This window comes from Taudactylus pleione, unplaced genomic scaffold (genome assembly GCF_031769625.1).
Source record: "Taudactylus pleione unplaced genomic scaffold, aTauple2 ptg000066l, whole genome shotgun sequence".
In the NCBI taxonomy this organism is placed as follows: Eukaryota; Metazoa; Chordata; class Amphibia; order Anura; family Myobatrachidae; genus Taudactylus; species Taudactylus pleione.
The window spans coordinates 13,910,596-13,982,684 of NW_028284468.1; the positions used below are offsets into that span (position 1 = coordinate 13,910,596).

A 72,089-nucleotide genomic window follows, 5' to 3' on the forward strand; every position below is an offset into this window, starting at 1 on the left:
TATTTAAAAAGGTATTATATGGTAACATGATAATACACGTTAGTGAGTTTAGATCAGTGAAGATCCCAAGTCTGAATCAGGCCCATAGACAGGTGCCATTTAGTTCACCGGTCTATGAACTACATCCTGTTATAAAAGTGAAAGCAGGCAGGATGTTTACGTTTCTAAGCATTTCTTTTGGACCCACAACCCGGAAGATAATCACACAAAGCCTGTGCCAATGGTTGAATGTGGACATGGCTTGTGCATGTTTTCTGCAGATAAATAGGCACATTATCATATGCCAACATCCAGTGTGGGACTGGGGCATGAAGGGCCCATCGGGGAAATGCAGTGGTAGGAGCCCATGCTTTAGGAGTGTGGCCAGCCACTAGAAGGGGTGTGGCCATCCACTGCATAGGTTGGTTAAGAGAGTGCATGGTCTGGGCCCTTTAATAAATACATATATAGGCCCTCATTCAGAGCCGTACGCTCTGAGCAGAGCGCACGCTCTGAATGAGGGCCGGGCTCCATTTTCATGGAGCGTCCTCCTGGACGCTCGTATAGCTGTGGGTCACCACCCACAGGCTATACGAGCGTGCATTGTGATGGTCGCAATGGTCGAGACCATCGCGACCATCGAATTTGCGAGCCGGAGCCTGCGGTTGAGGTTTTCAACCGCAAACTCCGGAGTGATTTTGGCTCTATCAGAGCCAAAATCACTCCCACTGACATCACTAGTGATGTCAGTGGGCCGGCTTCTGACGGGAGGCGTTCCCGTGGGAACGCCCCCGTCAGGGAGGCACGCCCCCGGCACGCCCACCAAAGGGGGCTTGCTGTCAATCAACATTGACAGCACGCCCCCTTTGATCGGACACAACGAGCGAAGGACTTTCCTTCGCTCGTCGCGTCTGGCGCATGCGCACGACGGAGCTCCCTCCGTCGTGCGCATGCTCAGTCCATAACATCGACCCACTTGCGAGCGGACAGCCGCTCGCGAGTGGGTCTGAATCAGGCCCAAAGTATATACTGATGGTGCATGCATGATAATGTACCAAACTGATAACAGCAATGCACTATAGTGTATACACCAAAAGGTCTGGGAATGCAGTATACTATAACATGTGTATAGTAATTAAGTACAATAGAGTAACAATGTATAATTTGATTACACATTCAGCATGCTGCATAATCGCATGCAAGCGGACAGCCGCTCGCGAGTGGGTCTGAATCAGGCCCATAGTATATACTGATGGTGCATGCATGATAATGTACCAAACTGATAACAGCAATGCACTATAGTGTATACACCAAAAGGTCTGGGAATGCAGTATACTATAACATGTGTATAGTAATTAAGTACAATAGAGTAACAATGTATAATTTGATTACACATTCAGCATGCTGCATAATCGCATGCAATTAAGCTACGAAAATATGCTAATGTCTGCCACCGCTCAACCAGCATAGAGACGCCCACTACTGCTTTCTCACATCCGTAATACCTCACAGTCCTGCGTATACACTTGTATCATTGGAGAACATCGGCCCCTCATGCACATTTACAGCAGATCTGACCTGTTTCAGAATTTGCAAGTCTCGTCGCACACAGTGAGTACTCAAGCTGCGTAGGCAATCGCAGCAACTAGTTTATGCATGCCCATGCAACAGCATTCTGATGGACAGGCATCCCTGATTTTCTGCAACCACACCTCCGTCACCACCCCGAAACGCTCACTGTCTGTCACTCACTCTGTGATGGATTCCACAGTGCATCTGTAATCAAAGTGCAATTTTCACACACGCGCAGTGCGGTGCATACACATGCGCAGTACACACCAATCAGCCGATCTGCGTATGTGGTTGCAATTGCGATCTATGCTAAATCAGGCTCGCAGTCTAGATCCTGACCCATAGAGGAAGGGGTGTACCCTAAGGCAGTGGGGCCCACCGGGGATTTCCCCTGTACCCATGTGGGCCAGTCCAACCCTGACAACATCTCACAGGATTGATGGTGAGAGTTTATCCTCAGTTAAAAGGAAAAAAACAAGCTAGCTAGAATCACTTTGTAGGTAGGTAAATATAGCCAGAAGAATGTAAGTAAGTGATGTTTCCACATATGCGATCATTTTTGTCCATAAACTTAGTTGTGTTACAGAGCTGTTTGACATTACGGGTAAAGAAAATCGGCCCTTGTTGTCCAAACACTTTGCCTCTATAGTACAGAACATAATCTTCCAAACATTTCCTGGGGAAATAATGATGGGAAGAGAATCCAAAAGCACTACTGCTGGTGGACCCAGAATGCGATGCAGCCAGAAAGATCTGATGTGGGATGGTCCGCATTGAGATGATGTCAGTATCCATATAAATGCCACCAAATTTCCATATCAGTGCCAACCTACAGCCATCATATGCGACAAGGACCCAATGGATTTCTTCTTTTTGATTGACCTGCAGGTAGAATAAAAACAAGAAAAGTGTCAGTATTTATTATATAAAGGTAAAGGAAATCAGGTGTTCTCCTGTTATTTATATAAGTGGATGTTAATCCATGTTATCATGGTTAGAAGAGTAGAACCAGTTAATAACCAAAGGAAATATGAAAACACTTAAGTAAGTTGTTAGCCGAAGTTTTGTAAGACAGTGGTTTAAGGACTCAAAGGGTCCAATGTAGCAAGGAGTACATTTTATGGATGGAACTTTAGCAATAGATTGCAAGTAGAGATCCATATTTTATATCCAGGTCTCAAGTTCGAAATTGCTGCCTGTGTTTTTTTCAGCATAGAATTTGTACCAATGCTTTTTTAAGTTTTTGTGGCTGGAATAGCAGCAGTAGGTAGAGATGGAGAAGAAGGACATGATGATGAAGACCATAAACAATATAGAATGAAATAGAAGAGGAGGATTTTTGGAAATGATTAATATGAGCAAACTCAGCACAGGGAAGAAAAAATCAAATGGGATGCGCTGTCACAGAAGCTGCTGGTGCAAGAGATAGTCACACCCTTAAATGTCAGAAACAATAATAGAAAAGAACCAGCGCTTAAATAAATAAATTAAATACAGTGATGGACGATTATATTCAAACAATAAAATTACATTTATTAATAAAAAACATGAAATAAATAAAATTTATCAAAATAAGTATATATTGCACCATATGATAAAAAATAGCATATTCCAAATAAGTAGATCCTGAGCAAAATGAATAAATAAAGTTTCTGTTCCTGTATAGAAATGGTATGAATAGGAACTAGGACTCCTTCCACTGTATCCAATAAGTGAGAATGAATGAGCAGCAATGATAATTAAGCATAGGTATCAACACAGTCTATAGCATCCGAAGAGCAAAGATAAGGCTGTATATATTGTAATCCACCTGGATTAGTCTCCAACGCCGCACTCATTTAGATGAGGATAAGGAAGTCCAAATATTAGTCCAGTGTAAAACAGGAATGTTCAGTTACAGGTCTCAACATGTTTTGCTGGGTAATTGTACACCCAGCTTCTTCAGGAGTATAGGATCTATGGGGCAAGAGGTGCTTTAAATACCCTAAGGTAATTAGTCAATTGGCAACACTTGTGATACATATTAATATAAAAACCGTCCATCAAACATGATTAAAAAACTTATATTTAATAACAAGAAGGCAATCCTATTAATCCTCAACAAATAAAAATATTTTATTAGTAACAGTTTTAGAGCAATTCTACAGTCTATAGGGAGAATTAATATGATACGTAGAGTCCGGATGTGACGTGACCCTGTACCGATATCTAATTTGACAGAAAAGATCCCAATATCAACAGTGGTGTCACATGATCCTCTATCACGTGACGCCACAATGTTACCTGGCCGTGACAGTTCGGAGTCTCCATGTGCACCGCAATATGTCAGCAGTCACTACCGGTCACTTGTTTAACCATCCACACGTGACGGATTGTGTTCTGATTACCTGACTGCATAGAGGGTCTCATTCAGACCCGCTCGCGAGCGCTGTACGCTCGCAAGCGGGTCGATGTTACCCAAATGTGTAACAAAGGAGGCTGCTCCATTGTACGCATGCGCGAGACCCGGCGAGCGACGGGGAAGCCGTCGCTCAGTGTCTCGCACCAAAGGGGGCGTGCTGTTGATGGTAAGTGACAGCACGCCCCCTTTGGTGGGCATGCCAGGGGCATGGCTGGCCAGACGGAGGCATTCCCATGGGAACGCCTACCGTCTGGGTCCGGCCCCACTGACATCACTAGTGATGTCAGTGGGAGTGTTTTTGGCTCTGATAGAGCCAAAAGCATCCGGGCTTGCATATATCAGAAAAATAAAGTTAAAAATTCTCTCATAGTTCTAAAAAACGAGAAAGATATTATACAATCATCCCATTAACTGTCTCAACATTAATATCCACACAATAGTCCCCTCCTAAATTTAAACACAATTCCGGATAAAGAAAAGTATATCTGTTTTAATGAGTCAGATCAGTGGCGCAACTATAAATTTTGCTCTCCCATGCCAAAAAAGTTTCAGGCGCCCCCTCCGCTCAAAATACAAACACACCCAAAGCCGACGTTTAAGGTGTGCGGTTTCATGTTCATGATACAGTTTTGTGCCTTACACATCATGACACACTAAGTAATGCCACTTATAACACATTATACCACACCGGAATGCTCCAATAACACATTATGCCACATCGTACTACTCCTTGCAACACATTATGTCACACATCAATGCACATTACACATGCCAAACAGTAATGCCCTTCTAACAAATTATGCCATGCTGTAATGCCTCTATTTCACATTATGCCACATAACACATTATGCCACACAGTAATGCCCCTTATACATTATTCCCCTCATAACACATAATTCCACACAGTAATGCCCCTAATAGCACATTGTGCACACAGTAATGCCCATTACATTTTATGCTACACAATAATGCCCATTACATTCCATCCAGACAGATCTACTTCATCAACCCTCCTCTCCGCTCCTGCCAGTCTGTACCTCATCTAAAAACAGGTTGCACAGTTTTTATGTCCATGTAGAACCAGATTATTGGGAACATAGTTGATAACCTATTAAATTAGTGCCCCTTATACAGTGCCCCCTTTAGTTGTGCTCCATATGCAATGCCCCCTATAAAAGTACCCATTATCCAGGGCCCCCTGTAGTTGTGCCCCTTAAAGTAGTGCCCCCTGTAGCTGTGCCCATATGCAGTGCCCCCTGTAGCTGTGCCCCTTAAAGTATTGCCCCTGTAGTTGTGCCCCTTCAAGTAGTGCCCCCTGTAATTGTGTCCCTTATACAGTGCCCCTGTAGTTGTGCCTTGTATGCAATGCCCCCTGTAATAGTTCCCCTTATGCAATAACCTCTGTAGTAGTACCCATTATCCAGGGCCCCTATGTAGCTGTGCCCCTATAGTTGTGCCCCTTCAAGTAGTGCCCCCTGTAATTGTGCCCCTTCAAGTAGTGCCCCCTGTAATTGTGCCCCTTAAGTAGTGGCCCCTGTAATTGTGCTCCTTCAAGTAGTGCCCCTGTAGTTGTGCCCCTGTAATTGTGCCCCTTCAAGCAGTGCTCCTGTAATTGTGCCCCTTCAAGTAGTGTCCCTGTAGCTGTGCCCCTTCAAGTAGTGGCCCTTGTAATTGTGCCCCTTCAAGTAGTGCCCCTGCAATTGTGCCCCTTCAAGTAGTGCCCCCTGTATTTGTGCCCCTTCAAGCAGTGCCCCATGTAGTTGTGCCCCTTATACATTGCCCCCTGTAGCTGTGTCCCTTAAAGTATTACCCCTTGTAGTTGTGCCCCTTTGATTAGTGTCTCGGTAGTTGTGCCCCTTCAAGTAGTGCCCACTGCCCCCTGTAGTTGTGCCCCTTCAAGTAGTGGCCCCTGTAATTGTGCCCCTTCAAGTAGTACCCCTGTAATTGTGCCCCTTCAAGTAGTGGCCCCTGTAATTGTGCCCCTTCAAGTAGTGCCCCTGTAACTGTGCCCCTTCAAGTAGTGGCCCCTGTAATTGTGCCCCTTCAAGAAGTGGCATCTTTAATTGTGCCCATTCAAGTTGTGCCCCTTGTAGTTGTGCCCCTTATACAGTGCCCCCTGCAGCTGTGTCCCTTAAAGTATTACCCCTTGTAGTTGTGCCCCTTCAAGTAGTACCTCGGTAGTTGTGCCCCTTCAAGTAGTGCCCACTGCCCCCTGTAGTTGTGCAATTAGCTTTCAGGGCCATTTTCCCAGGACTTTGCACTGTTAGTAGGTGGGTTGGCTGGAATGGGAGCGTTTTTTCTGTTTTTCGGTGGCTCAGGCACGTAAGAGCTTGCAGGGTCATGCTGACATTTATTTGGGATCTGTATTTGGCTTAATTTGGCAGGTATATCTATTTTCTCTGTGTTGTATGACAGGCATGTCCCCTTCAGGTCCTTCATAATTTTGGGGGCCTGCAGGGGTTGGTCCAGGTCGACCCCTAAAACAATTGACTGCAGGTGTTCCATTGATATGTCCATGTTGATTGCTTTCCTTGCTGGCTGCGGTCCCTTCAGTTTGTTCTATTTTTCAGCTTTATATGCTTGCTGTTTCAATTAGGTTTTTGCCATGACGCTTCATGTAGCGTTTTTTCTGGGTCTGCAAATTAGTTGCCCCCTTTAAAAGGGCTGACCCACCACTCACTATTGGGGACGTAATTTATATGCCTGGAAGCAATGCTAGGCCTTATACAGTGCACCAGTGCGGACCAGGCTGGTAGAAGGCGCTGGCTTCACTTCAACCATATCCCATTCCTGCAGTATGTCCGGTGGTGCTGGTGCGCGCTTTTGAGCAGATCCCATGGGATGGGACATGCTTGATGCACAAAGATGTATCCCTGGTTACGAAATACCAGTTTTGTCATGTTTTGCAGTGTTGTTTGACTTTTTCAGAGCTCAAGCCGGGCAAGTTCGGTACTCAATCATTTGAAATAAGTGCTGCTTCATCTGCAGCCTCTGCTGGCTTATCCGACGGGAATGTCCAATCCCTTGGTCGGTGTTGTCCTGCTGCATTCCATCGTTATATTCATCCAGGTTTAGCTATTTTGCACCAACATAGCTCACCAGAGGCCTAACCACTCGCCGACCTACTGCGGGAGTCTATGAGTAATTTTTTATTTTCCCCCGGGGGCCCAATTGGCTTCTGAATTATATCATATGGCGTGATCAGGGCCGCCATCAGGGGGGGACTGCCGGGCCTCCAGTCCCGGGCCCGGAGAGAGAGGGGCCCGGGTGGCAGCAGCAAGGAAAGTAATCATCAATGCAGCATGTAAACACTGGAGCTGCCATGAGCCATTCATAGCTTGCAGAACGGCAAGCAATCAGAGCAGCCACTCCTGATTGACTGCTGTTCCGCGAGCTATGATTGGCTCGCGGCCAGCTCCAATTACAGCTCATGGAACGGAGGGCAATCAGAAGCGGCTGCTCTGATTGGCTGCCGTTATCCGAGCTATGATTGGCTCACAGCCAGCTCCATAGCTCACATTCAACAGCGGCACACTGATGGTCTCTCTGCCTGTCTGCCACCCAGTGCAATCTTCGCCCCTCTCTATCAGGACAGGAAGTGACATGAAAAGAGCAGGTAGGTTGATCCTGCCTTGTGCACCCCGCGAGTCCAGCCAGCCTTACCTACACTGCCCCCTTAGTCCAGCCAGCCTGCCCACCCCCTAGTCCAGCCAGCCATTCTGCCTTCCCTGCACTGTCCCCCCCAGTCTAGCCAGCCTTCCCTGCACTGCCCCCTAGTCCAGCCAGCCTGCAACACCCCCTAGTCCAGCCAGCCATCCTGCCTTCTCTGCACTGTCCCCCCCAGTCTAGCCAGACTTCCCTGCACCCCCCCATTCCAGCGAGACAGCCTTCCCTATCCGCACCCCCAACCCCCATTCCAGCCATCCTGCCTTCCTACTTTCTCTGCCCCTCCCCTAGTCTAGCCAGCCATCCCTAAGCCCCCTCCCCAGTCCAGCCAGCCTTCCTTCCCTGCCCACTGCACCCCAGTCCAGCCAGCCCTCTAGTTTAGCCAGCCTATCCTCCCTGCCCCTCCCTCAATTCAGCCAGCCTTCCCTGCATCCCCTACCCCCTCCTAGTCCAGCCAGCTAGCCTGTCTTCCCTGCTCCAGTTCACTCTTGCCAGCCCAGTGCCCCCTCTTGTCCAGCCTCCGCTGCTCTGTGTTCCCCAGTAATATCCATCCTTCCCCGCCCTGTGTTCCCCAGTAATGTCCATCCTTCCCTGCCCTGTGTTCCCCAGTAATGTCCATCCTTCCCTGCCCTTTACCCCCCCACCATGTCTAGCATCTCTGGTTTATGCACCAATTGATGCATCACCGCCGAAGTAGCTCCACAGCTCCACCCAAGTCTGCCCTATACCCCGGGGGCCCTGTCTATTTTGTCAGTACCGGGCCCCACAATTTCTGATGGCAGCCGTGGGCGTGATGGTTAGTTTACTCCGGAGGTTTTTAGTTTTTGTTTCAAGTCTGGTTAGCTATGTTGTTCCCCTCCCCCTTCCCCCGTCTTTGTTACGTTTCCATGTCTTGTCAGTATGGTGTGTCTGTGGTTCGACTGCTTTGTTTGTGTTTTTTCTTTCTGTATTCTAAGGTGCTGCATCTGTGCGGGAATAACCATATCCACTTAGGTTATGCTATGTGTACATATGAACTCCATTCAAAGCAGTGTTATAATTATGTTTGAAATAATACTGACAGAGTGGCATTTGGTTTAAATAACTATTTATTGTAATAGATTTAATGATTGATAATATATAGATATCCAGGATACTACCATATATTTCAGAAAAATATTGGATACACCGGTTTAGTGCTGAGACACTAGTTAAATACACGTTTTTTTACCTATATAACACTTTAATTTCTATTAATATTTCATGGACTGTATAATTTCTATAAATATTTTCAAGACTAATCAAAGTTATAATTAATTCTGTGCATCAATTGCAGATAATTTTTCCTCTCTACCCTTCATTGGGAATGATTTAAGTCAGCAAGCTGCATTGTATTTGCGCTCTTTTGTCATTAGATCCATTTGATAGATAACAGAAGCCCTGCCTTACTGCCAGTTGTGTGTTCTTTCATTGTCAGCAGGAGTGTGTGGAGGAATGTTGGTTCTGGTGCAGTTGGATGTGGCTAGGAGGAAGGTAAAATACTGTAGTGGTGAGATACAAGTTGGAGAATGATGGTGGTGTAGTGGAGAATGTTGGTGGTATAGTGGAGAATGCTGGTGGTATAGTGGAGCTTGTGTTTATTCAATTCCACGATGCACACTTGTTTTGTATGGATGGCATGCATTTTAGTCCTGTAGGATTGCCTAATTTTCTGCTGATTGAGGGTGTCTTGTTACAGGGTTGAGTTATGGTGGCGGCGCATCGGTTTAGGCCTCACTTGGTGGGAAAGAACAACACTTGGAGTTAGTTTATGTTAATAGGTAGGCTTAGTGGGTGCGTTCTCATTGAAGTGGAGTAAGGCGACAGCCAATTGTCCTGGATGGGAAATGGCTATACCACCTGGACCGGTGGTTGAAGTTAAAAGTGAGTTGATCACCAATACTTGGCTTGTATGTGTGTGCTTGTATGGAGCCGTTTGGTTGTTATTGTTCTGTGCGCTCTTTTGTGCCGTCACCATTATTAGTATTAACTAATAGTCTAAAAATTTAATGACTTGTCAAAAATAAATTTGACAAAATATTTAAATGCCAATACTGTTGTCTGTGTCTTTATTTTAGAAGATAAGTTACATTGGGCTCTATTTACTACAATCCGCATTTGTAATGCAGATTGTAGTGTGATATTAACAACTGAATTCGCATTGCGAATTCAGGCAATATCACAGGGATTTACTACAAATCCCTTGCAGGGATAGAGTTGCGATAAAGCTCTGTCCCTGCAAATCCCCTTTGGAGACTTATCACGGTATTTTTGCAAAAATTACAGTGATTAAGTGCCCGCACATGCGCCGACCGGTCGCCGCTGCTACCCCCCTCCGTTGCTAAGCCCCGCCCCTGGCGCTAAGCCATGCCCCCGTGATCGCACCCCCCCTCTCCCCCCGCGACCCCCTTCCCCTGTACCCCTGTGGGCAAGTCCTACCCTGACAACATCTCACAGGATTGATGGTGAGAGTTTATCCTCAGTTAAAAGGAAAAAAACAAGCTAGCTAGAATCACTTTGTAGGTAGGTAAATATAGACAGAAGAATGTACATAAGAGAATAATGCTTAGTGTAAGATCATATATGTATATTTGTACAATTATGCCTGCATCAATCAAAATACAGTGAGAGACACGGTAAAGCCTTTAGTTACTTGCATGAATTCACTATATGGTTACTGTTACTGTTGCCAAATCAGCTTTATGTACAGTAAGTGACCATAAAGTAATCGCTGTGACCAAGATCTATAGTTTCCTGTGCTGCCTCAGGGATATGTCCAAAAGGCTAACACGTGTCTAACATAAATTGGTAGCTGCTAAACGTGGTCTGTTTAAAGAGGATTTGTCTCATTCCTTAAAACTGCAGCGTATGTAGAAGGACAGTACTGTAGGTAGAGATGCTCCACCAATGTGTTACTGCCAGGAACCATTGTTTTTTTTTGTTTAGAATTCATGTAATTCCACAGGTGCAAACCGTAAGAGGTATTGAAGGTTGGCAATGTTTCCCACACCTGGTAATACTTTCCCCAAGCTGGGTATGGAATAGGATAAAGCCGCTGAGGATGAAAGTAAGTGATGTTTCCACATATGCGATCGTTTTTGTCCATAAACTCAGTTGTGTTACAGAGCTGTTTGACATTACGGGTAAAGAGAATCGGCCCTTGTTGTCCAAACACTTTGCCTCTATAGTACAGAACATAATCTTCCAAACATTTCCTGGGGAAATAATGATGGGAAGAGAATCCAAAAGCACTACTGCTGGTGGACCCAGAATGCGATGCAGCCAGAAAGATCTGATGTGGGATGGTCCGCATTGAGATGATGTCAGTATCCATATAAATGCCACCAAATTTCCATATCAGTGCCAACCTACAGCCATCAGATGCGACAAGGACCCAATGGATTTCTTCTTTTTGATTGACCTGCAGGTAGAATAAAAACAAGAAAAGTGTCAGTATTTATTATATAAAGGTAAAGGAAATCAGGTGTTCTCCTGTTATTTATATAAGTTGATGTTAATCCATGTTATCATGGTTAGAAGAGTAGAACCAGTTAATAACCAAAGGAAATATGAAAACACTTAAGTAAGGTGATAGCCGAAGTTTTGTAAGACAGTGTTTTAAGGACTCAAAGGGTCCAATGTAGCAAGGAGTACATTTTATGGATGGAACTTTAGCTATAGATTGCAAGTAGAGATCCATATTTTATATCCAGGTCTCAAGTTCGAAATTGCTGCCTGTGTTTTTTTCAGCATAGAATTTGTGCCAATGCTTTTTTAAGTTTTTATGGCTGGAATAGCAGGAGTAGGTAGAGATGGAGAAGAAGGACATGATGATGAAGACCATAAACAATATAGAATGAAATAGAAGAGGAGGATTTTTGGAAATGATTAATATGAGCAAACTCAGCACAGGGAAGAAAAAATCAAATGGGATGCGCTGTCACAGAAGCTGCTGGTGCAAGAGATAGTCACACCCTTAAATGTCAGAAACAATAATAGAAAAGAACCAGCGCTTAAATAAATAAATTAAATACAGTGATGGACGATTATATTCAAACAATAAAATTACATTTATTAATAAAAAACATGAAATAAATAAAATTTATCAAAATAAGTATATATTGCACCATATGATAAAAAATAGCATATTCCAAATAAGTAGATCCTGAGCAAAATGAATAAATAAAGTTTCTGTTCCTGTATAGAAATGGTATGAATAGGAACTAGGACTCCTTCCACTTTATCCAATAAGTGAGAATGAATGAGCAGCAATGATAATTAAGCATAGGTATCAACACAGTCTATAGCATCCGAAGAGCAAAGATAAGTCTGTATATATTGTAATCCACCTGTATTGGTCTCCAACGCCGCACTCAATTAGGTGAGGATAAGGAAGTCCAAATATTAGTCCAGTGTAAAACAGGAATGTTCAGTTACAGGTCTCAACATGTTTTGCTGGGTAATTGTACACCCAGCTTCTTCAGGAGTATAGGATCTATGGGGCAAGAGGTACTTTAAATACCCTAAGGCAGGGATTCCCAACCACGGTCCTCAAGGCACACTAACAGTCCAGGTTTTAAGGATAGCCATACTTGAGCACAGGTGACTTAATCAGTACCTCAGTTATTTCGATTTAACCATCTGTGCTTAAGCATGGATATCACTAAAACCAGGACTGTTAGTGTGCCTTGAGGACCGAGGTTGGGAATCACTGCCCTAAGGTAATTAGTCAATTGGCAACACTTGTGATACATATTAATATAAAAACCGTCCATCAAACATGATTAAAAAACTTATATTTAATAACAAGAAGGCAATCCTATTAATCCTCAACAAATAAAAATATTTTATTAGTAACAGTTTTAGAGCAATTCTACAGTCTATAGGGAGAATTAATATGATACGTAGAGTCCGGATGTGACGTGACCCTGTACCGATATCTAATTTGACAGAAAATATCCCAATATCAACAGTGGTGTCACATGATCCTCTATCACGTGACGCCACAATATTACCTGGCCGTGACAGTTCGGAGTCTCCATGTGCACCGCAATATGTCAGCAGTCACTACCGGTCACATGTTTAACCATCCACACGTGACGGAATGTGTTCTGATCACCTGACTGCATAGAGGGTCTCATTCAGACCCGCTCACGAGCGCTGTACGCTCGCAAGCGGGTCGATGTTACCCAAATGTGCACGACGGAGGCTGCTCCGTCGTGCGCATGCGCGAGACCCGGCGAGCGACGGGGAAGCCGTCGCTCAGTGTCTCGCACCAAAGGGGGCGTGCTGTTGATGGTGAGTGACAGCACGCCCCCTTTGGTGGGCATGCCAGGGGCATGGCTGGCCAGATGGAGGCATTCCCATGGGAACGCCTACCGTCTGGGTCCGGCCCCACTGACATCACTAGTGTTGTCAGTGGGAGTGTTTTTGGCTCTGATAGAGCCAAAAGCATCCGGGCTTGCATATATCAGAAATATAAAGTTAAAAATTCTCTCATAGTTCTAAAAAACGAGAAAGATATTATACAATCATCCCATTAACTGTCTCAACATTAATATCCACACAATAGTCCCCTCCTAAATTTAAACACAATTCCGGATAAAGAAAAGTGTATCTGTTTTAATGAGTCAGATCAGTGGCGCAACTATAAGTTTTGCTCCCACATGCCAAAAAAGTTTCAGGCGCCCCCTCGGCTCAAAATACAAACACACCCAAAGCCGACGTTTAAGGTGTGCGGTTTCATGTTCATGATACAGTTTTGTGCCTTACACATCATGACACACTAAGTAATGCCACTTATAACACATTATGCCACACCGGAATGCTCCAATAACACATTATGCCACATCGTACTACTCCTTGCAACACATTATGTCACACATCAATGCACCTTACACATGCCACACAGTAATGCCCTTATAACAGATTATACCATGCTGTAATGCCTCTATTTCACATTATGCCACATAACACATTATGCCACACAGTAATGCCCCTTATACATTATTCCCCTCATAACACATAATTCCACACAGTAATGCCCCTAATAGCACATTGTGCACACAGTAATACCCATTACATTTTATGCTACACAATAATGCCCATTACATTCCATCCGGACAGATCTACTTCATCAACCCTCCTCTCCGCTCCTGCCAGTCTGTCACCTCATCTAAAAACAGGTAGCACAGTTTTTATGTCCATGTAGAACCAGATTATTGGGAACATAGTTTATAACCTATTAAATTAGTGCCCCTTATACATTGCCCCCTTTAGTTGTGCTCCATATGCAATGCCCCTATAATAGTACCCATTATCCAGGGCCCCCTGTAGTTGTGCCCCTTAAAGTAGTGCCCCCTGTAGCTGTGCCCATATGCAGTGCCCCCTGTAGCTGTGCCCCTTAAAGTATTGCCCCTGTAGTTGTGCCCCTTCAAGTAGTGCCCCCTGTAATTGTGTCCCTTATACAGTGCCCCTGTAGTTGTGCCTTGTATGCAAAGCCCCCTGTAATAGTTCCCCTTATGCAATAACCTCTGTAGTAGTACCCATTATCCAGGGCCCCTATGTAGCTGTGCCCCTATAGTTGTGCCCCTTCAAGTAGTGCCCCCTGTAATTGTGCCCCTTAAGTAGTGGCCCCTGTAATTGTGCCCCTTCAAGTAGTGCCCCTGTAGTTATGCCCCTGTAATTGTGCCCCTTCAAGCAGTGCTCCTGTAATTGTGCCCCTTCAAGTAGTGCCCCTGTAATTGTGCCCCTTCAAGAAGTGCCCCCTGTAAATGTGCCCCTTCAAGCAGTGCCCCTTGTAGTTGTGCCCCTTATACATTGCCCCCTGTAGCTGTGTCCCTTAAAGTATTACCCCTTGTAGTTGTGCCCCTTTGATTAGTGTCTCAGTAGTTGTGCCCCTTCAAGTAGTGCCCACTGCCCCCTGTAGTTGTGCCCCTTCAAGTAGTGGCCCCTGTAATTGTGCCCCTTCAAGTTGTGCCCCTGTAACTGTGCCCCTTCAAGTAGTGGCCCCTGTAATTGTGCCCCTTCAAGAAATGGCATCTTTAATTGTGCCCATTCAAGTAGTGCCCCCTGTAGATGTGCCCCTTATACAGTGCCCCCTGCAGCTGTATCCCTTAAAGTATTATCCCTTGTAGTTGTGCCCCTTCAAGTAGTACCTCGGTAGTTGTGCCCCTTCAAGTAGTGCCCACTGCCCCCTGTAGTTGTGCCCCTACAATTAGTGTGCCCTGTAGTTGTTCCCCTCCTGCTTACCTGACTCTGTGCAGGCTGCAGCTGTCATTCGGGCTGTCTCTCCCGACTCCTGCGCTGACTGGATCAATTGATCCAGCAGACGTGGCCGCTCAGGTTCCTCGCTGCGCGGGTGAAATCATAACGTCACCCGCACAATGCATTACTGGGAACGCTGGCCTCTAAAGTGATCGGAGGCTTCCTTAGCCTCTGATCACTTCAGAGGCCACCGCTCACAGTTGCAGTGGCATAACCACTACCCCCAGGCGCCCCCAAGATACCTGGTGCCTCCAAGCCACCGTGGGGACTGCGGTGGTAGTAGTTATGCCACTGAGTCAGATTCTTTCAATCCTAACATATCAAAGCAGATAAAAAGTGACGTTCCCTACACAACATATGGACATAGTATACTGTGATCCATATTAGAAGATACCTATTTTAATGATTATATGAGACACATTAATTAATCACAGAGTTAAGTTTGATGGCCTCATTGAGACCATCAGGGTAAAGGGAATTAAATCTAAGCATCCAATAGACTTCCCTAGTGCAAAGTCTATTGAATCTGTTCCCCCCTCTAGCAGTAGGTGAAATGGTTTCCAATCCTATGATTTTAAGTCGAGAAGGGCCGCTATTGTGTTTGTCAATAAAATGATGTGAAACACTGTGTTTAATATTTTTGTTAATGATGTTACGGCGGTGTTCCAAAAAACCTAATTTCTAGAGATCTTATTGTGCATCCCACATAAAAGAGGCCACAGTCACATATCAGTAAGTAAATAATAAATTTGGAGTAGCAGTTTATAAAAGAACCTAATTTGTATTTTTCATTAGAAATTTCTATATCTATCTCAGTGGTACGTCTTGCCATGTGGGAACACATGGTACACCTAGATTTCCCACATCTATAGAACCCATTAGGTTTTAAAAATAACCAACTGGTGTTTATCTCATTTGTTGAATTTTTATTTATGGTATGTATATTTTTCAAGTAACTTGGTGCGAGAATAGTTTTTAGCGATCTATTTTTTCGGTAGGTAATTATAGGTTTTGATGGTAGGATGTCCTGTAAGATGTTGTCTTGTTTTAACACCCTATAATTTTTTACTATAATGTCTCTAATCTGCCGAAAGCTGTTATTGTATTCACAAACAAAGGATATGTCTCTGTTTTGATCTATCTCCTTTTGAGAGTGTTTAAACATATCTCTAGGTTTCAATAATGTTTGTCTACCCATTTGAAGTACTTCTTGGAAAGATCTATCTAATAAGGTTTCTGGATAACCTCGCTGTTTAAAGGTATGTATCATGTCAGAAGCCTGTTTTGAAAAAGTCTCTACACCTGTACAGTTACGACGCAAGCGCATAAACTGGCCTTTCGGTATGTTATATTTCCAAGGTGCATAGTGTGCACTATCGAAATGTAGATAAGAGTTTTTGTTTATTGGTTTCATAAAATTAGATGTTATAATTAAATTATCTCTAATTTTGAGGGTCACATCCAGAAAGTCCAGCTGGCTCTTGTGAAAGGTATGAGTAAAGTGAAGGTTGTGAGTATTAGTATTAAGAAAAGTGACAAAAGGTGAAGCTGATAGTAAATCCCCATCCCAAATCATAAAAAGATCAACTATATAATGGCCATAGAAGACTAGGTTCGCAGCCCAGTTGTTCCTCCAACTATCTGTGTCCTCAAGGTCCCCCATAAAGAGGTTAACATAACTAGGTGCAAACCTGGTCCCCATGGCCATTCCCATTACCTGTAAATTATATGTGTCAAGAAAAAGAAAATAATTGTGAGAGAATAAATGAAATACAGTCCATTAGTAATAATTTGTGTTTTTCCCCCAGGTCATCATCAAGGTCCAACCGTCTAGATATAGTGTCCCTACCGAGAGGGTGAAGGATATGTGTATATAATGCAGTTAAATCCAAGGTGAGAAATGCATATGAAGGTTTCCACTGTATCAACTGAATCTGATTAAGGAAGTGGGTTGTATCTTTGAGGTGTGACCTGAGGGAATTAACACAAGGTTGCAGATAGGATTCAACATAAAATGAAAGATTAAAGGTAAGAGAGTTAACCACAGCACAGGGAAGAATTTCAACCTAATTGTTTAAGAGCTCTGTGATGAGAGAAAGAAGATACTATTTTTAATGTTTAATTACCCCCTCTAATCAATACCAATACAGGGACAGAGTTTACCATCCTTATTAACTTAAAAGAACCCAGCACCAGCAGGAAAAGTAGATGGGCAGATACAGCCTTACTGTAGATTTTCTGTAAACTATTCCTAAATGACTTGAGTCTATTAGAGAGACAGTGGATACATCCATTTACCTAGTGGGAGTTTTTCTGTGAAGCAGATCGATGTGGCAGTCCAATTCCTGATGAGCAGGAAACCTGAAAAGCATCCATACATAAAGGTAAATCTTGCAGGTAGTGCATCAACTGCGCTAGGGTTGCCTCATATTTTTTCCAATTTTTTACCAGACCCAATAAAAATTTGGAGTCGATTTAGAAGCAGGATTAATTTCTAGCCAGGATTTATTGTTATGTTGCACAGTGAATTCAAGGACTGTGAATTCAATCTACCCTGATTTAAGACTACTAACCTGGAGGTGATGGAATCTCCTGGTTTTCACCAAAAACTGACAAAAAGTGACCACTGGATATACAACATGAGGTTTCTGTGGTAACTGACAATGGATTTTTTAAACTAAAATAGAAGAATCAACATTAGCAGCATTAATCCAGTGTCTTGGTGGATTTTCACTGCTGGGAGTCTACAAGTTATCACAGGGTGAGACCAGTGAGGTACAAAGGGTAAAAGAAGGCTCCCTGACATTGAATGGAGCAATGAGGTGTGAGGCATTGTTAAACATTGGGGGCCAGGTCCTCATTATTGGGTCTGGCAGTGTCACCTTACTTGCATCTGTGTCCCCACTGGTTGCCTGTGGCATCCCTAAGACTTGTGGTCACTCAACTTTAATGTTCACTACCTGCTGTTATGTAAAATGGGTGCCACCATCTTGTAAAGTATCATATGATCCTCTCTGACCAGGGTCATTAAGGGTCATGCCCGGGGGAAAGTGTGTGGCCTAATCATGGGAGGCATGGTCTCACCCCTTTGAAAAAAAAGAATAAAGAAAAACCTGATAGCTGGGGAGGGGGTGCTATGAGCCCCTCACCCCAGTTCAAATCCAGGGGGGGCATGATCAGTGTGATTGCTCCCCCCACAGGCAGGAGAAATTTCTGCTCAGCAGCAAGTACTTTCCCACTGCAGTCCAGCACACAGCAGCGTGTCCTGGGCTGCTGACAGGAAAGAGGAAGGGAAGGCGACGCTGGACCTGGGCCCTGGGTGATTAGTACCCACTCCTCCTCCCTGCACTCCTGTCTTTGACAAACTAGTCTCCATCAACTCTGCTCACATGATTCATCCAGCTATCAGTTCTAAGGGTACCCTATTTAAACCAGGAACCTGCCGACTGCTCATTGCCTGAAAAACATCTCTCTGAAGATCAGCACCCTGACTCCTGGTTCAGTATCTGCACCAGTATTTGTTAACAGCATTCTATGCCAGACCTATTCAGAAAACCTGTTCCAGTATTGCTTCACAGCATTCATCTCCATTGCTATCCAAAAAACCTCCTCCAGTATTGCTTTACTGTATTCTGCTCCAGTGCTATCGAGAAAACCTGCTCCAATAACTCTTCAAAGCCTATTTCATTGCAGCCTGACTCAATTTTGCTTTTGACACCCGGTTCCAATTCATTGATATCACAAGAACACCTGTGGCTCCCCGCTGCAGGCTCTGTCAGCTGCAGTGCAGGAGTCTTTCTGGGAATTCCCTTCCTCCAGCTATGGCTGTGGTCTCTGCTGCAGCTCCCTCTTCTCTCAAGTGTCTGTATGCAGGGCTTGCTGCTTCCTCTGGCATTCTATGTGTGGCAGTTCCCGCTGGCTTCTGGTACTGGGCACTACCATGTTTCTCACACAGCCTGTCCAATCATAACCCAGATCCCAGCCAACTGACTCCAGCAGCCAATCACCAGCCTGAAGCTGCTATAAAAGGTTTTCCTGGAACTGCAGCAGGTTGCCAGGGTAATGTCAGTCACAGCCTGCGCTTTATGAAGATGTCCTGTGCTTCTCAGAATATGCTCTTAGCTTCTGCTGATGGTGATCCTGCTATACCTTCTATACCAGTTAGCAATTCCAGTTTCAGCCTAGATTCAGACAATACCGATCCCAGACCAGTTTCCTGCAATTCCGGTTCTAGCATGGATTCATCCAATACTGGATCCAGTCCGGTTCCCTGCAATTTTGATTCCAGCCTGGATTCAGTCATTACCGGTCCCAATCTGGTTCCCTGCAATTCCAGTTCCAGCTCGGATTCAACCAATACCAGTTCTAGTCCGGGGCCCTGCAATTCTGGTTCCAGCCTGGTTTCAGTCATTACCAATCCCAGTCCAGTTTCCTGCAATTCCAGTTCCAGCCCGGATTCCAAAAGTCTCAGCTCCTAACCCAAATTCTGTGGAATCCAGGTTCTAAGACACTTCTAGTTCTCCTCATTGCTGTCACTGCTGCTCCCAGCAGCTTTAACAAGTTCCTACTTTGCTACTGTGCTACTCTTCCGCCCTATCCAGCATGAGTAGAAACTTCATTAAGCCACCAGCTTTGTTTACTTTACCTCCAATCCATCTTCAACCTCAGATTCCAGTCAGGGTACATCAAATGCTCAAGTTGTGACAATTGCAGACTGCCTCTGAACATTCAACATTCAGCTGCAGCCACAGGTAATCCTGCTAGCCATCATATGTTCTCAATACCACTCTCCAGCATCAATTTTCCATTGCTAGTATATTTGCATGGGGAACAGAATTATTAACCCAATTAGCTTCATCCACACTCTAGCTCACACAGCTAGCCCAAGGATCACAGACTCAAATAAACACACTCCTGGTGCTGTGACAAGCATGACATAGGATGCACTGCAGACAAGAGCTGACACTAGAGCATTCGAGGTGAAGTTGGAACATTGAGAAGTTACAAAGAGAATAGACATTCTCAAACACTGAATAGATCAGCAATGCATGATGCATATGTCACCACAGAGAAGGACTGAAGCTGGATACACTGGAACACCTGGGACACACTGAAGATACTCAAAAACTAGGATTCAGCTTAAGACACCTGGGGGCCTATTCATCGAAACATAATTATCACATGTGATAATTATAGTTTGAACTAGGGATGAGCGGGTTCGGTTCCCTGAGAACCGAACCCACCCGAACTTCGGGGATCCGGGGCGATCCGAGCCCAAGCTCGGATCTCCCTGTCTGCCCCGGATCCCTCTCCCGAGGCAAAACCTCGAGATCTGCTGTCGGATCTCGAGGTTTTGCCTCGAGCGGCCATTTAAAAAAAAATGCCTTTGCCTTTAATGGGCAAAGTGCTGATTGGCTGACAGAGCCGTCTGTCACGGCTCTCAGCCAATCAGCATTATGGTGCTCATTTGCATGTAGCACGGACTCGTGAGATCCGTGCTACATGCATCTGTGTGATTGACAGTGACACAGAGCACAGATGGGTCAGTGAGACCCGTCTGTGCTGCTGTGTATTTCAATGACACAGATGCACGCACGGACCAGGAGATCCGTGCTACTTGCATCTGTGTCATTGACACAGAGCACTAACGGGTCCGTGAGACCCGTCTGTGCTGCTGTGGTAAATAAAAAAAAAAAAACCTGTGTAAAAAGAGAAAAAAATGGCGTGCCCCCCCCCCAAAAAAAGAGCAACCAGCCCCGGGCATTAGTGACCCAGTGCTGGGTGTGCTTAAATACAGGGGACAAACGACATAGGGGTCCCCTGTACTTAAACACAACCAGCACCGGGCTAGTCAGAACCAGAGCTGGTTGCCAAAATACGGGGGACAAACGACGTAGGGGTCCCCCGTATTCTGCGCAACCAGCTCTGGGCTCTGATCCGGTCCTGGTTCTGGAAATACAGGGGAAAAAAATGAGTAGGGTTCCCCTGTATGTTCCAGAACCAGCACTGGACTTTTTCTAGCGGGGGGCTGATGCCACAGCCAGGGGAGCCCTTTCACCGGGCCCCCCAGCCGCAGCATCAGCCCTGACCGCTAGTCAGCCCAGGCCGGGGATCCCTGGAGAGCTGGGGACCCCCCCAATAAAGGGGTCACCCTCTCCAGGGCACCCCAGGCCCAGGCTGATAGCCCGGGGCTATCCCCGCCACCCCTGGTGGCGGTGGGTGGCGGGTTGATTGTGTGGTGTGGTGTAAATAAAGAATATCAAACATTGTCTTTACAAGTAGAACTGCAAGTCCCGGCAAGCCTGCCCCGCATGCTGGTACTTGGAGAACCACAAGTACCAGCATGCAGGGCATTAAGGGCCCACTAGTACCTGTAGTTCACCTGTAAAAAAATGTTTAAAAAAAACACAGGACACACACACCGTGACAGTATAAGTTTATTAAACATACATACACACACACACACACACACACACATGTACACATACTCACCTATGTAACCCTGTAGCATCGGTCCACTTGTCCGGTAAAGTATCCATAGGGGACCTGTGAAAAAAAACATACTCACCATCTCCTATGCGAGGTTCTGTCCTCTTCGTTCCAAAGTAGGCATCCCCGGACTTGGCAAAAAAAAAAAAACGAAAACGCGATCCACGAACTTAGTACCGTTCTATAGAACGGTACTTCCCGAATGAGAGCTTAGCGGCGGGGTATCACCATGGAAACCCCGCTGCTAAGCGTTCATTGGCTGAGAGAGGCCATCTCCCGTCTCTCTCAGCCAATGAACGGCTCCCTCCATTGTAGTCAATGCTGGGAGCCGCAAGGTTATTAAAGTTTACCCTGCGGTTCCCACCATTGACTACAATGGAGGGAGCCGTTCATTGGCTGAGAGACGGGAGATGACCTCTCTCAGCCAATGAACGCTTAGCAGCGGGGTTTCCATGGTGATACCCCGCCGCTAAGCTCTCATTCGGGAAGTACCGTTCTATAGAACGGTACTAAGTTCGTGGATCGCATTTTCGTTTTTTTTTTTTGCCAAGTCCGGGGATGCCTACTTTGGAACGAAGAGGACAGAACCTCGCATAGGAGATGGTGAGTATGTTTTTTTTCACAGGTCCCCTAGGGATACTTTACCGGACAAGTGGACCGATGCTACAGGTTACGTAGGTGAGTATGTGTACATGTGTGTGTGTGTATGTATGTTTAATAAACTTATACTGTCACGGTGTGTGTGTCCTGTGTTTTTTTAAACATTTTTTTTACAGGTGAACTACAGGTACTAGTGGGCCCTTAATGCCCTGCATGCTGGTACTTGTGGTTCTCCAAGTACCAGCATGCAGGGCAGGCTAGCTGGGACTTGCAGTTCTACTTGTAAAGACAATGTTTGATATTCTTTATTTACACCACACCACACAATCAACCCGCCACCCACCGCCACCAGGGGTGGCGGGGATAGCCCCGGGCTATCAGCCTGGGCCTGGGGTGCCCTGGAGAGGGTGACCCTTTATTGGGGGGGTCCCCAGCTCTCCAGGGATCCCCGGCCTGGGCTGACTAGCGGTCAGGGTTGATGCTGCGGCTGGGGGGCCCGGTGAAAGGGCTCCCCTGGCTGTGGCATCAGCCCCCCGCTAGAAAAAGTCCAGTGCTGGTTCTGGAACATACAGGGGAACCCTACTCATTTTTTGTCCCCTATATTTCCAGAACCAGGACCGGATCAGAGCCCAGAGCTGGTTGCGCAGAATACAGGGGACCCCTACGTCGTTTGTCCCCCGTATTTTGGCAACCAGCGCTGGTTCTGACTAGCCCGGTGCTGGTTGTGCTTAAGTACAGGGGACCCCTACGTCGTTTGTCCCCTGTATTTAAGCACACCCAGCACTGGGTTACTAATGCCCGGGGCTGGTTGCTCTTTTTTGGGGGGGTGCACGCCATTTTTTTCTTTTTTTACACAGGTTTTTTTTTTTTTTTTTTACCACAGCAGCACAGACGGGTCTCACGGACCTGTCATTGCTCTGTGCCAATCACACAGATGCATGTAGCACGGATCTCCCGGGTTCGTGCTACATGCAAATGGGCACCATAACGCTGATTGGCTTCCTGTCTGCCACTGCAGTGCCACTCCTAGATGGGCCACGTGTTTGTGCCGCCCCCTTGTGTCGCTTAGCATAGTCATCCAGCTTCCTCGGTACAACCTTTTGGCCTAAAAACAATATTGTGAGGTGTGAGGTGTTCAGAATAGAGTGGAAATGAGTGGAAATTAATGTTATTGGGGTTATTAATAGCGTAGGAACAAAAAAAGGCCCATTTATGTGATTTTAGCGTTTTTTTTTTATTTTTTAAGAAAAAATCCAGATCCAAAACACAAAACCCAGAACCCAAAACACGGAAGGGTGGTTTTGGCAAAACCAATCCAGATCCAAAACACGAAGAAAGATCCAGATCCAAAACCAAAACCAAAACACAAAACACGAAAAGTGTCCGGTGCACACCCCTAGTTTGAACTTGCTGCGAGTTGAAATACAGTTTAGGAGGTATTCATCATGCCTCCTGCCCTAAACTATCACTTCAGAATAACTGCTATTTCTACAAAGCAGTTTTTTAGAAATGATAAACTTTTCTCCTGCAACTGGTCATTTTTCACTGCCTGTCTTCAAGCTGTTCATGCACAGCTTGAAAACAGGCTGCAAAGACTGAGCTGCAGCAGAAGAGACCTCCTTCTCCCTGCCTGCCTGTCTGCCTGCCCACCAACCCCACCAGTGTCTGTCTGTCCTGTTTCCCACATCCTTGCTGCACTCGCCGCCGCTAAACAGTGTGCCCCCTCACCTACCTCAGACCTACAGCTCTGGTTCCCCATGTGGCTGTGCTGGGTCTGACACCCATCTTCATCCTCTGCAATGCTGCTGCATCATTCACCCCCCCCTCCCCCGGTCAGACCTGCAGACCCATGCAGGTACATGGCTTCTGCTGCTGTGCCCTCTCCTGGCTCCGGCTCACAGAAGGACTGCTCTGGGAGACAGGAGGGAATTTGTTGAAGTAAGAGGACACAGCAGGGAGGAATTTTTTCAGATCCCTCTGCTGTATCAGATTCTGTGTGCCATCTCGGGGTAGTGTACAACATCACTGTCAAGTTCTGAAAAAAATGCCTTTTTGGAACTTGATGAATTTCATAATTTCCACATCCACGTTTAGTATGGGGACTGATATCTCCTGTGTTACATTAATGATGAATAGGATGGACACTTAATTTAAAAATCTTAATTTCACATACTTTTGTAGAAATTAAGTGATGATGAATAGTCCCCCTGAACACCAGCAAAAAAACTGGAGGCACAGGAACACAAGAAGCCAGGGAACTGTATTTACAGAGGCTAAGAAAATGTTCTGAAAAAAACAAATGCCAGTACTAAGGGCCACCTACAGCAATGTACACCAGTGATCAGCCTGATTCAGTCACATAATTGGAGTTTGCAAGGAGGGAAGAGAGGCAGCAGCTGCCTTCGGGATCAACAATATAGTGGCCTGTATGTATAGTACCAATCCCATGGTGAGGGAGCAGAAGACCCACGATGCAGACTGGACCATGATGGAGGCCCCAGACCCCAATGGTCCACAGAGAAAACCCTCACACTATGCCAGGCCTAGTAAGAAGCACCTGCAGTCTGCCTTGTGACAGGTGACAAAGCAGCCAAATGTGTGCATGATACTTTGTGGTATCATGCACCTATTTTTGTGGATTTGTATCTGTTTAAATCAGAGGTGTGAAGCCTTTTTTCTGCAGAGGGCCATTTTGAATTATATAACATTATTTGTGGGCCCGGTCCTGGCCATGTCCTCTCCTTGTGATGTCATATGGGGACAGGGGCCAAAATCGCCAGTGATTACAGCAATGCCTGGAGCATCCTGTGGATGCTTTGGGGAGCTGTAAGGACAGCGGTGTGACCATCTGAAGCAACATAATGATGCTCCAGATGGCACTGCTGCATAAATTCTGCCCGCAGGGTGCCTTTATAGGAAACTTGCTATCCAGATGAGGAAGCAGAAAAAAGCTCTGAGGACCAGACCAAATGATTCTGGGGTCCTTATATGGCCCCTGACCTGAGGTTCCCCATCCCTGGTTTAAATAAATACAGTAAGTGATTGACTAAATGCATTACTATGGAGATATCTGGAGCATAAAATGTTGCTTGTGAGACAATTTGTGTTTTTCTTTCTGATATCAGACTATCTTCCTCTATTCCACTCTCTCCTTCACTCCTCGTGTAAAGCCATCCATCGTTCTTGCTACTCCCAACTCTGCAACATCAGCACAATTTGTCCTTATTTATCCCCAATGCCAACAAAACTCTTATTCACACTGTCATCATTTTCCACTTAGAATTTTGTAAGTTCCTCCCTCTCTCTCACATCACCACACTTCAATATATTCTTACCACCACTGGTTGTCTCACTTCACCTCCTGCCGTATGACTTCTGTCTCCCCCTGCAACTTGCTTCTCTGTCACTATATCAATAAAAAAACCTCACTTACTCCTCCACACCCTACAGCTCTATCCTAATCTCTCTCTACACTCCCTCCAAACCATTCCATTCTTCTCTGAACAATGCCTCTCCTCCACACTGGTCACTTCTTCTCACACTCTCCTCCAATATTGTGCTTGAGGTGCCACCATCTTCTGGAATTCATTCCCTTACCCAGTCATACTCTCAACCAGTCTCCCCAGCTTTAACAAACCCTTAAAATATATACTTGTTTATTAAATCCCACTAGCTCCCATCATAATTATTGTTATTCTCCACCCCCCACAATTTATGCTTCAAGTTCACCCTCCAACTGTTCACACCTCACCCTAAGAACCATATGTAAGCTCTTAAGGGCAAGGTCCTCCTCTCTCTTGTTCTTTCCTAGCAAACTCCATATCACCAGTGGTCTTCTTGTCTCCTTCTCCCCTTCAGTCACCCACACTTTGCTCTGCATTAAATTGAGTAAAGTACTGAATTCAACCCACCTGCGACTTGCCTCTGGGGCTGATTCAGACCTGCTCGCAAGCACTATGCGCTCGCAAGTGGGTTGATGTTTGCCCCCTGTGCATGTGCCACCTCCGGCGTGCGCATGCGCAAAACCCGGCCAGCGACAGGCAATCCTTAACTATGGGTCTTGCAGCAAAACGGGGTGGCTGTCGATTGTGATTGACAGCTCACCCCGTTTTGGAGGCAGGCAGGGGGGGTGGCTGGACAAACAGAGGCATTCCTGAAAAAACGCCTGCAATTTGTGGGTGGCCCTACTGTCATCACCAGTGATGTCAGTTGCGAGCTTCCAGCTCTATTATAGCCAGAAGCTCCCTGGGGTTTGCGGCAGACGAGACCCTACCACAAGGGTCTCATCACAAGCCCGATGGTCGCGATGGTCATGACCATCATCGGGCCGCTCGCAAAAGCTGTGGGTGGTCATCCAGGAGGCCAAGCAACAAAAAAAAAAGACTGCCCAGATTCAGAGCGTGCGCTCTTAAAGAGCGTGCGGCTCTGAATCAGGCCCACTGTACAGTATGTTCCTGTTAGCTTCAGTGATCTGTCCTACCCATGCCCCAGTATCTATCCTATACGATCTGTGGTGTGAAACTAATGTTTGGTACTTATGCTATGTTCTGCCACAGTGTATTTTACTGTTGTTCTGATGGAATCGGTATGTAATGCTGCTGGATCTATGCCCAGTAGATAAAATACCGATGACGGAAGGCCGAAGCATGAAGATCCCGACTGGGGCAGATAAGTACCTTAACCCTCCCTTAGTGGTGCCTAACCCTAAAACTCCCAGGCTGGTGCCTAACCTAAAGACTACCCAGTGGTGCTTAAACCTAACCCCACCTCCCCATACCCTATATCTTACCCTCCCGGCTGGGTGCCTAACCCTAAGTCCGCCCGGGGGTGCCTAACCCTAACCCTCCCCACCCCACGGCTACATGCTACGATTCCCTGCTTACCTTCATTTGGGATGCTGGCCATTGGGATTTTGGCGTCTGGCTAAAGATAGGCATCGGGATTTACATGCCTATCTTTAGTACCATGTCGGTCTTCCAGCTTCGGGATTCCATCAACCAACATTCCAGACGCCGGTAATCGAACTGCATCCCATTCTGATACCATTACTGTTTTTTTTGTTTACTCTGTGCACCGTTGAATATACTTTATTAATAGCAATATAAATAGGATATTTCCTCACTTTTGAGTTCTGGTTTAAGATATTTAAATGCATTACCTGGGGCAAAGTTTGGCTTTTAGAAGGAATCTCCCACTTTAGCAGGTGTCTAACAATTATCTGATTAATTTTACACATCCTCTGTGATGGGAAGATGTGGAAATCCTACTGTACTTGAGATATAAGTATATGTAATGGGTGTGATATGTATTACCTGCGCCGCAATTCCCGACAGCGGCTGCCCAAAAACAGGGGAAAACCTGATCGTCCAAAGGTAAGTATTTACTAACCTAACCCCCTTAACCCTAACCTCCCCCCCTGTGCCTAACCCTAACCCCCCCTCTAAGTGCCTAAACCTAACCCCCCCTTCCCCGCTGCCTAAACCTAAGTCCCCTGGGGGGATGCCTAACCCTAACCTCCCACCGGGGATGCCTAACCCTAACCCTCCCCCGCGCAGCTGTACGCAGCAGCGCCCGGCATCTACCAGACCGGGATGCCCGGGCGCCAATCTCCTGACGTCGAGCAAATTACAGGCATCTACATTTAGACGCCTGTCATTCGTCCCTAGTCTGGAAGCCGGCGGTCGGCATTTAGATCGTCGGGTTCCAGACTACATCCCTATGTAACAAAGCAGCCACACTACATTTAGTAAAGTACTGTATATTTTAATGAGCACAAATTCTAGTGTGATGACAACATCAATATGTAAAATTGTGATACACAATGATTGGATTGTGATTGGAATACCCCTTCAACTGCTTGGGCTTCAGATTTTACCCCTCTAGATCACCAGGAAGTAAACTGCATATACTGAGGGTGGTTTTGTAATACACCCTATTGTGCTAGGCCAATTCATTTTGTTAGGAAAGGGGCCTGTTGACCCATTAGTAAATTGCAGGGAGTGTATTCAGGGCCGCACCTTGAGGTCCCATTTTGCAGTCTCCATTTTCCCGCCCAAACCAGGCTATGCCGATAATTTAACATCAAATTGACCCACACCTACTTCATAGGATATTACCCCGGTAGATTGAAATAGTTGTAGGCAATATAAATCTCCCCATGTTCCTCTGAAGTATGTTACCCATTAGTCAGGCCCTCATTAAAGTCAAGTTTTGGGTGTACCTGCTGTTCATTGCACATTGTTTTCTGCCTGTTCTCTGTTGTTTTAATTTAATTTGCATTGTACATGTTTCCATATTGTACAGTTCCGTAGAAAGTTAAGGTTGCTTACCATACCTATGGCCTGATTCAGATATGATTGGTAATGCAACTGCGATTGCATACGCTCTCGCAATAGTGCTTGTGGGAATATCGACATTTGTGGTAGCCTACAGTTTACACTAGCTACTCTCCTTAAATCCAACTAAACATGGCCTCTGAAGCAATGGATTTGCAATTGGTATGCATTAGCATATCTAATCACTTCCATGACACTGCCAAAACACACGCATGAATGGACCCTTTTTGCGATCACTTTAGATCACCTCCTAGTCTCCTCTATGAATCATCTATGGATCGCAAACCTTTTCACAACTGTTAGCGAAGCTGTATGCATTTGTGAATGTCATCAGACACTTCATGCATGCGTAGTGAGGGTTTCAACACATTTTGTGCATGTACAGTAGCAAAACATCAGCACTGCTTGCATCTCAGAATCTTACCCCTGGCTGGTTAGTTTGTAGTTGTGCAGTTGTACTGTATGGCCACATAGATGTTGCTTGTTAGGGTCAGCACCTTTTAAGACTGGAGTGGGTTGCACACATAATCCTTGCATTGTATCATTTGCAGGACGTGCCAGGTGAGACAATAAGGATCAATCAAGATGACTCTGGGCCCTATTCAGCTTTGATCGCTATTGCGATCGAAGCTGCGATTACGCACGCAGTATAACTGCGATAGCATGCTAATTCATTGACATCACTATGCCGCCACAGCACTACATAAGGACGCCCACTTTACCTTACACACATCCGTAATGTTTAGCAAGACTGTGAAAACATCGGTACAATCAAGTACCATCGCAGCCTCATGCTCACTTGCACAAGGTCAGACCTTACTCAGAAATTGCTAACTTCAGCGCATGATATGAGGCTCAGGCTGCATAGGGCACCAGTGGATAATTTTGCATGCCCATGCAACGGCAGTCAAACGCACTGGCACACCTGCGTTTCGCCGAACACCCCCCGTCACCACCCTCAAACAGCACTTCCTGTCAATCACTCTGCGATGGGTCTGGGTAGTCACTGCGATCACTTACTGTTAATCACTGACAGTCTGCTGTTGCACTGCGTTACCTCATGCAGGACCCATTTGGTACATGCGCAGAATGGGTCCTGTGCATGTGCAGATTCCCGATAATTGGGAATCTGCGTTCAGCGGTGCATTGCATACACTGCTGAATGAAGCCCAAAGGGGGCACTTACTGCAGTGCAAAAGCCACATGCCAAAGTAAAGTTTGCAAAAAATGTGAAGCTATATGCGATTAAAGAAAAAAAATTCAGCTGAAAGTGCCTCGCATACTTTTTTATCATTCATGATGAAAGTTTTATCCCTTCTTTTTTTTCTTGATTTCAAAACAGGTTATTGTATTTTGTAACAATGCATGTTTACAAAAGTTACTGAAAATTTTTAATAAACAGTAATTTTTTGCAGTGTACATATATGCTATGCTTTTTTCCTACCCATATTCCTCATCACCTCTAGAAACATGTAGTTTAACACTAGTATTTCCCAAACCATCATTGAATCTCGAAACAAGAGTCAACAATGGAAGGAAAAAGCCAATGGTCAACTGACCCTCATAGGTATAGGACAGGTGACCATACAGCTGCATGGTTAGTGGAGGGCTAATAAAGTTTTGGTACTGTAGCTAACCAATGGTTGGATTAGGGGTGGTTTTAAGGGAGGATCTGTAGATAACATAGGTAATTTCCCTACGGGAAACTGCCTCTTTTCAGATTTTTCTCCTGTGAGGAGAGTGCTGATGCAGGCAAGTTTTTGAATTCATTTTCTGGCCTGTCTACTCAATCTTCTTTAAACTGCCTTTCCTTTCCCCCTTTTTTTCTTCTCTTCCTTCTCTACTACTTTCTTGCTTATAACCCCATGCCTGCACAATGGGTCCTTGCCCATTTCTGGGAGTGTGCTGACTCTCTACAGCACAATATGTGCTGCCCTCTTAGCAGGACCAGTGTCCCAGTGTCCTTTGCAGCAAAGCTGTGGTGCTGTGCTGGGATGCTATAGTGTCTTAGTGGGGAGGGTGGCTACTGCCTCCTCCATGATGGTGACAGCATAAAAAGAGGTCACGCTGTGGTCGCCTCCCACTGCCAATACTCCTCCATCAATGCCGGCACTGAGTATGAGCCCTGACAGTGGGATGATTCACCCGGATGCGCCATTGGCTTTCACCTGATGTCCAGGGTGTTGCGGTTGCAGCCTCTGCCATGATCAAGATGGTGGCCGCATTCAAGATGGTGGCAGCAGCGATGCTGGTTTCCCCGTTGCCATCCCTGGCTGCATAACACTTGTGGTGAGTGCTTGTTAGTTACCTGTTAAGGGGGCTGTGTAATTTTATGCGCCTCTTACAGTATTCTGTGTATTGCATGCATAGGGTACATATAGTGTGTTTGTGTATATAGTATGATACATATGTGTGTATATGTACTATTATGTGTATTTATGTTTGTATAGTAATTTATAATATAGGGCCTGATTCAGAGCCAGACGCTATTTGCGCTTGCTCATTCAGAAAAAAGGGGTGGCTATTCAAATGAACCGTTCGATCTTTGCGGTCTGTTCACGCCTCTAGGTCTGAACGAGCGAACAAAACTTGCGGTCGTTTTTTGGAAAACTACGCCCCCTGGCCGCTCGCATCCTACGTCATGTCCGCTATTTATTAGATTAATCGAGTACATCGACCAGCGTCTGAACTGCTCGCTATTCTTGTGGTTGGTTTTTCCTACCGCAATCATGCGAGCAGTTCTGACTATAAAATAACCCAGTGACGTGGTCAATGACGCTGCTGTATTAATTATGCACACCCATAAAACGCCCGTTTTAACCTTTAAGCACGCCTGCGTTCGGATCTCCACTCCCCGTTTTCAAGCACCTTCCCCTGTTACCACCCACATACGCCTCATCCTGTCACTCAAAATAGCAGGCATTCGCTATTTAGCGAACAAACGATTTTTGGCCGCACTGACTGGTTTGCGCATGCGTAGTACGATCTGTACGCATGCGCAGTTGTGCAAACATCGCTCGGAACGAACGAGCGGCCGCTTATGAGCGGCTCTGAATCAGGCCCATAATTAAAATGTATACAGTATCTCCTGTATATGTAAGGTTAAATAGGGTTCAGTAGTGTATATGTGTTGTGTATCTGCAGGTATGTATTGGTATATGTGTTGATATTAGAGATGAATGGGCTCGGTTTCCTGAAAACCGAACCCGCCTGAACTTACCTATACCAAGTAGATCCAAGCAGCTTCTCAGATCTCTGCACAATTTTTTGGATTCCAAAACAAGATGTCATCTTCCTGGTGTTGGATCCACGTGTTTTGGATCCGATATAGGTCCATCCCATGATTCGGCATCATTTGTCTTAGGACCACCATAGGGGAAGGAGCTCAGGTTAGTTTGTGAGAGAGTTAGTGAGTGAGTGAGAAAGAGTTCAGAACAGGTTCAGTGACACTGTGGGCCTGATTCAGAGCTGCTCGTAAGCGGCCTCTTGTTCACTCCGAGTGATGTTCGCACATCTGCGCATGCGTATGGGTTGTAATGCGCATGCGCCAACCAGTCAGTGTGGTCGGAAATTGTGTGTTCGCAAAATAGTGAATGCCTGCTAATTTGAGTGACAGGATGAGGCATTTGTGGGTGGTAACAGGGGAAGGTGCTTGAAAACAGGCATGCCAAATGGTCAAAACAGGCGTTTTAAGGGTGTGCATAATTCACAAAGCAGCGTCATTGACCACGTCACTTGGTTGTCTTTTAGCCTGAACTGCTCGCATGATTGCGGTAGGAAAATGCTACCACAAGAATAGCGAGCAGTTCATATGCCTTTCGATGTACTCGATTAATCTAATAAATAGCGGAGATGACGTATGGTGCGAGCGCCTAGAGGCGTCTTTACAAAATAGCGAGCGCATGTTTCGTTCGCTCGCTCAAACATAGAGGCGTCAACAGACCGCAGAGAGCGAGCGCTCAATTTAAATAGCGAGCCCCTTTTTCTGAACGAGCATCCGCCAATAGCGTCCGGCTCTGAATCAGGCCCTGTGTTTGAAGTTCAGTGCCAACCACATTAATCCCCCAGGTAATACTGCCAAGCTAGTTTTTTGAAAAGGCAGTCAGCAAATCATTGTTTTTTTTTATAGTGCAGGAAAGTCATATATTAATATTAATAATAGTAATAATAATTACTTGTGTGTGCTTTAAAAAAAGTATTTTTTTGTTAAAAAAAAACTTCAGGCAGTAATACTGTGATATATAACAGTAACGGTCAGTAGGTCAAGGGCCACCACCTTACTATTATCTGCATAGTGTGTCATGGTCGGTAGACAATTTTTTTTTTTAACTGTTACAAAAACTTCAGGTGTTGATTTGGAACATGACGATCACAGCAGGAGCAGCAACCAAGCACTAGGACTGCATCTGCTGCCACCACCAGTATCATGACAATACTACTACAGTGTCAGCTACTAAAGCCAATGCTCAAGGGCATAGAGGTTTTTAGCCAGGGCTTCTAAAATCCCCCCCAAAAATATTTGACTACATTGCCAAAGAAAAAAACACCTTTTATAAAGGGAAAGTTTCTGGCAGAAAAACATAAAATTGCCAACATACCATATAACACACTCACTGGAAAGGATAGGCTCCCACCTTGTCCTTTATTTCTGAGTGGAGGTTCTGCAGTTGCCTCCGGTCAGGCATCTTCATCTGCCTCACATGACGATGCAAGAGCATCTCACTCTGAGTTTAGAAGGGTGGTCAAAAAATGAAAACCATAATATCAGTGGTGAGACAAACCATTTATGCAGTAGAGCAATCTTTGTATTGTTCAGAAACATCACAAATCCCTGAGGAAAGTCTAAATGTGTTTGTGAATGTGTGAGCCTGACCTTTCTGATACTGCACTCATAGAGAAGCCTCCTTCCACCATTTATGAACCTCTGCCAATATGGGAATGAGCAGCACAAGTCAAGATGATACTGATCTAAACATTGAGGATGCTACATTGGAAGTGCAACAGGATGAGGGGAATATTTGAGTTGCTGATGCCGGAGTTATTGAGAATGTTGATGGTGAGGATGTTGATGATGAGGATGTTCTTTGTGTAAGTGAGGCATCAGTGGAAGCAATTCTTTCCCTTGATAAGAAGGAGGCCATTGTCATGCCTGAGCATAAGATGAAAAATCCACCTCTTATGTGTGGAATTATTTTTACCCAAATCCTGACAACAATCGTCTTGCCATCTGTAGCATTTGTAACGCCACAGTATGTAGAGGTATGTGCTTTAACCATCTAGGAACCTCATCCCTGTTACATCATTTGCAGCACATTCATGAAAAGTTATTATCTAAATTAGAAACTTATGCTAAAAAAGTAACAACAAACAGTCCAGCATCAGCTAACTCCTTTCTGCTAGACCCCAGCACCTGCAATCTCCACCACCAACACCTTTATCATCAATATCCACAATAATGTTTGAAAATAGTCCTGCATCCAATTTGATAAAACTAACTGACTCATCCCCTTTCCAGGATTCCTCAGAAGAATCCTTGAGTACTAGGCCTGCTGCTGCTGCTGTTGGGGGTGGCTCTTCATCCCAGCAGGGGACCAATAAGATTACTAGTAGTAGTTTAAAAAACAATTGACTGTTAAACAATCCTTTGCTAGAGGAAGTAAGTACAATATGACATCTTTCACCCAGTTGCACAGCTTATCACTGGCTGTGACATCCCTCTGGGTGGGTGTATTGCCTTCAGCAGCACCAACAGCAGCAGCATCTAACAAATGCAAGCTCATTCAGAGGCAGCCTACTCTCTGTATCACCGTATCACTAATAGGCATACCGGTGTCAACCTTTTATAAAAACTAAGGGATGTCATTGCAAAAATTCTTACCTTGCTTGGACTCTCCTCTGGATTTGTGAATTCTGATAAAGCCACAACTATTGTAAGAGGATTTCAGGTGGGTGATTTTGAAAACAACCCATGTTTTGCTCACACAACCAATTTGATGGTGCAGAAAAAACAGGTGCATGCAGGAGATGCTGTCTGTGGCCCAAAAAATGTTGGGACATTTTCAGCATTCAGTAGCTTCATGCAGAAGATTGCAGCACCTGTAAGAACAGTTCAGTTTCCCCTGCCACCAGCTGAAGAAAGAGGTAGTAACAAGGTGGAACTCCACCTTTTATCTGTTTCAGCAGAAAGAGTAAAAGAGTAAAAGCAAAAAGACATGCTACACTACGAGTCATTAGTCCAGTGCAGTGGATAATACTTTCCGTATTGTGGAAAGTGCTGAAACCCTTCCAAGTAGTAATTTGTGAAGTGTGGTCAGACATTGCCAACTTGAGTCAGGTGATTCCCCTATTTAAACTTTTGGAAAAGCAGCTCAAGAAACTGAAGAGACTAAATTAAGCGATTCCGCTAAGTATGTTGGACTTGTAGATCAAGTCCTTTATTCGATTTGCCTGTAAGGTTTGTCAGCATCTTGAAATCGTATCAATGCATTTTGGCGACCATGCTTGATTCCAGGTTTAAGTCATATGCCGTGTCTTTCTTTCCAATGGACAGAGGGTCTGATTCACTACAGATCGCTATTGCTATCACAGCTGTGGTCTCACATCTGCAATAACTTGCAGTGCTGCTTATACATTGGGAACATCAAGTAACAGCAGCCCCTCATGCACAATTACAATAGGTCCGCCCTTATTCTGAAATTGCTAACCTCATCGCACACATTGAGTACTCAACCTACATATGTTGTCACAGTGGCTAATTTATGCATGCCTATGCAACAGTGTTAAAAAAAACAGGCACGCCTGCATTTCTCCTACCACTTTCCTGTTACAACCCCCAAACGCTGATGTCTCGTCCCTAAATATGCTATGGCTTTATATCTGCATAGGTGATTCTAGTGCGATCTCAATGCTAAAATACTCACAAGCACTGTGCTGCATACTCATGAGCAGTACACACCATTGGCCGCTATGCGTATGCTCTTGAAGTGTCGATCTGTGATGAATCAGGCCCAGATCTTGGATCTTAGAGATGCAAAGAGCTCCTGGGGAGTAAGTTGTCAGCTCAAACAGAACATAACATGACAAAGTCTCCTTCAGTTTCTCTGGCAACTGCTGCTGCCAGGAAAAAACTTTCCCAAGAGACCCACTGGTGATGCAGATGAGAAAATACAACATTTTGACATCTGGTCAGGTCTAAAATAATTGGCAAAAATTAGTGACACCTATACCGTGACTCTATCTGATATGGTCACCATCCAAAGAATGGTGGAGGATTATTTTAATGACAGCATCCAAATAGGCATGTGTGACAGTCCCTTTGACTACTGGGAAAAAAATAGCAATCTGTTAGCCCTCGTTCAAACTGGCTTTGCTTTCCTTAAGATGCCCAACCTCCTTTTTAGTTATTAAGAGTTTTCAGCCCAGCCAGAAACCTTTAACAACACTACCATTACTTTCCTATATGTGACCCTAATTATAGAAAATAACCAAATTACTACATTCAACTTCTGCAAACCCACTGATGCAAATAATTATTTACACTTTCAAAGTGGACACTATAAAGCATGGAAAAAGAATATACCAAAAGGACAACTATGTAGGATTAGGAGGAATTGCTCTACATTAGAAATCATTCACAAGCAAGCTCAAAATATGCTGGAGAATTTTAAGAACAAACAATGGGCCTGATTCAGACCCATTCGCTAGATGCGATCGCTCGCAGGGCAAGTTGTAAGCACCCCCCTTTGTTTTGGCGAGCGATCATTTTTTGTTTGTAGATGCCCACCAGCCTGTCTAAATATGCCCACTTGCGTATGTCATCTCCATGAAGTGCATAAAACCATTGGTACATCAAGCACCATTGGATGTGATCGCAGCACTTGAGGTTGACTATACCCTGCCGCAAGCACTGCGAGCACTTCAGTGTATATTTCTAGCAAGTGATGTGTCCTATGACGCTGGCTGTTAATTATGCATGCCTCTGAAATGGTATTTAAACACTCAGGCTCGACTGCGTCCGCAACTCCACTCCCCATTACTACTGCCCTGCCCCTGTTACCACCCACAAATGGCCTCTCCTGTCACTCATTCCTCTGGGCTGTCTTTGCAGGTCGAGTGAGCATATCCCAATCACTCGTACTAGTTTGCGCACCTGCACTGTGAACTATACGCATGCGCACATTTGAAAACATCGCCAGCAATGAGTGATCGCTTGCTAGCGAGCAGGTCTGAATCAGGTCCAATATGCACCAGTGATTTCAGATAAAGCGCTGGTGGATACTAGAAAACTATTACAAGAAGAACTTCTAAACACTAAAAAATCCATGGAAAAGTTAAAAGAAAACATATTATCAGGAGAGGAAAGCTTGACGTTTATATCCAAATATAATGCAAAATCTAATAAGGTTAAACAAATAATTAAAGCTAACTACCCAATTTTATTAGGGGATATGCGATTGCGTAATCTTATTCCAATACAGCCACAAATTGTATATAAGAAAAATAAGAGTCTCAAAAATGTCCTAGCACCTAGCTTTATTAAACGTATTCACAAAGAAGAGGATGTAGTCATAGAGATAATAACAAGACCATAACATTCTCTAATGTAAATTCAGCAACAACAGTTGATATTAAACATGTAGAAGATTGCAGCACCTGTAAGAACAGTTCAGTTCCCCTGCCACCAGCTGAAGAAAGAGGTAGTAACAAGGTGGAATTCCACCTTTTATATGTTTCAGCAGAAAGAGTAAAAGCAAAAAGCCATCCAATGCTACACTATGAGTCATTAGTCCAGTGCAGTGGATAATACTTTCCGTATTGTGCAAGGTGATGAAACCCTTCCAAGTAGTAATTTGTGGTGTGGTCAGACATTGCCAGCTTGAGTCAGGTGATTCCCCTATTTAAACTTTTGGGAAAGCAGCTCAAGAAACTGAAGAGACTAAATTAAGCAATTCTGCTAAGTATGTTGGACTTGTAGATCAAGTCCTTTATTCGATTCGCCAGTAAGGTTTGTCAGCATCTTGAAATCATATCAATGCATTTTGGCGACCATGCTTGATTCCAGGTTTAAGTCATATGCCGTGTCTTTGTTTCCAATGGGCAGAGGGCCTGATTCACTACAGATCGCTATTGCTATCACAGCTGCGGTCTCACATCTGTAATACCTTGCAGTGCTTCTTATACATTGGGAACATCAAGTAACAGCAGCCCCTCATGCACAATTACAATAGGTCCGCCCTTATTCCAAAATTGCTAACCTCATCGCACACATTGAGTACTCAGCCTACATATGTTGTCGCAGTGTCTAATTTATGCATGCCTATGCAACAGCGTTCAAAAGAACAGGCACGCCTGCATTTCTCCAACCACTTTCCTGTTACAACCCCCAAACGCTGATGTCTCTTCCCTCAGTATGCTATGGCTTTATATCTGCATAGGTGATTCTAGTGCGATCTCAATGCTAAAATACTCACAAGCACTGTGCTGCATACTCATGAGCAGTACACACCATTGGCCGCTATGCGTATGCTCTTGAAGTGTCGATCTGTGATGAATCAGGCCCAAATCTTGGATCTTAGAGATGCAAAGAGCTCCTGGGGAGTAAGTTGTCAGCTCAAACAGAACATAACATGACAAAGTCTCCTTCAAATTCTCTGGCAACTGCTGCTGCCAGGAAAAAACTTTCCCAAGAGACCCACTGGTGATGCAGATGAGAAAATACAACATTTTGACATCTGGTCAGGTCTAAAAAATTGGCAAAAATTAGTGACACCTCTACCGTGACTATCTGATATGGTCACCATCCAAAGAATGGTGGAGGATTATTTTAATGACAGCTTCCAAATAGGCATGTGTGACAGTGCCTTTGACTACTGGGAAAAAAATAGCAATCTGTTAGCCCTTGTTCAAACTGGCTTTGCTTTACTTAAGTTGCCCAACCTCCTTTTTAGTTATTAAGAGTTTTCAGCACAGCCAGAAACCTTTAACAACACTACCATTACTTTCTTAGATGTGACCCTAATTATAGAAATAACCAAATTTCTAATTTGAGAATTTTAAGAACAAACAATGGGCCTGATTCAGACCCATTCGCTAGATGCGATCGCTCGCAGGGCAAGTCGTAAGCACCCCCACTTTGTTTTGGCGAGCGATCATTTTTTGTTTGTAGATGCCCATCAGCCTGTCTAAATATGCCCACTTGCGTATGTCATCTCCAGGAAGTGCATAAAACCATTGGTACATCAAGCACCATTGGATGTGATCGCAGCACTTGAGGTTGACTATACCCTGCCGCAAGCACTGCGAGCACTTCAGTATATATATTTCTAGCAAGTGATGTGTCCTATGATGCTGGCTGTTAATTATGCATGCCTCTGAAATGGTGTTTAAACACTCAGGCATGCCTGCGTCCGCAACTCCACTCCCCCATTACTACTGCCCTGCCCCTGTAACCACCCACAAATGGCCTCTCCTGTCACTCATACCTCTGGGCTGTCTTTGCAGGTAGAACGAGCATATCCCAATCACTCGTACTAGTTTACGCACCTGCACTGTGAACTATACGCATGCGCACATTTGAAAACATCGCCAGCAATGAGTGATCGCTTGCTAGCGAGCAGGTCTGAATCAGGTCCAATATCCACCAGTGATTTTAGATAAAGCGCTGGCGGATACTAGAAAACTATTACAAGAAGAACTTCTAAACGCTAAAAAATCCATGGAAAAGTTAAAAGAAAACAAATTTTCAGGAGAGGAAAGCTTCATTTTATATCCAAATATAATGCAAAATCTAATGAGGTTAAACAAATAATTAAAGCTAACTACCCAATCTTATTAGGGGATACGCAATTGCATAATCTTATTCCAATACAGCCACAAATTGTATATAAGAAAAATAAGAGTCTCAAAAATGTCCTAGCACCTAGCTTTATTAAACTTATTCACAAAGAAGAGGATGTAGACATATAGATAATAACAAGACTGTAACATTCTCTAATGTAAATTCAGCAACAACAGTTGATATTAAACAAGTTATCAATAGTGACACCCATTTTGTTATCTATGTTCTATGGTGTTTATGTCCATGTTATTATGTAGGTAGAACCACCAGACATTTAAAGAGAAGATTTTAGAACAGAGATGTAACATTCTAAAGAATGCTGTAAACCATAGTGATTCAAGACATTTCTTGGAACACAATGAGGGACAAATAAAAAATCTAAGGGTAATTGGCTTGGAACACATCCACAATACTAATAGAGGTGGTGACAGATATCTAAAACTCTGTCAGCAAGAAGTATACTGAATGTATAAATTAAAAACCTTGATTCCCGAAGGTCTGAATGAGGCGGTGGAGTTAAATACTATTAGGTGAGCAACTTGGCATACAGGGGATTTTAGAGACTGTCTTGGCTCATCATCCCTTACCTGCCTCTCTCACCTGATGTTTTTTCGAACGCCCCCATAATCACAGACCAACACTTTTCTTTTACTAGCCCTATCTGAACATATCCCCCACTTGAGATACATCTTTTTCTGTTCTTTTTTCTTGTTGTTTTTTATGTGATACTTTATACAATTTATATGTATACACTGGAATAATATCATTATTACTGAGAGTATTCTCTCAGGTTTAATGTATATCAAACATATTGTCTCCTAATATAAGGGGGGCATATAAAAGAATTATGTGACTTTATCACATAGTAACAAAGTGTAAGATAATTATATTGCTTAAATAAAACCTATCGGTGATTGGGGGGAGATCCTGTGAGAGGATTTAAAAATAAACTTGATGGGATATTAGATGTAGCTTTAAATAACAACTGGATCAACCAAAATGCCCAGGGATACATGAAAACAGAATTTCCAATATGCCCTATACTTTATTTATTGCCTAAAATTCACAAGATCCTTGATAAACCCCTGGGGCGACCTATAATTTCCAGTTGTAATTCTTTGTTTTTCAGAGTTGTGTCACCAAAATTGAAAGTTATTTGAAGGATACAAGTGATTTACTTGATAAAATTAGATCTTTACGTAATAAAGATGGTATTCTGGTGACCTTAGAGGTATCATCTTTATATACGGTCATTCCCCATGAGGAGGAGATGGTGGCGGTGAGAAAAACTCTTTCTAATACACACGTGGGACCATCACCTATTGAATTTTTTATGGAACTACTAGAACTGATGTTGACTTGCAATTACTTTAGATATGGGGACCAATACTACCTCCAGATGGCCGGAACCGCAATGGGTAGTAATATCGCACCAGCGTATGCGAGCATCTATATGGATACTTTTGAGAGAAATTGTGTGTTCCCGCCGTTTGGGGGTAGTATTGGTTTCTATCGAAGATTTATAGATGATATTCTTCTAATTTGGAGTGGCTTGGAGGAGGCAATTTTGGGCATGTTGGAGCACTTGAACCAACTTGATACTCCTATTAAACTAACCATGTCATATGACTATAGACTGATAGATTTTTTGGATGTAACCATATACACCACTGATTTTGGCTATGGATACAGACTCTACATAAAACCAACTGATCGTAACACTTTTTTAGATTTTAAAAGTCACCACCCTGAGTCCTTGAAACGCAATTTACCTGTTTCTCAATTTCTTTGCATTCTCCGGAACAACCCTGATCCATAGACAGCTGACTCCCAAATAAGGGAGATTCAAGATAGATCTCTGGTGAGAGGCTACAATCTAAGAACCACAGAAAGATGGCTCTTGAAGGCAAGGAAGATCTTCACTGAAGGCAACCAGAAGAAACAAAAAACAGAGATGGTGAATCCTTTTGTCATGACAATGACATTTGATACTGCTGGACCACTTATCAGTAAAGCGGTTCATGAGCATTGGCATGTGGTCACCAGTGATCCTTTGTTGAAATGGCGGATACCCGAGAAGCCACTTATGAGTTGTAGACAGGGTCGCAACCTTAAAGATATCCTTATGCGGCCAGATATGGCCATCCCACAAGACACACCTACATGGCTGAATAAAACAAAACCGGGGTGCTAATAGTGTTAATAGTGTGTGAACTGCACCACATGCAGGAGCATGATGGTGGGACAATTCTTCCATCACCCCCACACAGGACATAAGATCCCCATATGACATCGTGTTACATGTAATTCTGATCATGTAATCTACATCTTATTATGCCCATGTTCGTTATACTATGTGGGCAAGACTATTCGCCCAATTCACGAGTGAATGGCGAACCACAGGTCCTCGATTAGGACTGCCTTATCGATTGTATCTTCCGATAAACCGGTTGCCCGACACTTCCATGAGGCACAGCATGCTTTGTCATCACTGAAATGCATGATTATTGATTGGCTGCCCCCTCTCAGATGGGGAGGGGATTGTGCCAAGATATTATTGCGGTCAGTTTGGTGATTTTGTGGAGGTTCTGTGATATAGATTTTATTATGTCATGTGTGATATTTATTAATATGGATAAGAAGTATTTTAAACATGTACATTGTGCTTATTCTGACATGATCATGTGCTTGATGTTATTTTATAATCGGGTCAGCTAAGGATTGTTTCAGTCCTTTTACCTCCATTACCTTTAGATGGTCTAGGTGGCTGTTTATCCATTTCTATAATAGATACTCGGTATATTCCTTAATTGAGTGGAACGCATGCCAGCGGAAGCCATCAGAGTTTCATCAGCACAGTGGGATTATGTCCACTTAGCGCTGTTTTTATTGATCAGGTATGGAGAGTCTCAGCTAATAGTGCATGTGTTAATATCATATTTGTTTGTTTATATTGGCACCGCTGATGATGATTGACCATAATGCACTCCCTCAGCAGGTGGGTTACCACCTTAGAAAGGTAGGAGTTACATAATTAGCCTGGTGGGTATATAGTAGGGGTGTGCACCGGCCACTTTTCGTGTTTTGGTTTTGGATCTGGATCTTTCTTCGTGTTTTGGATCTGGATTGGTTTTGCCAAAACCACCCTTCCGTGTTTTGGGTTCTGGGTTTTGTGTTTTGGATCTGTATTTTTTTGAAAAAAAGCATAAAAACAGCTAAAATCACAGAATTTGTAGGTTTTTCTGCTCCTATGCTATTATTAACCTCAATAACCTTAATTTCCACTCATTTCCAGTCTATTCTGAACACCTCACACCTCACAATAGTGTTTTTATGTCCAAAAGGTTGCACCGAGGTAGCTGGATGACTATGCTAAGCGACACGAGTGGGCGGCACAAACACGTGACCCATCTAGGAGTGACACTGCAGTGGCAGGCAGGATGGCAGTTAGAAAAACTAGGCCCCAAACTGTACATAATGCAAAGAAAAAAAGAGGTGCAAGATGGAATTGTCCTTGGGCCCTCCCACCCACCCTTATGTTGTATAAACAGAACATGCACACTTTAACAAATCAATCATTTCAGCGCCAGGGTCTGCCACACAACTGTGGCTGAAATGATTGGTTCGTTTGGGCCCCCACAAAACAAGCTGGCAATTAATGTGTCCCTGCACAAACTGGCTCTACGGAGGCAAGATGTCATCCTCATCCTCCTCATCCACCGATTCCTCACCCTCTTCAGTGTGTACATCCTCATCCTCACAAAGTATTAACTCGTCCCCACTTGAATCCACCACCACAGGTCCCTCTGTACCTTCTGGAGGCTGGTCTCCCTGGAAGAGCTGATAATTCATTTTGATGAACATCATCTTCTCCACATTCTGTGGAAGCAACCTCCTACGCCTTTCGCTGACAAGGTTCCCGGCTGCACTAAACACTCTTTCGGAGTACACACTGGAGGGGGGGCAACTCAGGTAAAATAGAGCCAGTTTGTACAGGGGCCTCCAAATTGCCTCTTTTTCCTGCCAGTACAGGTATGGACTGTCTGACATGCCTACTTGGATGCTGTCACCGATGTAATCCTCCACCATTCTGTCAATGGTGACAGTATCATATGCAGTGACAGTAGACATGTCAGAAATTGTTGCCAGGTCCTTCAGTCCGGACCAGATGTCCAAACTTGGTCCTGCCTGCCCTGCATCACCGCCAGCGGGTTGCTTAGGATACCTAAGTTTTTTCCTGGCAGCCCCAGTTGCGGGAGAAAATGAAGAAGGAGCCGTTGACGTGTCACGTTCCGCTTCAGCTGACAGTGTGTTCACCAGCAGGTCTTTGCACCTCTGCAGGCTTGTGTCGGCCGGAAAGAGAGACACCACATAGGCTTTAAACCTAGGATCGAGCACGGTGGCCAAAATGTAGTGGTCTGATTTCAACAGATTGACCACCCTGGAATCCTGGCAAAGCGAATGAAGGGCTTCATCCACAAGTCCCACATGCCGAGCGGAATCGCTCCGTCTTAGCTCCTCCTTCACTTTCTCCAGCTGCTTCTGCAAAAGCCTGATGAGGGGAATGACCTGACTCAAGCTGGCAGTGTCTGAACTGACTTCACGTGTGGCAAGTTCGAAGGGCTGAAGAACCTTGCACAACACGGAAATCATTCTCCACTGCGCTTGAGTCAGGTGCATACCCCCTCCTTTGCCTATGTCATAGGTGGATGTATAGGCTTGTATGGCCTTTTGCTGCTCCTCCATCCTCTGAAGCATATAGAGGGTTGAGTTCCACCGCGTCACAACCTCTTGCTTCAGGTGATGGCGGGGCAGGTTCAAGAGTGTTTGCTGGCGCTCCAGTCTTCGGCACGCAGTCGCTGAATGGCGAAAGTGGCCAGAAATTTTTCGGGCCACCCAAAGCGTCTCCTGCACGCCCCTGTCGCTTTTCAGAAAATTCTGCACCACCAAGTTTATTGTGTGAGCAAAACATGGGACGTGCTGGAATTTGCCCAGATGTAATGCCCGCACAATATTGGTGGCGTTGTCAGATATCACAAATCCCCAGGAGAGTCTAAGTGGGGTAAGCCACTGGGCGATGATTTCCCTCAGTTTCTCTAAGAGGTTGTCGGCGGTGTGCCTCTTACTGAAACCGGTGATACACAGCGTAGCCTGCCTTGTAACGAGCTGGCGTTTCTGAGATGCTGCTACTGGTGACGCTGCTGCTGTTGCTGCGTAAGGTGATACATCTGCCCAGTGGGCTGTCACAGTCATATAGTCCTTAGTCTGCCCTGTTCCACTTGTCCACATGTCCGTGGTTAAGTGGACATTGTGTACAACGGCATTTTTCAGGACACTGAGGACACTTTTTCTGACGTTTCTGTACAGTCTCGGTATCGCCTGCCTAGTGAAGTGGAATCTAGACGGGATTTGGAACCGGGGACACACTACCTCCATCAATTGTCTAAATCCCACTGCACTAATGGCGGATACCGGACGCACGTCTAACACCAACATAGCAGTCAAGGCCTCAGTTATACGTTTTGCTTCAGGATGACTGCTGTCGTACTTCATCCTCCTCGCTAAGGACTGTTGGAGGGTCAATTGTTTAGTAAAAGTAGTGGTGTTCCTACTTCCTCTCTGGGATGATGAACGACTCCCAGCAGCAGCAGCAACAGCAGCAGCGGCAGCAGTAGGCGTAGCAATGCAGGATCCTCCGGAGGAATCCCGGATAGGAGAGTCAGTCATGCCAGTGATATGGCCTGCAGGACTACTTCCGATCCTGACTAAGGAGGAAATTGACGAGGAGGGAGTTGACGGTGTGGTTTGCAGGCGCTTGGATACAACAGGACAACGGGATTTAGGTGTCCCTGGACTGCTTACGGTCTGAGCCAAAGTTTCTGAACTTGACAGTAACTTTTTATGAACGCGCTGCAGGTGCCGTATAAGGGAGGATGTTCCTAGGTGGTTGACGTCCCTACCCCTACTTATTTCACCTTTACATATGGTACATATGGCAAGACAGTTGTTGTCCGGATTTGGATAGAAATATTGCCAGACCAAAGAGGTGGAATGTTTGGTCTTCTGCCCAGGCATGACCGTGATGGGCTTTTTCATCCCACGGACAACAACTGTCTCCCCCGGAGCCTGATTTAAACAAACCACATCACCATCAGAATCCTCCTCGCCAACTTCCTCCTCAGCGCCAGCTACACCAGTATCCTCATCCTGTTGTACTTCAACAGTGACATCTTCAATTTGCATATCAGCAAGTGGACTGTGGGTGCTCCTTTCAGCACTTGCAGGGGGCGTGCAAATGGTGGAAAGAGCCACCTCTTCCCGTCCAGTGCTGGGAAGGTCAGGCATCGCAACCACCACCACACTTGGACTCTCTTTGGGGATTTGTGATATCTTCTTAGAAAGCACAGTTCTTCGCTGTGCTTTTGCCAGCTTAACTCTTTTGATTTTTTTAGTGGGAGGAGTGCTTCCATCGTCATGTGAAGCTGAACCACTAGTCATGAACATACTAGGGATCGACCTTAGCCGTTCCTTGCCACTCCGTGTCGTAAATGGCATATTGGCAAGTTTACGTTTCTCTTCAGCTGATTTAAATGTCTTTTTCAAGGTCATTTTCCTGAACTTTGCCATTTGGGATTGTATGTGCCCTCTACTATGACATTGGGCATCGGCCTTGGCAGACGACGTTGATGGCATGTTATCGTCTATGTCATGACTAGTGGCAGCAGCTTCAGCACTAGGAGGAAGTGGTTCTTGATCTTTCTCTATTTTATTTTTATCGGAGAAAGTTTGGTCCTCCATTTATGTTATATCGATTTGATATATACGTGCGGCTAAACACAGAAAATAAATTTTTTTTTGGTTCGGACTGGAGTGTACTTTGTGGGTTACAGCACCCTTTAACGGTCAAGCCAGCCGGCCCTTTACTTATGACACAGGCGCACTCTTGGCACTACTTTGTTGATGCACGTGCGGCTACTGCGCACACAATTCACAAACACAGAAAATAATTTTTTTTTTGGTTTGGACTGGAGTGTACTTTCGGGGGTTACAGCACCCTTAACGGTCAAGCCAGCCGGCCCTTTACTTATGACACAGGCGCACGCTTGGCACTACTTTGTTGATGCACGTGCGGCTACTGCGCACACAATTCACAAACACAGAAAATAATTTTTTTTTTGGTTTGGACTGGAGTGTACTTTCGGGAGTTACAGCACCCTTAACGGTCAAGCCAGCCGGCCCTTTACTTATGACACAGGCGCACGCTTGGCACTACTTTGTTGATGCACGTGCGGCTACTGCGCACACAATTCACAAACACAGAAAATAATTTTTTTTTGGTTTGGACTGGAGTGTACTTTCAGGGGTTACAGCACCCTTTAACGGTCAAGCCAGCCGGCCCTTTACTTATGACACAGGCGCACGCTTGGCACTACTTTGTTGATGCACGTGCGGCTACTGCGCACACAATTCACAAACACAGAAAATAATTTTTTTTTGGTTTGGACTGGAGTGTACTTTCGGGGGTTACAGCACCCTTTAACGGTCAAGCCAGCCGGCCCTTTACTTATGACACAGGCGCACTCTTGGCACTACTTTGTTGATGCACGTGCGGCTACTGCGCACACAATTCACAAACACAGAAAATAATTTTTTTTTAGGTTTGGACTGGAGTGTACTTTCGGGGGTTACAGCACCCTTAACGGTCAAGCCAGCCGGCCCTTTACTTATGACACAGGCGCACGCTTGGCACTACTTTGTTGATGCACGTGCGGCTACTGCGCACACAATTCACAAACACAGAAAATAATTTTTTTTTAGGTTTGGACTGGAGTGTACTTTCGGGGGTTACAGCACCCTTTAACGGTCAAGCCAGCCGGCCCTTTACTTATGACACAGGCGCACGCTTGGCACTACTTTGTTGATGCACGTGCGGCTACTGCGCACACAATTCACAAACACAGAAAATAATTTTTTTTTAGGTTTGGACTGGAGTGTACTTTCGGGGGTTACAGCACCCTTAACGGTCAAGCCAGCCGGCCCTTTACTTATGACACAGGCGCACGCTTGGCACTACTTTGTTGATGCACGTGCGGCTACTGCGCACACAATTCACAAACACAGAAAATAATTTTTTTTTTGGTTTGGACTGGAGTGTACTTTCGGGGGTTACAGCACCCTTAACGGTCAAGCCAGCCGGCCCTTTACTTATGACACAGGCGCACGCTTGGCACTACTTTGTTGATGCACGTGCGGCTACTGCGCACACAATTCACAAACACAGAAAATAATTTTTTTTTTGGTTTGGACTGGAGTGTACTTTCGGGGGTTACAGCACCCTTAACGGTCAAGCCAGCCGGCCCTTTACTTATGACACAGGCGCACGCTTGGCACTACTTTGTTGATGCACGTGCGGCTACTGCGCACACAATTCACAAACACAGAAAATAATTTTTTTTTTGGTTTGGACTGGAGTGTACTTTCGGGGGTTACAGCACCCTTAACGGTCAAGCCAGCCGGCCCTTTACTTATGACACAGGCGAACGCTTGACACTACTTTGTTGATGCACGTGCGGCTACTGCGCACACAATTCACAAACACAGAAAATAATTTTTTTTTGGTTTGGACTGGAGTGTACTTTCAGGGGTTACAGCACCCTTTAACGGTCAAGCCAGCCGGCCCTTTACTTATGACACAGGCGCACGCTTGGCACTACTTTGTTGATGCACGTGCGGCTACTGCGCACACAATTCACAAACACAGAAAATAATTTTTTTTTGGTTTGGACTGGAGTGTACTTTCGGGGGTTACAGCACCCTTTAATGGTCAAGCCAGCCGGCCCTTTACTTATGACACAGGGGCACTCTTGGCACTACTTTGTTGATGCACGTGCGGCTACTGCGCACACAATTCACAAACACAGAAAATAATTTTTTTTTAGGTTTGGACTGGAGTGTACTTTCGGGGGTTACAGCACCCTTAACGGTCAAGCCAGCCGGCCCTTTACTTATGACACAGGCGCACGCTTGGCACTACTTTGTTGATGCACGTGCGGCTACTGCGCACACAATTCACAAACACAGAAAATAATTTTTTTTTGGTTTGGACTGGAGTGTACTTTCGGGGGTTACAGCACCCTTTAACGGTCAAGCCAGCCGGCCCTTTACTTATGACACAGGCGCACGCTTGGCACTACTTTGTTGATGCACGTGCGGCTACTGCGCACACAATTCACAAACACAGAAAATAATTTTTTTTTAGGTTTGGACTGGAGTGTACTTTCGGGGGTTACAGCACCCTTAACGGTCAAGCCAGCCGGCCCTTTACTTATGACACAGGCGCACGCTTGGCACTACTTTGTTGATGCACGTGCGGCTACTGCGCACACAATTCACAAACACAGAAAATAATTTTTTTTTTGGTTTGGACTGGAGTGTACTTTCGGGGGTTACAGCACCCTTAACGGTCAAGCCAGCCGGCCCTTTACTTATGACACAGGCGCACGCTTGGCACTACTTTGTTGATGCACGTGCGGCTACTGCGCACACAATTCACAAACACAGAAAATATATTATTTTTTTAGCACTTGGGGGGAGCACCCCTGATGGACAGAGCACCCCCTGGACAACACTACAGCACCCCTTTAGGACTGGGACACTGCACAGGACTTTGGAACTGACTGCACAACACAGTCCAGCCAGCCCCTATGGACTTTGAAGTAGTGGACACAGCCCCTATTAACAACAGCAGCACAGCACAACACAGCCAGCCCCTATGGACTTTGAAGTAGTGGACAACAGCAGCACTACACTACACTACACTACACAGCACTAACTCCCACCCTCCCTCTTCACTGTCCACAGCCGAGTGAGAAAATGGCGCCGACGCGGGTACCTTATATAGGATCCAAAACCCGCGAGACTCGGAAGGCGGGATGATGACGTTTTGCCTCGATGTCAGATCCGAGTCAGGCGGGAAAAGTCGAGCCTGACTCGGATCGGACTCGGATCGGGGGGGCTCGGGGGGGTTCGGATTTCAGAAATCCGAACCCGCTCACCCCTAGTATATAGGGGGAGTATGTCTCTTGTATTGTTATCTTGACAAAGGTCCACACATAGGACCGAAACATTTATTATCCTACTAATGTTGTGAAGTCTTTGATCTATGGAATAAAGAACATTTTTTTTGTGAAGACTAGTGAGTGCACCCCTATTTTTTCATTTGTATATATATATATATATATATATATATTATACACAACTATTTACATTTTTGGAGGAATATATACTGTTATTTCTATGTAGGATATTATTATTTGATACAAATAAATGATAATAATATGGCATTGTTAGATTAGCTAAATTAGAAACATGTATGTGAATACATCCAGTCAATCAGAACCTTTCTAATATGGGTTTTAAATGATCGATGAGAGCTCTTTAGGTCATAATCCTCATGATGATATTCCACCACACCCAAGCCGTTAGCATCATGACATGTGATCACAACGTGCCTGGAAAGTTGAAAAGAGGGCTTTCCCTTTTGCTCTCCCTAGAAACAGAAGGTATGTTTGCTGTGACATGACATGTGGGATCGGTATGATTTACAGTGACAGCCCAACAGAAGTGGAAATCCAGATAGTCCATTATGGCAAGTATACTAACCTAATTCCCCCCCTTACCCTAACTCTCCTTTAGGGGTGCCTAACCCTAACCCCCCTCTAATCCTCTTCCACTAGCCTAACCCTAACCTCCCGGGGGGTGCCTAACCCTAAGTCAACCCCGGGAGCTCTAAACCTAACCCTCCCCCCCACGGCTGTCCACGCCCGGCGCCCGTCTTACCTTCGATCGGTATGCCGGTCATCGGGCTCCCGGCATAGGTCTAATGATAGGTGTCAGGATTTAGACGCCTGTCATAAGACACTTGCCGGGATTAGACAGTCAGGAAGCCGGCGGTCAGGATCCCGTCCGTCGACTTCCTGACAGCTTCGACATGTCGCTATGCCAACTAGATATAAACATAACCAATAAGCTCTGACCACGTGAAAATGTCACATGCAAAATTAACGTGTCATTTTGTTATCTATTGAATACTTAATATAAAAGTAACATTTTTAGATACATAAGATAGAACATATAAAGAGCCGTGTGGTCCATTTCTTTTTATTATGTTTTGAATGTTTTATATGATATTTTTTTTAATCATTATTTACATATTTTATAAAATTAGGTGACAATGATTATAGCAATTAAGTGGTGTATAAATATATGCACGCTAATGAGGAAAGATATCCATTTGCCTCTGAGGAAGCTGTTGTTTGACAGGGAAACGCATTAGCGATACACCTGACCCTGCTACTAGGACCTGTTTCCAATACCACAGAGGAACTTTTGTGAATTCCACAAATCTTTTTTGGTTTCAACACATCCTTTATCTAGTGGTCCTTCTGCCCCATTGTGGGTGAATCCACTCCAGCTCACCGTGCACCAAACTTCAGCATTTATATGTAATTGTGGAGGTACCTCTAAGCATTATGATGAACTTTGTTCTGGACTTTTGTATGGGATATACAGCAAGAATGACATCACTAACTATACCACTGTAAAACTACTGGGGCCAACCTATACCAACTGTGGTAATTATACTAACATTTAAAACAACAGGCACTGTTTGATACATTTGATGCTGCTGATTTTATTCAAGCAATCTTTTGAATTAAGTAGCAGGTGTCAAGTGAAAATAACACTTTCCAATATTTAGAAGCTTTTTGAAAGCTACAAATGTTTTATATATAATATGATTCATTATATGTGATTTTAATTTGTGAAAATTAAATAATATAAATATTTTTATACAAGATCACACGGCTCTATATTGATTTTCTTTTTATATTATTTTTCTTCAAATAAGAAATATAAGCATATTGGTTTTATAACTCACAATTGAACCAGATTACATTTTTAGCACCACTCTTTTTGTTTTGTATTCAGCCAGAAAACTTGTCAGAAATTGGAGTAGGTGGCTAATTCCTCAAAATGTTGAAAAGATGATGTTCATCAAAACGAACTACAAATTCCACTAGGAAGAACCTGTAATGGTGGATTGCTGCGGGGATGAATTAACATTGTGTGAAGATGATGTAAACACTAATGAGAATGAGAATGACAATGACATCTTGCCTCTGTAGAGATCATTGCCAGCAATGTCAGCTGCCCATTGTTAGCTTGTTTTGAGGGGGCCCAGACAAACTGATCACTTCAGCCACATAAGTGGCAATCCCTGTCACTGAAGTGTTTGGTTTGGTAAACTGTGCATGTGCTTTATAATATACAACATAAGGGTGGGTGTGAGGGCCCAAGGACAACTCCATCTTGCACCACTTTTTCATTATGGGCTTTACCAAGATTGTGTGTGTTTGATTGGGAGTGTACCCTATATTCCTTTACTTTACTGGGGCATTTATGTTATTTTGTATCTTATAATGCCATCTATCACTAGCTTCTAATACAGGCATTTGGGTCTCTCTTCCTGTAGCTTCTTAGCAGATGCGTATAGAATCCAAAACCCATGAAATCTGATATTGCTAATTTCCTGATGATGCCGCCAATACTTTTGAGAGGTGAAGAAACGCGTGGAGTCTGTGAACAGCCGCGACTGTGATCTCATCACCTATACTGATTATTTAATGCTTCTAACAAACCATCTACTATAAATGGCAACATCGGCCTAAGAACCTTCCAAATATTCCACTGAAACATATAGGAATATTCCAGTCGCAAACAGGTTCGAGCAATTATATGTGAGTGCACCACATTTCTTTATATAAAGATACCTGCCTTATTTAGAGCACAGGTAATTTATGCTCTCCCAATAAGAACCTGCAGATATTTAATGTTACAAACGTACCTGGCATAAAAGCACAATAACTAATTTGTTACAAAGTAATATATGTGGAACTGAAACAGAATGACTGATTTGTATCTGCTGAGACACTGTTGAGATGCATGCGGAGCATTTAAACGTATTAATATATACAGGCTGTAGGAAATCCGAGCCATTTGTTAAGGAATGAATACAAGGAGGAAATGGTGTTTCTTATTCGTGCCACCGGCAGAGAGTTTTTATACGGTTTTATACCTGCTACAATTATTGAGAACATAATATCAGGAGGAAGCTGTGGACCTGATTCAGACCCAGTCGCTAGGATGCGTTCGCTCATAGCTGGCCAATATTTGCATTCTGCGCATGTGTACGTATCGCAGTGCGCGTGTGCAAATCAGTGCGAGAGATCGGTAAAGCGCTCACTTCTTGCACATAGACAGCCCAGCAGAGTGAGTGACAGGAGAAGTCATTTGTGGGTGGTGACAGGGGCTCACCATTGACAACGGGGGAGTGGAGGTGCGAACGCAGGCATGCCTGAGCATCTTAACGCCATTTCAGAGGCGTGCATAAGTAACAGGCAGCGTCATAGTACACATCACCTGTATTGTACTGGTTGTATTTTACACTGAAGTGATCGCAGTGCTTGCGGTAGGGTATAGTCAACCTGAAGTGCTGCATTCACTTCCGATGGTACCCGGTGTACCGATGGTTGCATACACTTCCTGGAGATGATGTGCGCAAGTGGGCGTCTTAAGACAGGTTGGTGGGCATCTACATACACAAAGCGATCGCATGCCAAGACATAGTGGGCGTGCTTATGCATTGACGTGCGATCGCCTGCCTTGCTGGGTGTGTGCCGGATTTGCATACGCTGGGTGCGAACGTATCTAGCAAGTGGGATGGAATCGAGCCCTGTGTCTCTTACTTTTGCCTATAAACAAAAAGTCTTCCGGGATTCAAGTAATCTAAAGGACCGAGTATATACTGTACATTGTAGCTATATGTGTTTGCATGCTAAACAAAATAGACCAGATACACAGACAATTGGTTTTTTATCTATGTTTACATATATTTCTTTGGGACATGTCTTTTAATATATTATATAATTATTGAGATATGTAATTTTTATGTGTCATTAAAATATTGATTATTCAGACAGCACACTTTTCTCTGCTATTTTCGGTTGTATGCATTTCTGAAAGGTTTAGTATTACCTAACCTGATTTTGAAGCGGCACTCCGATATTTCTAAAATAATTTTAATATTTTTATTGTCATCTAAAGGCCAGCGCCAGATTTTGCTATTTTTTGGTTTCCATTTTATAGATATGAATGTGTATTATTGATCATATAGAATAATATGCAAAAGGGATATTAAAAAATTTAAAAGACAAATGTTGTATCGCTAACTAGTTATGACAATGAGTAGTCAGGCTATAATAGGAGTGATGGAATAACAATGCCACCCTTGATGAGGTGTGAGATAGAGGATTAGCTGAGAAGAGGAGTTCACTGAAAGAGTGTGCATGAATCAATGACCAAAAAAATAATGGCCATGTGCAGGATGGACCTCTGATGTGCTAAAGGCTTTGTTGTAGGCTTTCATGTATGCTTCCAGGTATGTATTGACATATAATTAATATCCAGTACCTCGTCTTTCTGTTTTTAATGAATTAAATGTTTTGCCCTAGAGGAGGGGCCATCTGGATTGCAGACTTTACTATTAGTTTTTTGCAGCTTTGCAATGCAATCCTTGCAATCATGCAAATGCAACAGGAGGTGTACGACACCCCCTGTTGCATTTACGATCCCAGTACTGTGTCGGAGGTTGCAGTGCTGAGTTCACCATCGTGACCATCGGTGGTCAGTGGTCATGATGGTGGTCGGAGCCAGGCGGCCGGCAAGCCGAGTAAGCCTCAGCTTACTCAGGCTGGCCATCTTGCGAGCCCAGCAGACTGCGTACGTCCATGCAGTCTCTGGGCTGACCACACCCAAAAAACGTTGCGCTTCCGGGAACACCGGCTGACCCCACCCCTGCACCGCCCCTTAAATGCCTCTGCCTATCAATCAGGCAGAGACATTCAAGGGCTAGCATGCGTGTTAGCAGGACCCATTCTGCACCCTCACAGAATGAGTCCTGTGCATGCGCAGATTCCCGAATATGTACTCTTGTTCAAATAATTCTATTTCTTTGAAGAATGTCTCCTTCCTTTGCCTTGTTAAAACACTTTATATATTGAACATTTCTATCATGTCACCCACTTTCCCTTCTCTGCTCCAAACTATTAATATTTTAGTCTTTCCTGGTACATTTTGTGGTGTAGACCTTGCACCATTTTAGTTGCCCTTCTATGTACAGTCACTAATGTATTACTATTAGGGATGAGCGGGTTCGGTTCCCTGAGAACCGAACCCACCCGAACTTCGGGGATCCGGGGCGATCCGAGCCCAAGCTCGGATCTCCCTGTCTGCCCCGGATCCCTCTCCCGAGGCAAAACCTCGAGATCTGCTGTCGGATCTCGAGGTTTTGCCTCGAGCGGCCATTTAAAAAAAAATGCCTTTGCCTTTAATGGGCAAAGTGCTGATTGGCTGACAGAGCCGTCTGTCACGGCTCTCAGCCAATCAGCATTATGGTGCTCATTTGCATGTAGCACGGACTCGTGAGATCCGTGCTACATGCATCTGTGTGATTGACAGTGACACAGAGCACAGATGGGTCAGTGAGACCCGTCTGTGCTGCTGTGTATTTCAATGACACAGATGCACGCACGGACCAGGAGATCCGTGCTACTTGCATCTGTGTCATTGACACAGAGCACTAACGGGTCCGTGAGACCCGTCTGTGCTGCTGTGGTAAATAAAAAAAAAAAAACCTGTGTAAAAAGAGAAAAAAATGGCGTCCTCCCCCCCAAAAAAAGAGCAACCAGCCCCGGGCATTAGTGACCCAGTGCTGGGTGTGCTTAAGTACAGGGGACCCCTACGTCGTTTGTCCCCTGTATTTAAGCACACCCAGCACTGGGTTACTAATGCCCGGGGCTGGTTGCTCTTTTTTGGGGGGGTGCACGCCATTTTTTTCTTTTTTTACACAGGTTTTTTTTTTTTTTTTTACCACAGCAGCACAGACGGGTCTCACGGACCTGTCATTGCTCTGTGCCAATCACACAGATGCATGTAGCACGGATCTCCCGGGTTCGTGCTACATGCAAATGGGCACCATAACGCTGATTGGCTTCCTGTCTGCCACTGCAGTGCCACTCCTAGATGGGCCACGTGTTTGTGCCGCCCCCTTGTGTCGCTTAGCATAGTCATCCAGCTTCCTCGGTACAACCTTTTGGCCTAAAAACAATATTGTGAGGTGTGAGGTGTTCAGAATAGAGTGGAAATGAGTGGAAATTAATGTTATTGGGGTTATTAATAGCGTAGGAACAAAAAAAGGCCCATTTATGTGATTTTAGCGGGTTTTTTTTATTTTTTAAGAAAAAATCCAGATCCAAAACACAAAACCCAGAACCCAAAACACGGAAGGGTGGTTTTGGCAAAACCAATCCAGATCCAAAACACGAAGAAAGATCCAGATCCAAAACCAAAACACAAAACACGAAAAGTGTCCGGTGCACACCCCTAATTACTATCCTTCTGGAGATATGTTATTCGAGATGAAGACGTACCAATGACCTATACAGTGGTATCACTTTTTTCTTTCTGCTACTGATTCCTCTCCCTATGCAACCAAGCACCTGACTTGCCTTCCTTGCCTTGCCTTCAACGCATATCTCTACTAAGAGGTCATATTTTATGGACTGTTTTTAATCAAACACAGGTGCGTTAATCTATTTACCTGGGTCCGTAATTATCCCACCTGCTTCACAGACAGAAAACATGACCTGCTGGGAAACCTTGTGGGTTGATGCTGAGAATCAATGTTTTATAGCAAAATATAATGAAAAATGAATTAAATAAAAGTTTTCTTGCCTGATCTATTCTTTCTAACAGGAAGTAACTTAGGTGGTTAAAATTCTTTTACATTTTTTCTAATGCAAAATAGTAAACAATTGAATGAAGAAAAGCTAAAAATGTATTGCGTTTTTGTACATAAGAATAAGAAATGAATTGGCCCCTCAGTATCCAAAAATGTTAAAATCTTGGGAAACTTTTGACCTGGGGTTTGGAAAATAAATGACAATATACTGTAGAAAAGGACAATTTTGTAACTGGAATTTTTACATAATAGAGAACACTGCATACAAAATTACTTTTTTTCTCTACCTTCAAGGAATAAATGAATAAAGTACGATGCTTTACCTTTTCATACCAAGCAAGAAGTGGCGTGTCTCTAAAAACCTCTTCATATCTCAGAGGGAAGTAATACACATTCTTAAAATTTGACAGTATTGGAAAATATTTCTTTGCTGTGTCTTCAGAGTTTGTATTATTCAATCCTTTCATGAAGTAAATCACTGGTCTTTCACTATACACCCGAGCTGCAGACTCAATAGCACATAACACCAGTGAAGGTGGGTGCATCCTGTCTGTGGTCTCCACGAAAATAATACTATCACCCCCTCCTAAAATGTCTGATGGATTTAGAGAATTGGAGCCAATGTCTTCTGTTATTTTATTGGAAAACAGTCTTTTTCTGAAGCTATTAAATATATCTCCTTCTGAGAAGAAAGACTTGTAATGATGAACAAGCTGAAGATTGAAGTTTCTGTAGAAGAAACCAATGGCTACCAATAGAAGAAAGAAGATCAATCTCTTCCAGGCTTTTATCATTGTTGTAAAATGGTGGTCAGACTGCAAGAGAAAGCACATTACTTTATGGTATGCTGAAACAATCTAATACAAGTTAACACAATTTAACATTGCAACAAAAATCTAAGAAACTAAAGCAAATGAAAATGTATCACATACAGTAATATGGGTATGTAATATATATGTAATATATATATCCTGGCGGTTGAGATGCTGGTGCTTAGAATTCCCGTGCCGGAATCCTGACACCAGTCAGAAGCCCGGTGCCAGCATCCTGATCGCCTGCATCCTGACGGTAAGTACAATTAGGCACTAGGAAGAGGGTTAGGGTCAGGCTGTGGGGGGAGGCGGATAAGGTTAATCTGCAGGGGGGAAGGTTAGACTTTGGGAGCAGTGGTTAGGTTTAGGCAGCAGGGAGGGAAGGTTAGGTTTAGGGATAGGTTTTGGATACTCACCGACAGGTGTCAGTATTCTAACCCTGTCACATTCTGGCATCGGGATTCTGACCGCCTAGATCCCGAGTGCCGGCATCCTGCACCTAACCCATTAAGACAACCCTATAGTCAGTCCATTCTTAATTAATCGTCATCATCAAGCTAAACAGAGCCGTATTTTATGAGAAAAAGTATATTTATTGAAGGTGGGCGGTCCTAAAATAAAAGTAGATTGAATTTTGAGGTGACATTTTACTCTTTCCACCAATAGTATTTTTCGGTGCATTTACAACTCTAGGAGCAGATTTATTTTCTGGGTGCAGTTTGAAGATACTTGAAATCCATTTGATGTAGTAAAAGTGCCAGTTGCTCAATCACAAAACCAATGCAGTTTGTTAATGAGCTTTAGTGTCTTAAGAACATTCTTGTTAACTGTTTAATACTCTTTTATTAAAATAAATAAATGAACAAGGACAACAGGAAACAGTGACACTTCATGTAAAATATGCAGGCTAGTTGACATTTATTATTTTCCATATCTGCCAACACATGAATATAATTTTCTGTGTCCTCTTTTGCTGGATCGGCACAAATAGTATAAGCATTACCAGTTCCATGATGGCTAGTGCCATACAGTAACATATCCACTGGGTGTAATTTCTTTTTTAATGGATTGTATTCTACAGTATATACTTGTAGCAGACAGTTGGTGAGTGCCAGCGCCAATTCTAGTTATGAAATTGAACAGACCATATTGGCAATAAATGACATCACAGCAGTAGCCAGACCACATTGTGACTCATAATGCTTGATCCTAACTATTGATTACAAAGGAACAGTCCTAAAGGAAAATTAAACAAGATGCACCACTTATAGTGATGTACACCTCTAGAAAATGGGCATGGATGGCAAAACATGGGAGCCAAGCTTTATTTATTTATTTTTTCAAATACATGCTGTATGAAAATGTAGCTAAAATGCATTTCTAAAACTTTTCGAAATATTTTAATTCTCAAATAGATATTCTGAAGAGCTAATTGGCTGAGAGCTCTCAGCCAATCAGCACTTTCCTACTGATGGCAATGGGGATGAACGGTCATTTCAGGTTTGCAAACTGTACAGTGTACTGTACAGTGCTGTCCGTGGGGATCAGGTTTGTATTTTTTTTATTTTACCAAGATATATGGATGCCTACAAGGACTGAAGAAGAGGTCACCCAAGGGTTTGGTATGTATGTAATTGGTCTATTTTTGAATTGATGTCTGTGTACTGTGGTTATAATAATTTTTTCTTTACAGATGGACTACAGGTGCCAGCAAGCCCTTAATGTCCGGTCATGCTGGCACTTGTTGTTCCACAAGTGCCGGCATGCTGGGACTGGCTCTCTGGGACCTGTCGGTTGCCTGTTAAGAACATATTTACTATTATTTTACTTTTACCCACATATCCAAAGCCCAGGTACTGCATGGAAAAGCCCTGGTCTTTCAGCCGAGCAAAAATATTTCCTCGGGAGGGAAATATTTTTGATTTTTTGGGGGGAGGTTACCACTTTCTGAGGAATTCCAGCCCTGGCCTGACTAGTTTGGGGCTAGGTCACAGATGGCAGGTGGACTCCACACTGTATGCCTCCCTGCTATATCGTCAGTCCCCTGGCTGGTGTAGCCTTGTGCTGGTTATTGGAGAATAAGGGGAACCTCACACCATTCTCCCCCCATTTTCCAATACCAGACTAGACTCAAAGGTCCAGTACTAGTTAATGATTTGGGAAGGAAGGGGGGGACGCATTTGTTTTAATAAAAACTTTTTGTTGCTACTAGCAGCACCTAAACAAGTGGCTTTGGAGAAGTGCGATGGTATTATACTCTATTTTCTATTGGGCTTTTAATTTTAGATTATTAGTTCTTAATTAATTAAGACATTCTATAGGGTTTATAGTTTATTAAACTGCCATCCCAGCTGCCACTGCTGCGCCACTATGTTTCATAGATGTGTTATATTCTTTTAAATAGAGGTGATCCGGTACAGTTTTCCCGAAAACCAAACCCACCCGAATTATGCTAATCCGACCGGATCCGAGTTCCAACTTGGTTATCTCCGTCGGGCTCAAATTCTAAAATGAGGCAAAACATCATCTTCCTGTAGTTGGATCTTGAGGTGTTTTGGATTGCATATACAGTAAAAGTTGCTCCCATGTGTTTGGCCACCATTTCATGCTGGAGATCTGATGGGGGAGGTAGAGTAGGTAGGGCTCTAGCACTAGAAAGAAAAAAACTTGTTTATTTAGCTTGGCAGCAGTACTTAGGACCATATTCAATTTGAGGCGATGACGTCATTTTCGCCTATTTCAATTGTCCCCGTATTCAATTACATTGCGAAAAGTCAATGTAAAAAAAACGGGGATAATTTTACACCAGCCTTTAGCAGGCGAAAAAAAGTGCAGAATTGGGGTTTAGGGGTGCAGGCTTTAAAAAAAATAGCCTGCACCCTTGAGAATGCCCCCTCAAAACAATCTGTGTTATAAAAATAAATAATAAAAAATAAAAAAATTCGGGACACCCCAATTTTTTTTTTTAAATGTTGGGGTTAAAAAAAAAATGAGAACACATCCTAAAGTACCGAAATAGATTCCAGAGAGGTTCGGAAGTATGCAGCAGGTGTATGTTTGAGGAATTTAAAAAAATCTTTTTAGGTACTTAAAAATATGCTTGCACCCATTTTCATGTGCCCCAAATTTGATGGGCATAGTTATTTTTTTTTTTAAAAATTGCTAAGTAGACTTCAGCACCTTCTTCACAGCCGCATTTATGCACCTGCCGCGGCTATTTAAAAACCCAACTTCCCTTCTGCATGCAAAACTAGGGTACCCATTGTGATCCCACATGTCTGGACATCTTTAGGGGGGTCCCAGGATGATTTCCCAAAAATTCTGTTTTTTTCGCCAATCCAAATTTCAGCGGGTCCTGTTTTCGCATCCTTTTAAATTGAATACGGGGAAAATCGGGCACGCAGGCGATACTCTTCCACCTGGAAAACAGGAAATGAGGCAAAAAGTCCAGCAAAAACCGAGCGCTCGCTATGAATGAGGGTGGCTGCTTTTTTTAAAAAAAGTCGGCCTCCTGGCCGCTCGCTAAGCTGTGGGTGACCACCCACAGCTTTTGCGAGAGGCCAGGTGATGGTCGCGATGGTCGCGACCATTGGGCTTGTGACGAGACCCTTGTGGTAGGGTCTCGCCTGCCGCAAGCCCAAGTGAGCTTCCGGCTCTAATAGAGAATGCCTCTGTTTGTCCAGCCACCCCCCCACCCTGCCTACAAAATGGGGCGAGCTATCGATCAACATCGACAGCCGCCCAGTTTGTAGCGAGCCCCGGAGCGAGTGAATTTCTCACTCACTACGGAACTTGTGCAAGCGCATTGCGCACACCATGCATGCGAAATGCAAAACCATCAACCCTCTTGCGAGTGCATAGCGCTTGCGAGCGGGTCTGAATGAGACCCTTTGTGTAACACCGTCAGGTCACTGTTGATCACATGTCAAAATAAAATAGAAAAAAAGACCTTAAATTACTGTTTGTGGTGATCTCTGTTAGCCACCTATTAACAATAATAGAAAAAAAATTTGTATTGTTTGTGGTGGTCACTGGTTTAAAACAAACTAAAAAAAACAACTTATTTTAAATTTGTGTGTTTTTTTTGTCTAGACTAGTGAAAGCAGAGACAGGCCTGTGATACAAGAATACTAATGCACAGTACATTCAGGAATGTTTTCTGTGCAGTGTGTCACAGTTTGTATGGAGTTATAAAAAAATAAAAAAGTATTTTTCTTGTTTAAAATAATTTGTGTTTTTCAGACTAGTGAATGCCAGGCAGGCTCATGATACAGGACTAATGCACAGTAGCTTCAGAGTCACTGTGTTGTCTGCCCAGTGTGTCGCATACAGTTTTGTGAAGTTATAAAAAATAAAAAAGTATTTTTCTTGTTTAAAATCATTTGTGTCTTTCAGAATAGTGAACATCAGGCAGATGCATGATACCAGACTACAGCACAGTAGCTTCATAATAATAATAATAATAATAATAATAATAATAATAATAATATCTGCACAGTGTGTCATTATGGATCAGGAAGATCAATCGATAGAACAGCAGGAGCAGCAACCAAATACTAGCATGAAGATGATACTAGTTCTTTAATCAACTTCATCTACTAAAGCCGGTACTCAAGGGCCTAGAGAATTTAATTCAGGGCATCTGAAATCAAAACAATATTTAACATTGCTAAAGAAAAAAACACCTTCAATAAAGGGAAATTTGACTGCAGACAAACATAAAATTGCCAACATGCCATTCACCACATGCAGTGGAAAAAGGAAGGATCAGCCCTTAGCCTTTATTTCTGAGTGGTGGCCCTACAACTGCTGTGAGACAGGCATCTTCTGCTTCACATGACAATGCAAGACCCTCTCACTCAGGTACTAGAAGAGGTATATAAAAACCCTAAGGCAGAAGAACAAAATATGTGTTGTTCTGAAACATCTCAAATCCCTGAGGAGAGTATAAATGTGTGCATGAGTGCTATGTATGAACCTAACCTTTCTCATACTGTACTCATAGAGAAGACTCCTTCCACCATTTCTGCACCTTCTGCAAATGTGGGGTTGAGCAGCATAAGTAAAGATGCTGATGTAATAAAAATTGAGGATGATAGTGTGGAGGATCTTTTGAGCAGGCTCTAGAAATAGTACAGAGTTTTGGAAGAAGGGCTTTATTAGTTAAGGTGTATATCGAATCCGCTTTTCGGCTGTTGCCCCTTTTACCCTTACTTTTTTAAGTACATGGGTTTTAGCGTTGCGATGCTCTATTATGTTGATAGAGGTTTGCCAATGGGTTGTTCCATCTCTTGTTCCTTTTCTAAATGTTTTAGTTCCTTTTTGCAGTGGTGCTTACAGGCGAGTACCGGGCATGCTGGTGTGTCCCACTACCTGGATGATTTTCTGTTAGTAGGGCCAGCAGATACCCAGGTTTGTGAGGATTTACTTTTTTCCTTGCAGGCCTAGTTCGCAGTTGTAGGTGTTCCTGTTGCCCGTAACAAGATGGAGGGTCTGGTTACATGCTTATCGTATTTGGGTATAGAAATCGATACCTTGCTAGAGTTATGCCGATTGCTGATTGAGAATGTGCAAAAAAGGTCTCGTTAAAGCAGCTGCAGTTGTTGCTAGGCCTCCTTAACTTCGCCTTTATAGTCATTCCTATGGGTCGGGTTTTTTGTAGGCGGCTTGTAAGAGCCATGGCAGGTGTTAAGAGGCCCATCACCTTATTCACATATCGCAAGATCTGAGGGAGGACCTTCACATTTGGTTGCTGTTCCATTCGTGATTTCAATGGCGTTCGGATATGGCTCCAGGCCCCTGTAGCTAATTCTGAGCTTCAACTATTTATGGAAGCATTCGGTTCCGTCAGTTTCGGTGCCTTTTTTGAATGGGAATGGTGCGCGGAGCCTTGTCCGGAATCTTGGGGAGTTCTAGGCCTTACAAGGAACATCCTGCTTTTGGAACTTTTCCCTATTGTGGTGACTGTTGAGCTGTGGGCTCACAGGCTTTGTAATAGGCAGGTACTTTTCTGGTGCGATAATTTGGGCATGGTCCAGGCGGTAAATAATCAGGGCATAATCGCTGTTGTCTTTGAAGTTGTTGTGGCACTTGACACTCCTTTGCCTGCAAAAGAATATTGAGTTTAGGGCACAGCATATTCCATGTGTTTCAATTGAGATAGCATACTCCTTATCTCATTTACAGTGGGGCAGGTTTCGTTCACTCGCTCCTTTTGCTTCTCTTCATAGTTTAACCTGCCCCTCCAATGTCTGGCAGATTATCGTGCCGGCATCAAAGTACTCACACTGAAGTCTCTGGCCCCTAGCACCTTAAAGACCTACATGGTGGCAAGGACACTTGGCAGGGTTTCTTGGCTTCCATGCGCGGGGAAGGTAAGATGGTTGATGATTGTATGGCAGAGTTTGTTTGGAACTGGCATGAAGGGGGTCGTTCTAAGGTGGCTATGTCTTCAGCGCTATCTGGTATTGCTTCATTGGAAGGAGTTCATCAGAAGGTCAATATGGCAATTGGCCATTTTGTCCATAGTGTTGGGGGCCGCTTCATACGGCACCCACGTTTGCATTATGAAGAGGAGAGCTTTTATAGACCTGATGGGTTACAATTAACGGGAGTGGGGCTAGAGCTGTTTATCAGCAACCTATGCAGTTTCCTGTAGGTTTTAAAGGGTCACAGTTTGGTGGCAGACCTGGTGCTATGAACCGGGCTTTGGCGGGAAGCAGTGCTCCTGGGCGGCCTATTATTAGTGCAGGAGAGCGGCAAGTTGGTCACCGCCTAAAGGGGGACCTGGTCCCTGTCCAAGGGAAGGGCTTGGGCTGGGCCAATTAAGGTGGGATGGTACTGCCTCAGGTCAGTCTGCGTGGGTCGGGGATCTGCCCCTAGTATTTATTATTGATTTCCATAGGGCTGTGGCCTCAGAGCACTGCTTTCTGCCTGCCACCTTTTTCTCATTTCAATTCGATCAATAAATTCTGGCTGTGACCTCTTTTAATTGCATACATGTGTCAGTGTGTTCATTCCTAGGTTTAAGTTAAGTTAATAAAAAGGAATGGTAAAACAAATGAGTGATTTAATAGGCAGCTGTGGCTCATTATCATATAGATGCAATGTTCGTACATGAATTCTATTAACTCAGCAGATAAACAAATAAACAGCCAGTCAATCAGAAGCTGCAAGATATTCTACAAGTGCCAGCATGCAATAACAGTCATGAGCTGCCAGTGATGCTTAGAAAATTTACTAAGAATAAAGATAGGTCGAGATGACCATCTAGGGTGATTTATTGATTATTTTCCCTGCTTGCAGATTTACTAAAGGCAAAGTCGGGTGAGTTAGAGAGAGATTTCTCTCATCTCACTCGTAAAACTCGGGTGAGATAGCAATCTCTAATCTCATCACCATTGGGCCAAATCGGAAGTACTTTTCACCTAAAACATACATCTCTCAAATTTACCAAAAATCGGTATGACAAGCTTGGGTGAGATAGGAGCAAACTCTCTGTCAAAATCACTTTTCAAACTCTCAACCCCCTGAGCTGTAAGATGGTCAGAAACATACACAAATCATTGTGATTTTTGTATGTTTTTTCTGTAACTTGTAAAAATAGGGATAATTTGTAAAAAAAAAAAAAAAAAGACGTGAGGTCCCCCCCCATAACACTAGCCAGCCTGTCCTGGTTCTTAACATTACAGGGAAAAAAACTGTGTAGGGATCCCCTGTAATGTAAGAACCAGCACAAGGCAGCAAGGACAGAGCTGGTTTTAAATATACAAAGAAAAAAAAATGACTTGAGTTCCACCATATATTTAAAACCAGCCCTGGACCCTTCCACTGTATATTTAAAACCAGCCCTGGGGGACTGATGTCACAGCCTTGGGTGCCCTTTCACCGGGCCCCCCAGCCACAGCATCAGCCCTGACCATTAGTCAGCCCAGGCCAGGGATCCCTGGGGAGTTGGTGACTTCCCCCCAATGAAGGGGTCACCCTTTCCAGGGCACCCCTGGCTTAGGCTGATAGCCCGGGGCTATCCCCGCCACCCCTGGGTGGTGGGTGGCAGGTTGATTGTGTTAGGTGTAGTGTAAAAAATTGATTTATCATCATTCTCTTTACAGTGGAACTACAGGTCCCAGCAAGCCTCCCCGGCATGCTGGTACTTGGAGAACCACAAGTACCAGCATGCGGGGCATTAAGGGCCCACTGAGACCTGCAGTTCACCTGTAAAGAAATGGTTAAAAAAACAGACAACACACCGTGATAATAAAGCTTTAATGCATACATACATACATACACATACTCAATCACCTGTTTCCAGATGTACACGTCCACTTGTCAACGTAAAATATCCCCACGATTTACCTGTAAAAAAAGATCCAATACTCACCTTTATGTCCCACGATGTTCTCTGCAGAGAAACCAAGACTGGCCCCTGATACAATGTAACAGCATGTTATCTAATGTCTAATGTTAGCCGCTGCTGATTGGCCGGTGGCCCAGGACTGAAGTCTGCTCGATCCCACGAGCAGACAGTAGCACAATGTAACAGCATGCAGTAAAATGCTGTTACATTGTATCAGGGGTCCGTCTTGGATTTCTGCAGAGAGCATCGTGGGACATTAAGGTGAGTATTGGATATTTTTTTACAGGTAAATCGTGGGGATACTTTACGTTGACAAGTGGATGTGAACATCTGGAAATAGGTGAGTATGTATGTATGCATTAAAGCTTTATTATCATGGTGTATTGTGTTGCTTTTAACCATTTCTTTACAGGTGAACTACAGGTACCAGTGGGCCCTTAATGCCCTGCATGCTGTTACTTGTGGTTCTCCAAGTACCAGCATGCCGGGGAGGTTTGCTGGGACCTGTAGTTCCACTGTAAAGACAATGTTGAAATATAAATTTTTTACACTACACCTAACAATCAACCCACCACCCACCACCCAGGGGTAGCGGGGATAGCCCCGGGCTATCAGCCTAAGCCAGGAGTGCCCTGGAGAGGGTGACCCCTTTTTTGGGGGGGTCACCAACTCCCCAGGGATCCCTGGCCTGGGCTGACTGATGGTCAGGGCTGATGCTGTAGCTGGGGGGCCCGGTGAAAGGGCACCCCTGGCTGTGGCATCAGTCCCCCATTAGAAAGGGTCCAGGGCTGGTTTTAAATATACGGTGGAGCTCACGTTATTTTTTTGTCCGTATATTTAAAACCAGCTCTGTCCCTGCTGCCTTGTGCTGGTTCTTACATTACAGGGGATCCCTACACATTTTTTACCCTAAAATGTAACAAAAAAAGTCTGCACAAGTAATACCAGAGTTAGTTGAGAATATGAAATATAAGGTTTAGAATAAGTTAATAAATACCAACATGATGGTCTATCACATACAATAAATTCTGGATGACACTAGGTTGGTGGTGCACCCACAAAAATTTGTGCAATACACATGTAGGAAATTTTTTGTGAAGAACAAAAACTAAAGAAAAGACAAATATGTCTTTGTAGGCGCACTCTTAAGACAATATGTAAAGTTAATAAGTAGAAAGTTAATAAAACTTAGCATTTAATGAATAAGTTTACTAAAAGGAATTCTCTTCAATATGAAATTTCACACTTAAATATATTAGCTGAATATCAGCATGTTGATACTATGATCAAAAAATGAGAAAAAATCAAGGTGATACATAATAATTGTATTTCATGCATAAAGAGCCAAAGGTAAACTGTAAAGAAATTTATCAGATTTGGACCATATTCTAAGTCTAACACACACTAGTCAGTGTGGGAAGAGGGAAGAAATGGTATACAATGTATAGAGAAAATATCTATTGTTATTAACCAGTGGTTATATGCATGATAAAGAAAATGGCGAACATAAATACTTGAATTAGATGGATCTCTAAGGTCCTGTATCTACTAATAAAGGCCCTCATTCAGAGCCGCTCGTTAGCGGCAGTACGCTCGTTCCGAGCGATGTTTGCACATCTGCGCATGCGTACGCTTTTTAGTACGCATGCGCGAACCAGTCAGTGCGGCCGAAAATCGTTTGTACGCTATATAGCGAGTGCCTGCTATTTTGAGTGACAGAATGAGGCGTATGTGGGTGGTAACAGGGGAAGGTGCTTGAAAATGGGGAGTGGAGATCCGAACGCAGGCGTGCTTAAAGGTCAAAACGGGCGTTTTATGGGTGTGTATATTTAAAACAGCAGCGTCAATGACCACGTCACTGGGTTATTTTAGAGCCAGAACTGCTCGCAAATTTGTGGTAGCAAACACCAACCACAAGAATAGCGAGCAGTTCATACGCTGGTCGATGTACTCGATTAATCTAATAAATAGCGGACATGACGTATGGTGCGAGCGGCCAGGGGGCGTTTTTAACAAATAAACGAGCGTATGTTTTGCTCGTTCGTTCAGACTTAGAGGTGTGAACAGACTGCAATGTGCGTACGGATTATTTGAATAGCCACCCCTTGTTTTTAAACGAACGACCGCAAATAGCGAACGGCTCTGAATGAGGGCCAAAGTCCACAATGGAAACAGAGACACCACACACAGCAAACAAATACTCTGACTGACATGAGATAAATAAATTCAAAATGAGTAATATGTTGGAAATCAGTCAATTGGATAGACAATAATTCCAACTGCAGTTTAACTCTCCCAGTGCTGTTGAATAAGTGACAGTATTAGGATACAGGTAAAATGTAAAAAGCTCATTCCAGAACAAAGTGCCATCTGTAGGGCAAACCAGTGCGGAGTGTACCTCAATGGAAAATGTCTGGAAGGTAAATATATAAGTGTTCTGTTGAAAAGAGCAAGGTCTGAGGTGAGAGATACGCACTAAGGCCCTCATTCAGAGCCGGACGCTCTGAGCAGAGCGCTCGCTCTGAATGAGGGCCGTCCTCCATAAAAATGGAGCATCCTCCTGGACGCTCGTATAGCTGTGGGTCACCACCTGCAGCACATACGAGCGTGCAGGATGATGGTCACGATGGTCTTGACCATCGCGACCATCACCAGTGCGAGCAGAAGCCTGTGGTCGGGGTTTTCGAGCACAAGCCCTGGAGTGATTTTGGCTCTATCAGAACCAAAATCACTCCCACTGACATCACTAGTGATGTCAGTGGGGCCGGCTTCTGATGGTAGGCGTTCCCTTGGGAACGCCTCCGTCTGGCAGGCACGCCCCCGGCACGCCCACCAAAGGGGGCGTGCTGTCAATCAACATCTACAGCACGCCCCCTTTGATCAGACACAACGAGCGAAGGAAAGTCCTTCGCTCGTTGCGTCTGGTGCATGCGCACGACGGAGCTCCCTCCGTCGAGCACATGCGCAGTGCACACCATCGACTTGCGAGCAGACAGCCGCTTGCGAGTGGGTCTGAATGAGGCCCTAAGTCACTTCTACTGTTCCCAGTCAATCGAACTGGGAATGAGAGAGTGACAGCTGCGTTGCCTCAGAAGAAATAACAGTAAAGCACTTCTGCTTTCTGATAAGTAGCTGCGTCTGAGCCCTGGTACCAGCTGGGCATTGCGTCTGAGCCCCTGGTTAGTGTTTTTTTTGGGGGGGAACCTCACAGCTTTTTTTTTTAGACATTTCTCAAATTTTTACAAGGGAAAACAAACAAGCAGCAAGCACATATCTCACTGATATGTGCTGGCTGCTAGCTCGGGAGAGATTTGCAGAGAGAAAACACTGCAATCTCGGGTGAGTAATCTACTGCAAAACGAGTTACTCGAGAGAGATATCTTGTTCTGCTTCACCATCGGCAAACTCGTTTAGCCTCAAATCACCTGTTTGCAAATTTGGTAAAAGAAAAGGGATTAAATCACCCGAGGTTGCACTCAGTGGCGTCACTAGGGGGGTATGGGCTGCCCCGGATGACACCTTCCAATGGGGTCAAACCAAAATAGCACCATCCGAGAGGGTGACACCAAAATGGCAAAGCTGCTATTTTGCTGTAGTGTGATTGCCCCCCCCCACTGCTGCACAGGTAGAGGAGACTGTGCAGCAGCAGTCTCCCTGGTTCCAGGCTACTCACAGGGGGGGGGAATGGTGGACCCAAGCCCCCCCTGGGCTCCTCCAACAGGTCTGACCTGGGTCTGAATAATTAATATGTGCCCCCCCCACCCTCTGAGTACCCCTGCCCCCAGTAGTTAAAATCTCTAGCTTAGCAGTACTGGCAGAAACAGATGCAGCAGTAAAATTTGTACCCATCCATTAAATTCATTACAATATTATGTTAAGCAATGAGGTAATATTATAACATTATACTGGGTAGTATTTGTTTCTATTTATGTGTTTTGCACTTTTTCTTTTCTTACCAACTTCCAGTGGCTTCGCAGTGTAATGTATTCATGCATCTGAATGAAGCCTCTATGCATTTGCATGTATTATGATACCCGTCTCCATAATCATGTGTATGTGCATAAGCATATAAAAATATGAGGAAAAACAAAACAGAGTTGGCTACATTTGCGTGCAGGCAAAGAAAAAAATCTATTTGCGATGATAAAACACCATTAATTTATAAAGTAGAATAGAATGATCAGGGTGTCTGATGTTCAAAAAAAATATATATATATTTAATGATAAATATATATTGCTTATAGAACATATTTATTCAGGCTAGGATATGACTTGCCAAATTACAAACATTTATATTTGAACAATTAACACATACATATGTACCAACAAATACAACATATAAAAATACATAAAACTAATTGAACAAACAATAGTGATCACAATGACTCCAAGGCGATCTCCAAGTCTAATCTATAAATGACACTGTTATTAAAAAGACTCCGGGCCTGATTCAGAGACGGACACTCTGAAAGAGCGCTCGCTCTGAATCTGGGCATTTATTTTTTTTTTGTGCGGCCTCCTGGCCGCTCGCATAGCTGTGGGTGACCACCCACAGCTATAGTGAGCGGCCAGGATGATGGTCGCGATGGTCAAGACCATCACGACCATCGGGCTTGCGACGAGACCCTTGTGGTAGGGTCTCATGGCCGCAAGCCACAGAGAGCTTCAGGCTCTAAAAGAGCCGGAAGCTCTCCCATTGACATCACTGGTGATGTCAGTGGGGTCGCCCACAAATGTAAGGCGTTCGCTTGGGAATGCCTCGACTTGTGAAGCCACCCCCCCCGGCCACACTTGCAAAATGGGGTGAGCTGTCAATCACCATCGACAGCTCGCCCCCTTGGGGCGAGACCCGGAGCAACGGAGCGCCCAACGCTAGCCGGGTCTCGCGCATGCGCACAACAGAGCCGACTCCGTTGTGCACATGCCCAGTGGGCAAACATCGACCCAGTTGCGAGCGCTCAGCGATTGCGGCCAGGTCTGAATCGGCCCACAGTCCATATATTCACAAAAATATTGCTCCTGGTTTTAAGCCACAAATCAGATGCAAATGAAAACTTGTATAGTCACCACTCTCCACTAATGTTATTAGTCAGCACTCAGTATGCTGTGCGGGATTAGGCAGTCCTGAATATCTCCTGTCCTGTAAAGAGTCGTGCAGTGGCTGCGCTTGCATGCCACCTGTATTTCCACCTGCAGGGGTCCGCCTTGGCCACAAATGCTGATGATAGAATTGGACATCAGTAGCCTCTATATTCCAGATGGTATGGAGGATTCCCCAAGTGGACAGCAACAACAATGGAAAGTGTATGGCAACCAGTCCCAGCGATGGCGAAGGGGTGAATGTGCTAAGATATCGATTGTCCAGACGTGCATTCGCATATGGCATTGGATCCTCTAACCGGTTTCACTCCTGTATAGAGGGAGCTTTTTGAAAGAGTGATTTGCCATTCAGTCTATACGACCTTCTAAAGCCCATAGATAATTGATAAATTGAATTCCAGTGTCCATCATTGATTAAACCTACACCTGTTCCTCAGATCAGTTGATTTAATTTAAATACATACATATTACTATCACATAGATTAGAAAGATATTGCAATCACAATATAACACCCACATATTAAAAAACATCTATATATGTTAAATTGATATTCAATAATATGAAAAATCGCTAGAAATATAATGACTTTGCACATACCAAGCCATTTCTCTACCATTGCACTACTAAGTACACTGTATTCTGACTGAAACCCTGCAGTAGATCTATATCTTACAAAACCTCAACACATCAAAACACGGGAGAAGGTACCGTAATGTATTTATTATTTGGAAAAACTTTAAATTGATACATTTGTGGGCAGCCCTTGTACGTTCATTGAAAGTGTTACGTGACCCCCCAGCTGAAATAAGTACCCACCCCTGTATTAAAGCTTGATGTCCAGTGATACCCATAACCTGGTTTTGCTGGCTATTGGTATTGCTGGCTAATTTCTCTGCAAATCATGGGGAAGTCTATTCAAGAAAAATTGTGGTAGTAAATGTAGTGCCACATTGTCCTTTATGTGGTAGTGGAGGATTGTTAGAGAAAAACAAAATGTTTTTCCCTATTATATGTTTACTTTTCATTAAAGTTGTTTTTTCTATTACTTTCTTTTAAAATCAAAGTAGAACTAGAAGCCAATGTCCAGGTAAGCGTAAGCCATACAGTATATAGTAAGTTTTATGGGGCACATCCACTAGCAGACTTTGAAATGACTTCACGATTACGACATTATAATCGTGCAGTTGTTTGACAGTCTGTGCTATGCCTACACTGAATGATCAGTCGTTCAGTGTAGGCACATCAATCATCCCCTAACAGGCTCAACCTGACTTTATTGTCAGGTTGACCAGCATGTTCGGACAATGATTTATGTCAGAAACGACCAGCGGGAGCGGGCAACGCTGGTCGTTTCCGACATTAATATGCCTGATTCATGCATGATTCATGAGCGATTGAATGATAATTATATCGTTATCGTTCAATCGCTCAAAGAAATCGTCAAGTGGATGTGCGCCTTAACCTGTATACCAGATTATACAGACTCGTAGTAGCAGAAACTTTTGTTTTATAGACATTACACTGAAAAGACGAGATATGATCAATGTTACATAACAGATATCAATAATTAATAATTTATTGTTTTTACAGATGAAAAAAGTTGTGTATTTTGTAAAATTTTTAGTCTATTAGCGTTACACTGTATTCCAAATTTAGTAATTGCAAAACACGTGATGAAGATGAAGATTAGAGGGGGAGCAGAAACTATTACAACAACAAAACAATTTCCAACAATGTAATATATTATGGTAACCATGATGGTAATAAGAAAGTTTAGAAGGATCCATACTGTTTCTTCA

The 72,089-nt window shown here is 44.1% G+C and overlaps 1 protein-coding gene across 1 annotated transcript; it reads right to left on the minus strand.

Moving 5' to 3' along the window:
- Nucleotides 1–10,466: 10,466 nt before the first annotated feature.
- Nucleotides 10,467–56,839, minus strand: LOC148534458 (alpha-1,4-N-acetylglucosaminyltransferase-like). The gene is made up of 2 exons (XM_088466873.1): nucleotides 56,345–56,839; nucleotides 10,467–11,057 (listed from the first exon to the last, which is right to left on the minus strand). The coding sequence occupies exons 1-2, from the start codon at nucleotides 56,813–56,815 to the stop codon at nucleotides 10,467–10,469; spliced, it is 1,062 nt and encodes a 353-aa protein (XP_088322999.1). The 5' UTR covers nucleotides 56,816–56,839.
- Between the last annotated feature and the right edge of the window lie 15,250 nt (nucleotides 56,840–72,089).

Bases quoted from the DNA above. Each gene is read 5' to 3' on its own strand.
- LOC148534458 (XM_088466873.1), bottom strand. From the start codon at position 56,815: ATGATAAAAGCCTGGAAGAGATTGATCTTCTTTCTTCTATTGGTAGCC. The intron at 11,058-56,344 runs GTAAAGCATCGT...TTCTACCTGCAG, and splicing joins TTCTTGCTTGGTATGAAAAG to GTCAATCAAAAAGAAGAAAT.